The 72,089-nt window shown below is 34.7% G+C and overlaps 4 protein-coding genes across 4 annotated transcripts; all 4 read left to right on the top strand.

Moving 5' to 3' along the window:
• Window positions 1-7,339: 7,339 nt before the first annotated feature.
• Window positions 7,340-8,434, top strand: LOC101276477 (cytoplasmic protein NCK1-like). Its single transcript, XM_033417741.2, has one exon. It carries the CDS (start codon window positions 7,345-7,347, stop codon window positions 8,374-8,376), a length of 1,032 nt encoding a protein of 343 aa, XP_033273632.1. The 5' UTR covers window positions 7,340-7,344; the 3' UTR covers window positions 8,377-8,434.
• A 25,573-nt stretch (window positions 8,435-34,007) lies between these two features.
• LOC117199132 (keratin-associated protein 19-3-like) lies at window positions 34,008-34,208 on the top strand. Its single transcript, XM_033417734.1, has one exon. It carries the CDS (start codon window positions 34,008-34,010, stop codon window positions 34,206-34,208), a length of 201 nt encoding a protein of 66 aa, XP_033273625.1.
• A 9,858-nt stretch (window positions 34,209-44,066) lies between these two features.
• On the top strand, window positions 44,067-52,734 carry LOC125964424 (keratin-associated protein 19-5-like). Its single transcript, XM_049709863.1, has 3 exons — window positions 44,067-44,228; window positions 47,245-47,413; window positions 52,679-52,734. Exons 1-3 carry the CDS (start codon window positions 44,067-44,069, stop codon window positions 52,732-52,734), a joined length of 387 nt encoding a protein of 128 aa, XP_049565820.1.
• Window positions 52,735-56,815: 4,081 nt separating this feature from the next.
• LOC105748864 (keratin-associated protein 19-5-like) lies at window positions 56,816-57,040 on the top strand (the record flags this gene model as incomplete). Its single annotated transcript, XM_033418558.2, has 1 exon — window positions 56,816-57,040. A coding segment is annotated over one exon (225 nt), but the record flags the coding sequence as incomplete, so codon positions are not given.
• Window positions 57,041-72,089: the final 15,049 nt, after the last annotated feature.

Raw genomic sequence — 72,089 nt, 5'->3', positions numbered from 1 at the left:
GTTATCCAGACATATTGCTTCTCCAGTAAAAAAGAAAACAAAGAGAGAGAGACAGAGAGGAGAGAAAGAAAGATAGAAAATGAAAGAAAGAAAGGAAGAAAGAGAGGAAAATAAAGCAAGAGAGAAAGAAGGAAGGAAGGAAGGAAAGAAAGAAAAAGAAAGAAAGAAAGAAAGAAAGAAAGAAAGAAAGAGGAAGGAAGAAAGGAAGAAAAGAAAGAAAGAGGGAGGGAGGAATAAAGAGAGAGAAAGAAAGTCTGTAGTAACATGGCTCAGTTAGAGCAGTGTGTATGTATATGTGTATGTGAGTGTGTGTGTGTTTCAAATTCAAAACAATGAAACATTGTGAAACTATACAATATAATATTTTTGTTTGGTAAAAGCAAATTTTTTACAGGTATTTTATTTTTGTTTAAATTCACTGATTACTTAATGGACAATAATTTATAAAATTTACAGATGTATTTTAATAAAACAATATTTGTCATCTGTGTTTTGTTTCTGGCCATTATAACTGTTTATTTTATGATTATTACTGAATATAATTTTGTTATATTGAGGAATGATCTGATGCTACTATCAAATATGCTAGTTATACCACTCAAATTTCAAAGGTAAGATGTCATATAGGAATATATTATTTGCTTTATGGTTTATAATTATTACCTTAATATTCATTTTGTTCACTAGTAAACATCTCAAAATTTCCCTTCATAATTTGAGAAGAGTATTGGTAATTGGAGTCATGGTAAAGTTCCAAAAATTGACTTGAGATGAAATATTTATTTATCTCTAAATAACTGAACTTTTAAAATTTTTTTAATTTTTTTTTGCGGTACGCGGGCCTCTCAGTATTGTGGCCTCTCCCGTTGCGGAGCACAGGCTCCGCACGCGCAGGCTCAGCGGCCATGGATCACAGGCCTAGCCGCTCCACGGCATGTGGGATCTTCCCGGACCGGGACACGAACCCGTGTCCCCTGCATCGGCAGGCGGACTCTCAATCACTACGCCACCAGGGAAGCCCTAAATAACTGGACTTTTAAAGTTGCCTTTCGGTGACTTCCACTGTGAAATATAGATTGTTATCAAAAACATGGTTTTTTTTTATTATTGTTCTCAAATGCTTTTATCTCAAAAATTATGGGCTACTGAATAAATAAAATGCAGTGGACTTCTGCATATGTATTAAAACACACATGAAGTATTTCACTCATTTTATTAAAAAGCAAACATTGGTCATAATGCTCTTTACTCTTGACAGGAAAGCCATTTTTATCAGCTTATATTCATTTAAAAGTTAAAAATAAAATGATATAAAGAATACAAACTTGTAGCTTGGTAATGTTTCTACTTTTAGTCAATGAAGCATATGAGTGCTATTCCTTTAACATTATGCATCTTATATCCATCCTTTCCCAGCCATCCCTGTTACAAAAACCTTAATTCCAGCTCTTACCATACTATACTATAATTATTGATGTATTATCTAGCTCATCTCCTTACTTTCCATATCTACCCACACCACCCAGCTTGCACCAAAACCCAAGTATTTTACAATTTCACTTTTCTTATAGTACTTCCCTGGCCCCAAATTAGAAGATTACTCCATAAATGACAAACATTTCAATCCCAAATCCGAAGCCTTTCTTTTCTTTTACTTAAACTTCTTCCAGCTTTACTGAGATATGATCAAAATAGAATGTATACATTTAAGGAATACAACATGATGATTTAATGCACATATATACTGTGAAATGATTACCACAATAGGGTTAGTTTAACACTTCCATAACCTCATATAATGATCACTTTTGTGTGTGGTGAGACCATTTAAGATTTACCCTTATAGCAACTCTCAAGTATGTGACAATATTGTTAACTATACCCACGTTTTACATTAGATCCCCAGAACTTATTCATCTTATAAGTGGAGGCTTGTATCCTTTGAACAACATTTCCCCATTTTTTTCCAGCCCCCAGTCTCTGGTAACCACCATTCTATTCTATGAATTCTGCTCTTTTAGATTCCACATATAAGTGAGATCATACAGTATTTATCTTTCTCTGTCCAGACCCTTCTTTCACTGTAATCTGTGTACCTCCCAAATTTAATTAGTCTGTGTATAAACTCTGCTCCAGATACACTGATCTACACATGCACATCGAGGATACATGTGGTTAAGTCTTGCCTCAGAGCATTAGCTAAAGTCATTGCCTCTTTCTAGTTTCTGTCTCTCTCTTTGATGTTCAATGAATCTTACACATCCTTCACATCCAGTGTGCCCCACCTTTTCCAGAATTCTTTGATGAATGAACCTGGCCCATGGAAATCTTAAGCTCTTTTAAGTTGCTTTAGAAATAGGAGTCGCTACCTTTCATTTTACATTTCTCTGTACTCCCTCATGTGGCTCAATCTATTCCTCACCCTCAGCCCTGCCTCCAGGCTACAATACTCAGAAAATCATAGACACACAAGACATAGATATTTTTAGACCACAGCTAAAGGGCAGGCTTTCTAAGACCATGAGTGGCCATTTATATCTTTCCCTTTTATCATATACTTTGTTCAAAGCAAAGTGAAATAACTTTAATATTCCAGGTATTCAATCAAACTTATCGTTTGATTGAATGAATCTTCATTTCACCTCTACTCCTTTCTGTGTGCAACCTAAACTTTAAAGTCTTCCATTCTTTAAATAATGAAATAACTGCTCTATTTTCCATTAAATAAAAATTTCGGACTTCTTGTTTTAGCTCTGACATGACAAGAGCTTGGAAATTGTCACTCTGGTCTTTACAACAAGATAAAGCTGCACAAACTAAAGATCAATGACTTTTCTAGAATCTAGCAGAAAACTGAGTTTTCAGGACAAACCACTCCTAAAATCTGGAGAAATGGGGGAATCTGTAGTCACAGCTGAGATTTGCTTACCAACAGAAGAAGCCTCTGGAGTCATAAACTGTTACAAATATTCAAACTCTCATTGTGACAAGTTACTAGAGGCTGAGTATGGATTCGTGCAAAAGTGAGAAACTCTAAGGGGCTTTTGTCTTAGAGGCGCCCACACTTTTATGGGCTTTATCTACAGGAACTCTACCAGGTTCACACCGTGAAAATTTGAGAAAGATCCCTTCTTTGCTCTGGCAGTGGGAGAAGAAGAGCAAGCTTTGTGAAAGATACCCAGAGTCTTTCCCATAACTGGAAAGGTCTCAACTCAAGGGGAATGAGCAGAGCCTTGTCTCCGAGCCCTGGGAAAAGGGCATCCCTTTCACTCAACTCCCCTGTAGTTTTCCTGTCTCACAAAAGGGAGGGCTGAGAGATTAAGCTTTAGTTTAATTTCCTGCCTTCCAAATCTCATGCAAAATGTTTCTTTCCACCCTAACTAACCTATAATTATATAGGAAGGTGATTTTCTGAAAACTCATCTCAATTTAGCTTAATTTTCAAAATACAATCTGACAAAAGATGTATGTTTCATCAAAAAGGCAGTGTTAAGGAGCTGAATTATGTCTCCTAAAAAGAAATCGTAAAGTTCTAACCTGTGAATGTGAGCTTATTTGGAAAGAAGGTCTTCACAGATGTAATCAGGTTAAGATGAGTTTATACCAGATTAGGATGGGCCTCAGATCTAATTTCTGGTGTTCTTATAAGAAGACAGAGATTTAGACACACACACACACACACACACACACATGAACACACACACACACAAGACAGGATGAAGGCCCTGTGATGATTGAGACAGAGATTGGAATGATGTAGCAGCAAGACAAGAGATGCTAAGAATTGCCAGGGACCACCAGAGTCTAGGAAGAAGCAAAGAATAGTTTTTCCTCAGAGCCTTCATAGGGAGTATGGCCCTGTAAATATCTTGGTTTTAGACTTCCAGCTTTTAGAACTATGAGAACTTAAATTTCTCCTGTTTTGGGAAAAAAATTACCAATGAGTGGTTATTTTTTACAGCAGTCCTAGGAAACTAATACCAGAAGTATTATCTCAATTGTGACTTGAATATCCTTCTATGGAGTTTGTCTTTACAAATTAGAGTCACTGAAATGTAGTTTTTATTCTGAATAATTTGTCTTCCATTTTTGGATTAGTTTCAACCATTCATGGTTATTTAATACTTGGTACCCTGATTTATTGAAAGCCAAAGAGAAAAAGAGATAGAAAATATGATATTTAAAATAGACAAAAATTGAGGGTAAGAAAACATGAAGAAAATATTGTCTGGTAATGACAAAGATCTCAGGAAATACCAGAAATGATCTATCTATTGTGAAGGAGGCTGATATTTTAACTGTAGGAATATATGTAATTTAAGTTATGACAAAAGGAAAATAAAAATGTTTCAAAGGAAAAATAAAACATTTCATGCATCTTTGAAACTCCCCTTCATAAGAAAGTTATGACTTAATAGTACTGTTTTTCACCAAAGATAGATTTTCAAAGAGAATGACACTTGTGTGTTGCGGTTGACCACACCCACATGGAGGGAGTACAAAAGTCTGGGGGCAGCAGGTGATATTCATTCTCAAGAAAGTCATCTTCAACATCCAACCTAATCCTTGAGCCCTGTCACAATGAGCTACTACTACGGCAACTAGTATGGTGGCTTTGGTTATGGCCTTGGTGGTTTTGGTGGCCTGGGTTATGGCTATGGTTCCAGCTATGGTCGTGGAGGCTATGGTGGTTATGGCTGTGGCTACTTCCGCCCTTCTTTCTATGGAAGATACTGGTCATCTGGATTTTACTGAAAGCATTCTACATCTACAATGGTCTGTTTCCCCCATCCAGAATCCACCACACAGGCTGCCTATCTTCACTCCTGCTATGTTACTGACATGAAGCTTCCTCCTTCATCCCTCCTATGATATTTCTGGAAGTATTTTCCAATAAAATTTGTCAACATTCAGGACCTTGTTTCATTATTTTTGCCTACCTAAATGCATTATTTATTCATAAGTTTTGCATATTTGATTAATATATTTGGTTGAAACTTATTTTTTCCATACAATTATTTACTTCCTTAGAAGTGATTTTATTAACTTTTAGCCTGTAACTTCTACATCTCATGTGATAACTTGCTCATATATTGTTCTTTTTTAGATTTGACATCCTATAAAAACAAAATATTTAGGCATAAACTAATTCTTATGAATATAATAACACTTCCTTTGTAAAGTTATTAGTTTAATATAATAACTACTTTATTCTCAGTATATCAGGGAAAGAATATTTTTAAACCTATATACTCTTTAGAAACTGTTATGTTTATGGGCTTGTAAGGAAGAGCTGTCTGTACCTCTTTGCTCAGTCTTTGTTCAATGTGCCCTCTACTAGGAGCATCCTTAGAAAACAATGACAGGGATACATGTTGTTTGAATCGTTTCCCGTTTCCCCCTCCCCATCCTCTGCTGCCAAACACATACACACTGCCCACTCCAGCAGCTTCAATCTTTTTTTTTTTTTTAAGTATGCCCTGTGTTTTTTTTTTTTTAATATATATTTATTTATTTATTTTTGGCTACGTTGGTTGGGTCTTCGTTGCTGCACGCGGGCTTTCTCCAGTTGCAGCAAGCGGAGCTACTCTTTGTTTCTGTGTGCAGGCTTCTCATCGCGGTGGCTTCTCTTGTTGCGGAGCACGGGCTCTAGGCGCGTGGGCTTCAGTAGTTGTGGCACATGGGCTCAGTAGTTGTGGTTCGCGGGCTCTAGAGCAGAGGCTCAGTAGTTGTGGCACATGGGCTTCGTTGCTCCGCAGCATTTGGGATCTTCCCGGACCAGGGCTTAAACCGGTGTTCCCTGCCTTGGCAGGCGGATTCTTAACTACTGTGCCACAAGGGAAGTCCCAGCAGCTTCAATTTTTATAAAAAATTGGAAAACCTGGGTTTTCTTTTTCTATGTTCAGACTTTCCTTATTATTTTAACATTTTAATATGTAACTTTTCAGGTTTTACCTTACTTTATTCATAAGTTAAAAAAAATTGAGGCTTGAATGAATGTTTCTATAATTTTTCCAACTCAGATTGAGTAGTATTTGTTCCTCATTTAAGTCTTGAGAGGGATTTTATTGCAGGTTATTTTTTTGGGGGTGGTGGCTTCCTTCAAACCTGAGACTGTTATGGATTTTTATTTCATATTCTCATAATTAGGGTCTTAAGATCCCTAACTTTCATCTTTAAATGATGGGACTCCCAATATAACTCTCATTTAATTAGGTAAGTTGCACAAGTTTTCATGGATCTCCAGTGATTCTTACTAATACTTCAGTAATGTGTTAATAAACTAATAGTCGTGCTGACTTTTTTGTGATTTAGTGAATGGAGAAATGATTTGGAGGATGAGTTTCATTGATTCAAGCTAGAAATCAGAAACTTCAATTCAGTTATTAGCAGTTACCTACATAGCACTAAATCCAACCTGACAGGACATTTTAAATAATGGGGCTTAAATTCCAGGAAATAAATAATAATTAAAAAAATCACACACCCAATACCTTTTTTTAAAGAAAGAATCTTTATATCTATCAGGTATATACTGAAATATTTATGGACCTAAAAAGCAGGGCATCTCAAAATGATGCAACAGTGAAGGAAGCATGTGAGGCTATGTTTGAAATACAATTGACCCTGACTTGGTAATTCATTAAAATGAATGAATGATTGGTGGGAGTTTTTTATATTGTATTACTATATTTCTGTATTTAATTTTTTTTCCATAACCATATTTTCAGTAACAATTAAATGTTTTATTTTGTGAGAAGGACTCTAGGACTTAAGGAATGTGGAGAGATGTATTGAATAGAACCTTACTTCGCGTACCCCCTGCCAAAATGGTATTTTAAACAAATTAGAGAAGGGCAGAGTTGAAGAAGAGAACAGCATGTGCATTGTCATGGGGAGGGAGAAGAAAAATATGTTCCATAAGATAAAGAAGGAATTGGAGCTTTAGGGTCATTGTTGGATTATTAGAGTAAATATAGTATATGGACATCTTTAAATAATGAAAATGGTTTTCATTTCATACTGCCATAAATTAAAAAAAAACAGTGTCACAGAAAAAAATGTTTAAAAGAAAATAATTGAAATGCAGATAAAATACTGTAATCTTGGCACATGCCCAAGAAGTCCCAGCTCAAACACTGTGCCCATATATGGGGTCTGGACTAGAAAGGCAAGCAGTTTGAGATTTATTTCAAGAATGTCATGCAGAATACAGTAAACAGGAAATCAAATTCTAGAGAGACAAAGGGGATTCCTAAGGTGATAAAGACAGTTCCCTTAACGCTGATTATCAGATGAAAGAGCAGTAAGTATGGATTTGAACAGTGCAGACGCTGCTGAAAAATGGCAGAAGAAGTGGTGGTAGTAGCCAAATTTGATTATGTGGCCCAACAAGAACAAGAGCTGGACATCAAGAAGAATGAGAGATTGTGGCTTCTGGATGATTCTAAGTCCTGGTGGCGAGTTCAAAATTCCATGGATAAAATGGGTTTTGTGCCTTCTAACTACGTGGAAAGGAAAAACAGTGCTCGGAAAGCATCGATTGTAAAAGACCTAAAGGATACGTTAGGCATTGGAAGAGTGAAAAGAAAACCTCGTGTGCCAGATTCTGCATCTCCTGCTGATGATAGCTCTTTTGACCCAGGGGAACGTCTGTATGACCTCAACGTGCCTGCTTATGTAAAATTTAACGACATGGCAGAGAGAGAGGATGAATTGTCATTGATAAAAGGGACAAAGATGATCGTCATGGAGAAATGCAGTGATGGGTGGTGGTGGGGTAGCTATAATGGACATGTTGGATGGTTCCCTTCAAACTACATGACTGAGGAAGGCGACAGTCCTTTGGGTGACCATGTGGGTTCTTTGTCAGAGAAATTAGCAGCAGTTGTCAGTAACCTAAATACTGGGCAAGTGTTACATCTGGTACAGGCTCTTTACCCATTCAGGTCGACCAATGATGAAGAACTTAATTTTGAGAAAGGCGATATAATGGATGTTATTGAAAAACTTGAAAATGACCCTGAGTGGTGGAAATGCAGGAAGATCAATGGAATGGTTGTTCTGGTGCTGAAAAACTATGTTACCATTAGGCAGAATAATCCATTAACTTCAGGTTTGGAACCATCGCCTCCACAGTGTGATTACATTAGGCTTTCACTCACTGGAAAGTTTGCTGGCAATCCATGGTATTATGGGAAAGTCACCAGGCACCAAGCAGAAATGGCATTAAATGAAAGAGGGCATGAAGTTGATTTCCTCATTCATGATAGTGAATCTCCACCAAATGATTTTTCAGTATCACTAAAAGCACAAGGGAAAAATAAGCATTTTAAAGTCCAACTAAAAGAAACTGTACTGCATTGGGCAGCGTAAATTCAGCACCATGGAAGAACTTGTAGAACATTATAAAAAGGCACCAATTTTTACAAGTGAACAAGGAGAAAAATTATATCTTATCAAGATTTATCATGATACTGCTGACCAGAAGTGACTGCTATACAGTTGTAATTCGTCATGTAATTGAAGACTGAGAAAATATCAGTCCAATCACGCTTGATTGGAAATTGCTGTTTCTAACTCTATATGAAAATTGACTATAATACGTATTTTTATTATAACTCAGTCCATACATATATACTACAGATGCCAAACATCTGCATAGAGAAATTCCTTATCCTTGTTCTTCTGTTTTATTGTTTTTTTGCTCTTTTTCTCTTTGCTTCTAATATTAAGGTTTTATATTTTGAAAAAAATGATGCAGATCGAAAGTCTTTATATGGAAGAATTTCTTTATTGCCTTTCTTTTATTTCCTTGTAAGAGCACCACCTTAGTTACTTCTGCAATGGTTCTCTTCATATAAAATTATTATATCACTTATATCAATATATGGCATATGCTAAAATAAATTTCTTGGAGAGTTGTTAAAAAAAAAGAATGTCATGCATACTGATCATATGAATGATGATAAAGAAGAAGAATGTGAGTTGTGTTCACATTTTCAGGGCTTGAGGCCGAATAAAATTCCTGCTCATGATCTTATGAGCAGAGAAATAGACATATGTATGAGTAAAAGACAAGAAGCTTTGACCTCAGAATATTTGCATCTACACTGCCACTTTGATTGCCAAATGAAGATACCTTGTTGACAGAATATTATGATTGATGTTTTCATCATGTAATTTCCACTTATAAATTATTTGTAATTATGAAGAAATGCCTCAAAATTTACTTTCTGCAGAGCAGATAATTGCATCTTAAATACAGAGTAAAGGAATCAAAGTGACTTTCCAAAGTTGGTCTTGGCACCAAAATATTTATTTTTTTAGAGTTTTCTTTTTATTGTTATAATTAGGTTGCATTCATGTGTTCTCATTCCCAGGTATTTACAAATATATTTCCCCTCCAATTGGCTGTTGACTGACTAGAATTCCAAGGAAATGGATTTTGTCGTAATTATTTGGTACTGAGAAATTTGGGGCCTGATACTGTTTATTTATTTAATTTTTAATAAAGTTAACTTAAAGGAGAATAGCACATTACATTTAAACAAGGAAAAATAATAGCTATGTCCTGCAAGTTTCATATTTGTCTCTAAAATCTGCACAAATACTACTGATATTTAATAATATACCTTACGTTCATCCTTTCTAGTCCATTTTTCTTATTTCATACTATGACGGGTTATTGTAAGAGCTTCTCAAGTGGTCCTCTTGCTTTCAAGAATTCACCATACAATCCACATTTCAGAGAAAATATATATTCCTAAAACATCACTTCTCTGAACCCATAGCCCAAAACAAAACTATAGAATATAATGTATGGCCCACCCTGCAGGTAAGTTAAAATGCTTCCCAACAATCAATTATTCTTTATTTAAACTCTGTGCTCCAACCACAATGCTTTGCTCATTGAGGACACATCTTGCTTACCTTTGTATCTGATCATAAGCTAAAACCAGTTTCTGTGTTGGAAACTCCTCTTCTCACTTTGTAAAATTCTTATACACCTCCTCTAGATACAGCTCATTATACATTTCTATAGAATTCTTACTTGCAAGACATTGCTGCCACCATAATAGTTAATTCCTCTAAGTTACCTTTAAAATCAGTGTAACTATCCATCATTTTACTCCTCCATTATACTACTTTATGGTATTTATAAGAAAAAACACATATGTCTTCATTCACATACACCAAATAACACACACATACATACAACATAAAGAGACAAGCACACAAGCACACATACAATTGAGAATACAAGTAAGTTGTGGGATTTAAAGTAAATGGAGTCATCATTTATATATTTATCATCTATCATCTCCCTTCCCAAAGGCTTATCATTGTTTCTTTCTCATAATATAATGTAAATATGAATATTTTATTGACTATATTTGTTTTAATTGATTTTTTTACAATTTGAAGTATATAAATATAAATATTTATATCCCTTCATATAAATACTTCTCTATTTACAAAAAACTCATACAATATGAATTTGCATTTCAGGAAAAAATAAATTTAAAAAAATCAGCAAATACGTATGTTGTTTCCTTTTACAAGGTATTGTGTTAGGTGTCAGCTTCATGCCTTCGAAGTACTTTTAGACCAGTTCCAGTAACCAGTCAAAAAATGAAAAATTTTGTAAGAGGCAGTGTCAACTTAAAAGAGTAGATGTATGTTTGTAGGTGTTTTTGGACTAGAATTGTTGAAGAAAGCTATGAGGAGAGGGAGTTATTTTAGAGTGAGAAAGGATGTCTGATACAAAGCTTAGAGTGAGAAAGGCAACTGAAGTTTCAAGAAACAATTGGAGAGGGCTCACCTAGGTAGAGTGGAGGTTTATTGCCACTTGTAGTGGCAAGAAACTGGAGGAAGTAGGCTTAGATTATTTTATGACAAGACTTGAATGTTATCTTTACATGTATGAAGGTGCTTAGAAGGTTATCATACAAATATGCAACAAGAAAGAAAAGCCACATACTTGTGCATATTTCCTTTCTAAAAATATGTGTTCTCAATCATTTATGGATTATTTAATAATTTTACCCTAGTTTATTTCATCATAAATAATAAGGAACAATCATCATTGAAGAGAACCCTATCTGAGGCAAAATGGAGATATCATTGACAAAGATCAAAATCTCAAATTATCTAAAATAAGGGATCCTGATCATTATGATATAGGTATAGAGCTATGTAAAAACATAAACTTTGAAGACATGAAAATAATTATTAACACAAAGCCTGTATCTGAAGAATGAAAATTCAATTCAATTCAAAGAGAAAACATATTTGTGCATCTCTGGAACTACCCTTCTTAAAGAAAGGTATGGCTTAATAGTACTGTTTCACCAAAGATGGATTTTCAGAGAGAATGACACTTGTGTGTTGTGGTTTACCACACCCACACGGAGGGAGTATAAAAGGCGGGGTGCAGCTGGTGATATTCATTCTCAGGAAAGTCACCTTCAACATCCAACCAAAGCTTCAACCCCTGACAAAATGAGCTATCACTGCAGCAACTACTATGGGGGCCTTGGCTATGGCTTTGGTGGTTTTGGAGGCCTGGGCTATTATGGTCTTGGAGGGTATGGTGGTTATGGCTGTGGCTACTTTGATCCTACTTTCTATAGAAGATACTGGTTCTCTGGATTTTTCTGAAATTTTTTTTTCTGTTACTCATTCATTATTTTTAAATATTTTTTTTTCTTTTTTTTTGTGGTATGCGGGCCTCTTACTGTTGTAGCCTCTCCCGTTACAGAGCACAGGCTCCGGCCGCGCAGGCTCAGCGGCCATGGCTCACGGGCCCAGCCGCTCCGCGGCATGTGGGATCTTCCCGGACTGGGGCACAAACCTGTGTCCCCTGCATTGGCAGGCAGACTCTCAACCACTGCGCCACCACGGAAGCCCTTTAAATAATTTTTAAATAAATTAGTTGTTTTGTTTCCTTCAAAGCAAGCAGTGAAATTTTTGAGAGGCTATTGAAGATATTGCAATAAAGATTGACACTTTAAATCAATGGAGACATATGAATCTAAACCAGAGTTTCATCACTCATGCTGGACGTTCTCATTCCTGCAACATTACTGACATGTAGCTTCTTTCATAATCTATTCTGTGATAATTCTGGGCATAGTTTCTAATAAACATTTTTCACAAGCATAAAAACTTGGGTTTGTTTTCTTTCATTCATTTTGACATAATTGATTTTCAAGCTTTGTAATAATAATGTTTTTTCATCGAATTTTTTTTCCAAGTGGAATTATTTACTTCCTACTATGTTCCCTTATACATGACACTCACTGATGTTTAAGATTATAACTCCTTCCAGTGATACATGTTTTGTTTAGTTCATGTTTCCATTTGTTTGGAAATTCCACAGAACCAAATAGTTTTAGACCTTCTGAATTCCAATGAAGATACTTTTCCTCTACAAAATTCAGCGGTCCATGGAACACCTGTTTTATTTTCAATATCGTTATATGCATTACTAAGAATCTTCAGTGCTGTAACATGTGGGATGCCTTTCTTGGTGACATCAGATTTTGTTGAATTACTAAGCGGTGCAAAAAACAGGTAGCTGTGAACAATTGCTGTGTCTTCAGGATACTTTGATACAATGTGTCTTCTTAGAAGCCAAAGGCATTATGATGTATTGATTAAACCCCATCACCTCTAAGTCAGATTAATTCTCTTAGTGACTTTCAGCTGTTCAATTACTATTTTCTCGTTGTCTAAAACTTGACAGGAATTACTTCCGAGATCTTGTCCTTGGTTTTTGGCTTCATCTGTGAGAGGGGCTGTGAACTTCTGCTTCATATTTGGCTTCCTCAGATCTCTCTTCTTATCCCTCGATCTCACACAATGTTCCTCCTGACCTACCATTCACTCGATTGTGAGCCTATTGTGTTTTCATATGTCGTAATCTATTCTCACAATAATTCAGTAATGAATTCAAGAAAGAAGAGTGTCAGTAGTGATTCCTTTTGATAACTTAAAGAAATTATGCATGATTACAGGAGGGATACTCACTAATTCCACAGAGAATTGAAGTTTTTCACCCAATTCAGTAGCAAGTATTTATGCAGCACTGCAGCAGAATCTAAAAAGTGACCCTATTAATGAAAGCCTGTTTTACCAGGAAATAAGAAAGATCAAACTACAACTGTAATTGGTTCCATTATTTTTAATTTGTCCTTATGTTCTGTATATTATGTTTCCATGTTCCATATATATTATATACACACATACCTTTAGATAAAATGGTATGATGTTTGGATTTTTTTCAGAATTATAAAAACAGGGCATTAGTATAGGTATAAATGAAAGATAATTGGCAATGAATTGATTATAGCTGAGGATGAATGACATTCATTTATGGGTTTATTACATAATCCATGTTTGTACTTTTCCATGAAAAGTATACGAAAACTGTACCCCAATTAAAATTTCTATCATGGAAAAATATGCACTACAGGACTTAAAGAACCTGGATAGATAGATCATACCGAACTAAGTAATCAGAGGAGAATATAGTTTATCTGAACCTTACAAAATTGTTGAGACATGAACTAGTTGATCAAAGGCATAACAAATGACACAACAGCTGATGCTTTCTGAATATGAAACGGATATGTTATATTTAAAAAATTTTTAATTTAAAATAAAAAAGCAAACTAAATTTCAACATTTGATATTGGATAATTAGGCTGAATATAGCATTTGGAAAGCTTCAACTTGATAAGTAAGTTTTCCCTAATTAGGTATATTTGAAGATTTCTAGAAGTGTAGTTTAGTAACTGAAATGCAAAGAAATGGGTTTTAATGGTACAAAAATTATTTAAGAATAAACTTAACCAAGAAGGTGAAAGACAAAGGCATATACTGAAAACTACAAAACACTGATGAAAGGAATTAAAGGAGACACAAACAAATGGGTTGATATCTTGTGTTAATGGATTGGAAAAAGTGATATTGTTAAAATATCCATACTACCCAATGTGATCTACAGATTAAATGCAATGCTTATTAAAAACCAATGTCGTTTTTACAGAAATAGAAAAAAAAACCTTGTGCAATTCATGTGGAAGCACAAAAGACCACACAAATATCTAAATTATTCTACAAGCAATTAATACAAGCAATTAATCCTGACATCAAATAATTATTCCTAAAATGTCATATCTTTGTGGCAGTACCCTGTATATAACCATAGAATGATTGACTCTCCATATTCAGCAGGGAATATGCAAAGATCCCCATGGATCTGGAAACAACATACTTCTTAATTTTCAGTTATTCTTCGCAGAAGTTTTCTGTCCTGTCTACATGCACATCTTGCTTAGTGTTCCTCCTCAGCATTTGTTAAAACCATGGCCTCTTGAGGAAGTCTCCTCTTCTATTCCCTATTGAATTCTTATAATTTATTTTTGATTCAACCTAATTTAAACCTTCTCCAGAATTTCTTTTACAGGACAATCCAGCCCATTATAGATTTTCTTTCTCTAAAAAAACTTAAATAATTTTAGCTTCCTTTAATTTTCTACTTCCATATATTTAGCTTTGTACCTGCATACAACACATACACATGTAGAATACACACACACACACACACACACAAACACACACACACACACACACACACAAGCACCCCTTGGGTCTATAATGAAAGGGTAAACTTTCTAAGATCATGAAGTAATCATTTATTTTTTTCTCACTTATCATCTTCCTGTCTAAAAGTATGATAAATTACCTTTTATATGATAGGGACTCAGTAATACAAAAAGAGAGCAATTCAATAGATGACTGTGGTCTGGAATATTAAAAGAGACTATAAGGAGAATATATTCCACAGGTGTAGGAAGTGTAGGAACATTTAGTTGAAAGGTGTAAGAACAAGCTTCAACTATAGATACAAATTGCAGTTTTAGAAACAATAGGATAATCCTTCTATATAGGATGGATGCTTCATGAAAGGTAGCAGTGAGAAGAAAGTTAGGCTTGAATATAATCTAATAGAATTTGACCAACACAATATGCAGGAAGTTAGAATGTTGTCTTGCAGAAAAGGCAAACAGAAGGATGGTCAAATATTAGATAAATTCTCTCTCCTGTTTTAAAATTATATAATTATGCATGGTAGTTTTATAATTGTTATGCTAGTTTATTCAATTTTTAAAAGAAAGAAAGCATGATATTTGGTACAAATTGAAACTCTGTTGTAGGCAAAGTGAAGGAAATATCTTTTGACAAATCCAAACTCTCAGAAAATGACAGAAACAAGCTGCCTGATGTAAGGGATTTGATGATTACATTTTAAATGTAGAAATAGGTGTAGTTGTTAGCTTTGAACATAAAACCTGTTCTTCTATATAAAGACTGGTTCTTAGACACACTATTTAAATAAATTCAAAGGAAAAATTGACTTCATCCATGTTTGAAACTACCCTTAGTAATAAAGTTATGTCCAAGTGGTATTATTTTGTAATCAGATATTCATTTTCAAAGACAACAAAGCTCATGTTGTGGTTTGCCACACGTTTCACTGAGAATGCCAAAATGAACTGGTTTCTTTCCAGTCTTCATTCTCAGGACATTTATTTCACCATCAAACCAAATCTTCAACCCCTGATATGATGAGTTACTATGGAAACACCTACAGTGACCTTATTTAGTGTTGGTGGCCTGTTTTATGTCTCTAGCTCCAGCAATGGATTTGGAGGCTATAGTGGTTCTGGCTGTACTACTACTACTACGTTTCCTCTATTGATGGAAATTACTGGTCCTTTGGGTTCTACTTTTTCTGTAGAACTTGCTGATCTCTTAGGCCCTTAGAAGCTACACACAGTCATGTGTTACCTCTACTTGCATGTTCTTCTGTATCATAAACCTCATATTTGTTTTATCTTCTTTGGCTTGTAGGTATTTATTTGGCATCCAGTGGCAAAACAAACAAACAAAAATAAACAGAACAGAACAAAAGAAACAAACAAAAAAACAAATCTGGGCACTGATTAAAGGTAGTAAGATTTTATTCACTACTATTGAAGTAGGGGAAAAAGTTTCATAGAACAGAGCTGAATTCCAATCTATGCAGAAATGACAGGGTGCTTTAGAAAGCGAATGAGGGAATAGGGTGGAGGAACAAACATGGCCTTGAGCAGAGTCAGAGCAATTGAAAATTACAAAAAAACAGGAAGAGAGGTTCACTAATGTGATTAGGCCATCTGGGTTTGTTCATTGGGCTATCTGAAGGAAAAACAACTTTTCAAATCTTCATGGCAAGAGGTAGTTTTGCAAATTGTATCAGGGCACGCAGTGAAGTTAAGCCCTTACCCTCTTATAGGACTAGAGGCAACGGAAAACCTTGGAGGTTTCCATTTCAAAGAGATGACTCCCAGGTCCAGGAGGAGACAGTCCTGTGTTGTAGAAGATACATCTAAAAGGGACAGAGAAGGGATTTACAGTCACAACTTGTTAAAGTAAATGCTTCTAAGAAAAGGGTGGTCAGGGACCTATGGTCAGCTTTTGGCTGGAACAACCAACTTCTTTGGGCACTGCTGAGTTTAGGAAGGCTGAGAGTTGCAGTTCTTATAAGTCAAGTCTAAGGCTTAGCTCTGAAGGGAGCTCAGAGGAACCTGGATAAATTTTGGTCAAGAAAAGAGTCTTTGTCACATGCAAGCCTAATGATGAAGAATGTGTACTCTTGAATAAATGCTAGTACAAATTGTGTTAGCGGGATCTCACACCTCGAACACCTTCATGGATTGCGCTATTGGGAAAATGTTCTACCATGCTATCATTGTCAAACTGTTCTTAAACACAGGGGTCTCCTGTGTGAATTTTCTGCTGATTAATAAAAAAAAAATATCCTTAGCTCACATAGCAAAAAAAATGCTCCATTTTTATTAGCCTTCTAGGTAAAATTCTTGCATATAATAATTTTTCAATTACAATACCATTTAAAAAGTTTTTATTATTTGATTCCCATTTTATATAGTATTTTTATTAGTATTGACTTCTAGAACTACTTGGTCTAAATAATTAAAGGTAAAATTTAGTGGAAAAAATGTATTTTGTCTTACATATACATTCCTTGAGTGTCTCAGTACTTTCTTTATTACTATTTTCTCTCTTTTAAATGACTTTTCTTCTCAGTGTCTATACATCTCAAAACAGGTCAACGTCTGCTCCCTCAATGGACTCTAATTAATTTTTTTTTTTTTCAGTACGTGGGCCTCTCAGTGTTGTGACCTCTCCCGTTGCGTAGCACAGGCTCCGGATGCGCAGGCTCAGCGGTCATGGCTCACGGGCCTAGCTGCTCAGCAGCATGTGGGATCTTCCCAGACTGGGGTACGAACCCGTGTCCCCTGCATCGGCAGGTGAACTCTCAACCACTGCGCCACCAGGGAAGCCCTAAGTATTTTCTTTGTTATAAGTTATACCTTCCTCTACACTTGAGTATATTTTTATCTATGCTTATATCATTAAACATATACATACTGACATCTATTAAAACAAATTTTATTCTTCATTTATCTATCCATTTGGAATGAAACATGCTGAGGCAGGACCATCATTCTGTTATTTTTGTATTCCATTCAATTTATTGGACACTTTACGTTTTTTCTACTGCATTCTAAAAACAATGGTAACTACTGGGACTCCTAAGATGAAGAAGCTAAAATCCATTATTTCAAGAAAGTTTAAATATTATGCAATTTTTGAGGAGAGAAAATACATAACAGAAAAGTCTGTTTTAATGCAATAATTTTTAACCTTAACTTTGGATGAAAACTCTTCACATATATGTATAACTGAATCACCTGAAACTAACACAATATTATAAATCAACTATACTTCAATAAAAAAAAGATATATGCATTAAAAAAAAGAAGATGTGAGGCCTCAGTTAAGTACTGAAAAATGTATTTCATCTTTGGCAAATAAGAAGGTTGAAAGAAATAAGACGTGCTTATTAGCATGAGAAATGGTGTCCAGACAGGCATAAGCCATGAAAATTATTATGTATAATTATGGTATAGTATAACTTTCTTCATCAATAAGTACACCATAAAATTTGTAATCCTTTGGATCATATTATAAAGCCTTCCACAATCTGACACCAAGGTACCATCAAAGCATATGTTCTATAATGGTTAAAGACTGTAATTTTTATAAAAAGAGACAGTAAGCATGCACAAAATTTTCCTATATGCATTAATCAGGGAACCAACAGAATGGCAAAACTGCTTCAAAAGAATATGTGAAAAACCAAGATATTCATTAGCAGTGAACAAAAGAAATACTGAGATAGCTAAGTTAGATCAAAAAATGATTAATTTGCAAGTGGGCAATAAACAGTAATCTATGTAGTTCTCTATGCTCATGAAAACAGCCTCATCACACTTCCTCAGTTTTATAGTTGGAAAATGCTGGGCCTTAATGAATTATTCAAATAAAGTTTTATTCCACTAAAGAGTCAGATGACCTTCAGGTGAGTTATTTGGAAAATATCCTGTGATATACAGGACACCTAGTTTCAGTTCTGGCATGTAAAGAGCTTGGAAGTCTTCAGACAAACTGAGACTCAATTAATTTTCTTAGATTCTTCAGAGAACTAAAGTTACTGGGAAAACTACCACCCCAAAACTAGAAAGACGTGTACCTTCAGAAAAACACAGCTACCAAGATCTGCTTACATGGAGCAGAAGTTGAGCAAGTCATAAACTGATGGGAACAGTTAAATGGTGATATTTTTGTGAATTTCTATACAAACATAAATGAGAAACTGCTGGGGGAACAGAGTGTGGAAGTCCTCATACTATTTTTGGGTTTCCCTCCAAGAACCTCACCAGGTTTTCACTGTGAAAACGGGAAGGAACTCTTTTTGATTCTGGAAGGGAGAGGGAAGAGTAACCATAGTAATATATGCCCAGAGTCTTCTGGATAAAAAAGGTCTAATCTCCAGGAGAAAAATAAACAAAAACTCAAGACCAAAAACTTTGCCAGAGTGCAATTCTGAAACTTTACCCCAGTTGAGGGAAAGAAATTCTCATGACTACAGCTTCCTCCAAACTTCTTGCCTTACCTAAAGCAGACTGAGGAGAATAAATAATAAGAAATAGATGAAGGAAATAGATCTAATTCCAAGGATGCAGCAGTCAAGGAAGAGAGTAAGGAGAAGTGATAGGGAAACTATATACCTGAAGAAAAATTTAAGAAGTTCATACCACTAAGACCAGTCCCTGTAAAAAAAAAAGATACTTAATCAGAAGATTGTAGAATGATCCTTTTCCCCACATCTTATCACCAAACTATTATTGGGTTGACCAAAAAGTTTTGTTCGGGTTTTTCTGTAAGATGTTACAGAAAACAAACAAAACTTTTGGCCAATGCAATACATTGAAGGGCTTCAGTGTAATAAATTAAAATGGATTCAAACTGAAAGGGGTGTAATACACAGATTCTCTCTGAGGAGGGGTACCTAGGGAAAACCAAGGTCTAGAAGGATGACAGTACTTTTAATGTGAATGATATAAATGCACCAATGAAAAGACAAAGATTGTCAACACAGATTAAAAGCAAACAAAAAAATAAAAAACACCACCCAAGACTCAACTACATGTTATCTGCAAAGAAAAACCCACTTTCAGTATCAAGAGTCAGATATAGTAAAAGTATGGAGAAAATACACTATGCAAACACAAATCTAAAGAATATTGGGGTTCCTGTATTAATTTCAGGCAAAAATACTTCAGAACAAGGAAAATGATCAAGAACAAAGAAGGCATAATTCTAAACTGTATGCACTTAACAAAAGAATGTGAAAATACATGAGGCAAAACCCAATAAAACTTAAAAGGGAAATAGACAAATTAAGTAATGTAGCTGAGAACTTAACACCCTTCTGTCAATAACTGATAGATAAATCAAACAAAAAAATCAATAAGGATATAGATGACATATGTTCATATCTTTTCATAATCAGTTTGATACAATTCATATTCACAAAATATTCCATCCATTAAAAGCAGAATATATATTCTTTTAAAGCTTGCTAGGTGCATTCATCAAGATAGACCATATTCTGGGCCATTAAACACACTTTAATACATTTAAAAGGATAGAAATCATAAAAAATTATGTTCTTAGACCACAAAGGAATTAAACTAAAAATCAATAACAGAAAGATAGCTGGAAAATCCCACATGTTTGGAAAGTAAACAGCATACTTCTAAATACACATAAATTAAAAATATGTCTCAAGAGAAGTTGAAAAGATATTTTAACTTAATGAAAATGAAAATGCAACTTATTAAAAGGTGCAAAATCAGCAAAAGCAGTACTTAGAGGGAAATTTATAGCATTAAATGTATATGACAGAGGACAAGAAAGGTCTAAATCAATAACCTTACTTCTACCTTAGGAAACTAGAGAAAGAAGAGCAATTTAAGACCAAAGTAAGCAAAAGAAAATATAGAATAACATTAGAGCAGAAATCAATAAACTTGAAAATGGAGATCAACAAATCCAAAAGCTAATTTTTTGAAAAGTTCAATAATTAATAGATTTCTAGCCAAGACAAAAAAAGATAAGACACACATTGCTAACATTAGAAATGAAATAGGGGTCATGACCACAGATCCAATGGATATTAAAATGATAATAAGGTTTCTACAAACAATTCTACACCCATAAATTTAGATAAAATGGACAAATTACTTTAAGACACAAACTATCAAAACTCACACAAGGAGAAATAGATAATTAAATAGCCCTATATCTATTAAATTAATTAAAGCAATAATTAAAGACCTTCCAAAAGGGAAAACACCTGGTCCAGTGCTTTTCCAGTTTCACTAGGGTATTCTAACAAACACATAAGGAAAAAAATATAACAAATTCTCCACAATCACTTCCAGAAAATAGTATCTGAGAAAACATTTACAAACTCATTCTGCTGGGACATTATCCTAATATCAAAATCAGAGAAGAATATTAGCAGAAAAGAAAATTATAAAACAATGTCTCATGGAATTTGTTGCAAGAATCCTCAAGCAAATCTAATCTAACAATTTATTTTAAAAAAATGAATGAGGTAGAATTCATTCTAAGTATGTAAGGCTGGTTTAACATTTGAAAATCAGTTTATGTAGTCCACCATATCAATGAACTGTTAAACAAAATTTCAGAAAAAAAGACTTGATTGAAATAAAGAGACATTTATTTGGGGTTTGTTAAGACTGCAGCCCGGTAGCATAGGTTCAAGAAGCACTTGAATTGTGGTTCACTGGACTACAAAATAGAGGAAGCTTATAAGGGCAAAGACTGCAAGGCTCCAGTTACATGTTATTTGTCCAGAATTATGATTGGAGAGGCAAGAAGTAAGAGTGCTTGTTAAGCAAGGATTAGTTGCGGTCTGAAATGGTTGCATATTTGCAACAAGGTTATAACTAACAGATGTTGTACTAAAAATGGCTGGTGGTTGCCTTGGGTTTGGTATAGTTCAGAAAGTTCAAGTTCTCAGTGGTGCAGAAACGTATCTGAGACCAGAAACTCAGTGGCTGCCCGACTCCATTTTGTATGCCTGAACTATGATTATCCCATTATGATTTCAATCTGTCACCAAGGTGGAAACAAATAAACAAAGAAGCAAAACCACATGGTCATGTAAATGGATGTGGGGCATGCAATTCTCTATTATGTTTAAAAACTCACCTCCAACTAGGAACAGAGTAGAACTTCTTCAACTTGATAAATAACAGGTAAGAAAAAAATCCTTTATTGCTAACTTAATCATTAGAAACTAGAGACTGTCAACTAAAAAATTATTCACAACCTAGAAACTGAGTTATGCTTTATTCAGCTGGAATTTTTAAGGCTTCAAGCCTGAGGCGCAGCATCTCAAGTAAGCCTGAGAGAACTGCTCTGAGGAGACAAAGGGGAGAGCCAGGATATATAGGAGTTTTGCAACAAAGGGCAGGTAGTCTGAACATCAAAATATTGTTGTTAATTAAAGAAAACCAGATGCGTCAAGTTAAGGAATTTAGCACTTTGTATGGAAAGATTCAAGAGTCTGGGCTCACTGAAATCATTCATTTGATATGTACCTCAGCTATCTGGGACCAGTATCCTGTGTTTTCACATCCTGAGTTCCCTCAGGCTCACCAGCTCACCTTCGGCTGGTGGCTGCAATCTCTAATGACTGTGACATCCTTTGTTTACTGATATTGAAATGGTTAGGTGTCGCTTGGAGGAGCTTGGTCCTTTATGCCTCAGTGCAGAAAGAATTCAGTGAGTGGCAAAATGATAAATAAGTGATTTATTAGAATAGGATACTTGTGAGTCTCACAAGTGGGCGGGCGAGAAGGTGCTGCCCCCGGAAAACTTAGTGGGCTACAATTTTATAATCAAAGGAAGAGAGGGAAGGGGGCAAAGACCATTTTCTTCTTCACTCTTGAGTAGACATCATGCTTTCATCATTAGCTCCTCCTCTAGATTGGGTTTCTTGTCCCTACATGGCCATGCCAGGACTGTCATGGCACTATGGAAATTATTATTTTTTTATGTGTGCAGAGAGCATGTCCTAGGGGTCATTAAATTACTGAGCTTACTGGCAGGATGTGGGTCTCATGCCACCATTGTTTTATTGCTTGGGAGCATGTCTTGTGTCTCTGCCACATGATTTTTGTTGCTAAGCAAGCTTTCTTTGTTTTGTGGTTAAGTAAACCTGTTTTCTTGAGTAATCATCAATTACAGGGGTCTCCTACACGTTTTTCTTTACTTACAATCCCCTAGTGGGATTAACTATTTAAATACCTACTTTGTTCCTTTACTCTGTACCTATCATATGGCAGGCGATATTCCATTTCTCAATATATTAATTCTAAGATTGGGTTATTTTATACAGGTTGACTCAGTTGTTTTCCCTTTAGGAGATCAAATGGATCCCACATTAGGTATGAATATTCACATGCTTTTTTCCTACAGCAATTAACTTTGATAAAAGTTTTGAGATACTTTCAAAATTGCCTTTGTTCAAATGAGTTATCCTCATTCATGTTGGTTCTAAATTACAGACTTGAAGTATGTTATTAAACTACTGCTATTTCCCCTAAGCTTAAACAAACAAACAGACTTTGTTAAATTTCTTGTGATATCTCAAAGAGACATGTTTCTCCCATTCCCCACCAATTCTGATCTTACTTTCATTCATTTCACAGGAGTATGGAATAAGTTACAAAATGGAATAGTGATTTAGAGGGAATAAGTTATTACTAGGATGACTCTCACTTCAAGGATTAAAAGGACAAATAATCCATATTCTCCTTAAATATCTCATTGGGAGATAACCTCCTGGTGTATTGGCAGTATCTTTACTTAAATACAAAGATTGGGTAAGGCTGATCACATCCCTTCTTCTTGGATACCTCTGTGGGCTTTCCCATATCTACAGCAGGACTCAGTGACAAACTTTTTCTGTAAAGGGCCAGACAGTAAATATTTTAGGCTTTCTGGTCAAATATTCTCTAACACAACTACACAATTCTGTTGTTGTAGTAGGAAAGTAGTCACAGAAAATATACAAATGAAGAGTGTACTTGTTCAATAAAACTTTATTTACAATTACAAACACTGGCAGGATTTAGCCCATGGGCTATAGTTTTTATATTATCAGACCTAAAAGATAAAATAAAAATACTTTATTGGGCATGTAAAGTTTTTAGAAATAAAGGTTTTCTTTTTTTTACCTTATGTTATATCAATACCTCCCTACCCCCTGCCACTTTTTATTCCAACATCATTAAACTTTATTCTACATACAAATTATGAAGTATTGTGGTTCTATAGCATGCTACTTAAAGTTCCTTCAGTATAAAAGGTTATGTTTCCTTTTTTCTTCTACCTGTTAAATTCTTAGTTTCTCTTTCTGAAAAAATTTGTACATATGCGATCATGTTTATAGGAGGTTTGCTGGTTTGAGCTTCTTTAGATATGAATTACTTCTGGGGTGACCAACCATCCCAATTTACTTGGGACTAAGGGTTTTCAGTGCCCAAACTGGCACAGTCCCAGGAAAACAAGGACAACTGGTCACCCCAGCTGTTTCCATGTTCTGCTCTCTTAAATATTTAAATTTAATACTCATTAAATTTAAGAAATTTTATATTCTACCACAACTATGACAATATTGAATTATAAAACATATATTTCATTTTCTATTTATTTTCCATAATACTGAATTTTATAACTACAGTAAAAACTAGGTACTATTCATCATTTCTTGTCCAAAAATATCATATAGTTCTTAAATATTGCATGACTATATATATATATATATATATATTAGAATGAGGTTAATAGAAAGTGGAAAGAAGAAAAGAGGAAGGAAAAAGAAAAAAGGAAGGAAGGAAGGGATAGCTCTGTGTAAATAAAGTATACATTAAAAAGTAACTTTTTCTTTAGTAACCAAGAAACCACAATACAATTATAAAATTATTTAGCCTTACAAATGTAAAGATAGATTTTGGTAGAAATCTTTAATTACTTGTAATTATTTGTAATTAGGATTACAAGTAATCTTTAATTACTTGTTATTACTTTTTGATATAAGAAATTGAAGTAGTATTGACAGAAGAATATGAAAATATACTATTTCTTGCTATTACCAGAACATAATTGTAAATATTAAATGCTGGTCTTGTTGATTCCTACTAAAATGCCGAGATCAAAATTCTCACCCATGAAATACTTTTGTGTTATCAAAAGATTAAAACATAATGCAGAAAATAAATGGTAAAATGTAGCATCAGATAGTTTACAAAATTTGAATGAAATAAATATTAAAAAAGCATATGTATTACTAAATAATTGCCCTCTTGCCATGTTAAATTAATTATAATTTTATTAGCATTGCAACTTCAGTGACTAACAGGTCTAAGAGATGTCTTGAACATTGAAGAGATAGAAATCATTTGCATCATTTAATATGATGAAAAATTAATGGCCAATAAAATAGATTGGGCTGTGGCTTCTGTGACCAGGGGTGTTGCTAATCTGTGGATGTGGCAGCTTTTGAGAATAGGTGGTGGTGGATATGAATGCTTCCATCCAGCTTGTCATGGAAGACACCTCTGGTTTCTACTAAGTTTTAGGACCTAAGATTCTTGGGGGAATGATCCAACAACAACATCAAACTTTTCAAGTGTTTCATCCTATCAATTCTATTTCCAGCTTGTAACAAGCGAGAAGATGAATTGCAAGCTTACAACTTGTTGGCATAAGATTTAAGAGCTGTCTGTATATGTACAGCTGTTCAATAGCAATTTGGACTTATTCTATAAATATTGGATATTTTACCACAACAGTTATCTCTCCTTGCACTCTCAAGATAATGATTTTTCATCTGAAATTTCTTTTGTGTATTTTACACTGGGAGAGATCTCTATAATCACTTTTCAATACATGTGTTTAAGATGGCATTATAGTATGGTTTTAACTTTAGTCATTTATCTTAATAAGTTTCCTTTGTTTTATGGTATTTGAAATGAAGGCAACTGTTTCTCTTCCTGAAGACAACATTTATTCCTATCATTAAGTCAGTGGAAAACAAATAGCACAAATTAAGTTTGAGAGGGAGAGATTGCTGATCTTTCCTGGTTTGCTTTTTTTCTTCTCTATTCTGTTTGTGGATGAGAATCCAGACTTCCAGTCCTAAGTAGTGTCATCAGTCATCACTGAAGTACTTATTAGACAGTAAATATGGCCTCAATGGCTTTTTGAATTTTTAATCAAAATTCATATTGGTGTTAACTGCAATTTATGGCAATGATCTTGTGTGCTAAAATCCCTGGGTTGAGATTCTGGTTATAAACATTCTTGATTTTAATTTCTTTAGCCACCTAGACTCTGGTTATATCTACAGATAGTATTCTGAATCACCAAAGGGAGATTGATATCAATGAGCTGTGTGAAAGCTTTATACTGAACCACTGAATCAAAGAGTCTACCCATCCTATCACACAGACCCTGTTATTTGTCTTTTAATTAGCTGACTCACGACTTATTTATAGGGTGAGGACTACTTAAGCTGCTCATCAGCTAGAAATTTTGATTGATTTTCTTTCTCCAAATCTTTGCTATTTCCACCTTTTAAAAGCATGTTCACAGAGTCTTTTTGGTACTCTGCACCAAAACCTTAATTGGGAAATTAATTGAAAGTCACCCTAATTTAAATTAGAAACATTTAAAAATTAACCTGATAGGAAATTTTCTGTAAATCACAATTAATCTAAATCATAGTCCATTGAGTAAAAAGAACATAACTTTTTTTTTCATTTTAGCACTTCTAGTGGATGAGTATATAATTGTGGTTTTTAATTTGCATTTTCCTGATAACTCTGATAGCTGATGATGTCAAACATTTCATTTACTTATTGGACGTTTGTATGTCTTTGTTTCAGTGTGCCTAGGTTTTTAGTGATGTTTTATCTTTGGACATTCGAGTTGTAGGAGATCTTTTGATGAATATATCGATCTCTATCTGTATCTCTATTCCCTGTGTCTAATCTATATCATTTATATCTATATGTATATCTATCTATATTTATACTTTATTTCTTCCAGGCTGGGGATTGCTGTTGATGACGTAGATTTCACAATTTTTATTTTATAGTCAGTGCTTTCTGCATCTAAAACAAATCAAAACAAAATGTCTAGAGGCTTTAGAATTTTAGCTCTTATGCTCAGGTCTATAATACATTTTGAATTAATTTTTATGTATACTATGAATAAATTAAGCCATTTTTTTCTGTTTTCATATGAGTATTTCATTGTTTCAGTACTATTTAATGAAAAGTCTTTTGTTCTGGAATCTTTGTAGAAGAAAAAGTTGAATTCTAGACTTCTTAATATTTTCCATTCTTTTATTTGTGTATCCTCACTTGAATATCACACATTCTTGATTATACTAGTTTAATGTCTTAAAATCAGTTAAGGCAATTTTTTTAAGATTGTGTTGGATATTCTAGGTCCCTAGGATTTCCTTATATGTTTTAGAATACTTTGTAAATATATATTTTGTACAGGCTTTTTGATTAAGATTTTATTTAATATATAATTTTGAGGTATTCAATCTATTGTCAATACACAAACATTATATATAAACATATATATATTTATTAACTTATTCCAGCATTAATTTGTAACTATCAAGGACTAGGTCTTGCACATCTCTCTTTAAAATAATCTCTAACTATTTTATGTGTTCTGATAATATTTTAAATGATATTTTTGCATTTTATTTTCTAATTTTTAATGTATAATTTCATACTGGATTTGTAGATTGAGTTTATTTTTTCAAAGATATTTTTACATTTTATTTTCCAATTTTTCATGTATAATTGTATTATTAATTTGTATATAATTAAACTTGGGCTTATTTTATAAAATAATTAGTGTAAAATTAATATTATTTATTGCACTAATTAGAATTATTTAGATAGTTGCTAACATTCATCATTAAAGCAATATGGGCTTAGTGTTTTCTTATTAGAAGTCTATTTATTTTCCTACAAATTTATTTTCTTAAGAAATATAATCTTTAAAGTCTTTATTTTTTCTTGTTTCAGTTTTAGGAAACTTTTTATTTTGAAGAATGTTTTAACTTCTTCCAAGCAGTATGCAGTTTAGAAATCAGTACAGAGCACTTGATTTTTATCTTATTTGGTATTAAGAAAGCCTTTGGATGACTTCCCTGGTGGCACAGTGGTTAAGAATCTGCCTGCCAATGCAGGGGACTTGGGTTTGAACCCTAGTCCAGGAAGATCCCACATGCCATGGAGCAACTAAGCCCATGAGTCACAACTACAGAACTTGTGCTCTAGAGCACATGAGCCACAACTACTAAGGCCCATGCACCTAGAGCCCATGCTCTGCAACAAGAGAAGCCACTGCAATGAGAAGCCCACACACTGCAACAAAGAGTAGCCCTGCTTGCCGCAACTAGAGAAAGCCCGTGCACAGCAATGAAGAACCAACACAGTCAAAATAAATAAATTAATTAATTAATTTAAAAAAAAGAAAGCCTTTGGAAAATCAGGTTAGTTTGTTTTCTATTGTATTAGTCCTGTCCTGGGTGGAACCAGTTTTGAGCAATTAGTCATTATATATATAATCATAATATTGATATAGCTCAATAAAATCCAAAATTGAGACAGTAGAATAAAGCAATGGCATGAAGCATTTTGTGACTTTTTAAGTCACCATAATTATCTTGAAGCTCTGTGGTAATCTCACCTCAGAGAACTTCAAATATGTTTCTAGTCATTTAGTAGCAGGTTCTCAAAAATGAATCACATGGATATCAGGCAGTGGAATATCAAATATCCCATTAACATTATGTGTAAACCCTTAACAAATATTTCCTTCATTTGTTCATCCTTTGATGGTGATGAATTTTTAAAATGTGTCCAAATTTTTAAAAGATCTGTAATATTAAAGATATCCATAATTAATCTCTGAAAGAAATCACTATTGTAGGCTCACATTGTCTACTACTCTGTTCCTCTTCCCAGTTTCTGCACAAGATCAATAGAGCCATTTACCTATTTTCAGCATGTTATTATAATCCTGGATTCAAGAAACGAGTCCTAAATTTCCAGAATGCCCTCTTGAGTTTTTTGAGGTTATTATTGCAAAGGATTGTCAACATTTATTTAACTGGGGCACTATCGGTTTTGACTAGGCTTAAATATAGGGGAAAAGGAACATTTATTTGCTTTGTTTTCTCTCTCTTCTTTCTATCTCTTCTCAGGTTTGGAAATGCCTTCTTTAAGGAGGCATCAAGGTTTTAAATATTGTCCATTAAAAATTAAGAAATAGGTCTATGCTGGACACTTTAAACAAGATTGGTTCTAAGTTGGCTTCAAACTGCATACAATCAAGTAGAACTTGTTTGTATATCAGTATTTTTAGATATTTGACATCTAAGTGATTTTAATTTCAAATGAGACATGGATTTAGGAGTATAATTAGTACCTTGATTACCTCAAATGATAAGAACTAGTCATTATTACGGAAAAATAAAGACAGAGAGCCTTCACAGCAAAGGAGAGTCATCTTCACAGTGTTGTCAGCCATTAAACTGGACAGGAGAGATTCTCAAAAGTCTAAATGAGGTGGAGGTTATGCCAGTCCTTATGTTAGAACAGTCTTGAAGTTGCAAATAATAATTCTTATTATAGACATAATTTAATCAGAGGAATCCTAATTGAGCTAAAGAGTTAATTTAAAAGTTTTACTATGATGGGTGATGACTCCGTGCATATTAAACAAAACAAATAGCCAATAACATTAGTTTCATAAAATTTCTTCTGAGGAATGAAAATGAGGTAGTTCTGAATGATTTAGTACACCTGTAACTTAGGGTATAAGAACTTCAGCACAGGTGTTGAGATCCATACACAGGAAACACACCTTCAATAGCAAACCAAGACTTCAGCCCCTGACACCATGAGCTACTACTGCAACTACTACTGAGGCCTGGGCTATGGCTATGGATAGGGTTGTGGATGTGGCAGCTTCCGCAGACTGGGCTATGGCTTCAGAGTCTATGGATATGACTCTGGTTATGAAAGCTTCAGAAATGGCTGCCATCACTACCCATTTTTCTGTGGAACATATGGATTCTCTAGCTTGTATTAAAATTCTTCTTTATGAATCTAATATCTGGCTCCATAAGTAGACTTGCTTAATCTGATTTCAATCATGGGCCAATCAAGATTATGCTCGGTCCATTTGTTCAATATAATTAGTGCCAAAGACTTTTAGTACATTTATAATTACATGAGGTCTCCTCAATTTCCTTAATAAGCACTCTTAATTTGAAACAGCAAATATAGCTTTGATTTAATTCATTTATTCTCAATTATATATACATATAACTCAGTATAAATATTAGTCAACATTGAAGGAATATTTTAATATACTTTCTTGAATTTTTATTTCCTTGACTTTAATCAGATAATACTTAGAGTTTATTTCAACAATAATAAAAAATTCAACTTTAACAATTTTGAGTAACATATCTATGTTAACAAATAAAAATGATTTATATGTTTTACATTTGATGCAATTTTATTTATCAATGCAGTCCAAAATATGTAAATAATCCATCCCTTCTTTCAAAATATGTCCTTTTGTGGTAATTAAAGAACAGTGGTAGACTCCAAACTTCTAGGAAAGAAAAATATTTGTTAAATGAATTTCTTGATTATATATATCACCTTTCTCTATTTGCTGTTATTTCACTTGGTATTCTCATGAAAATAGTTATTTTATAATCTTACTAAAAGTGTTACAAGCTAATTAATTAAAATATATGTAGTATTAAAAATATAAATTGGTTTAGATTTTTATTGTTACTGTTTTTCTGTGGCATGCAACAATATTCTTTTTCACTATCATCAGCATCATCATGACATTAAATTCTTTTGCAACTGTAAATAAATGTAAACACCTAGTTATAACCAATAAATATATTATTCTGCAGCTTTACTTGAAGAGAATCATCGAAAGAGTTTTTTTTTTTTTTTTTTTTTAAGTGGAATTTCAACCAATTAACACACACCAAAAAGCAAACATTTTATTGCTGGTGTTTCACATAATTGGGTATATAAATGATACAATATAAATATATTGTTCCAAATTTGAATGGCATTTTCAGGTAATATGAATAATATGAATATGAATAATTCATGTACAGTGAAGTTTGTTTTTGTTGTTTAGGTTGGTGAAATCTAACAAGGACAACAACAGAAATAGGAACTGGACCTAACATTAAGGTTGTATAGTGCTGCTCCCTATAGTGCAACTAGGGAAACTGCAAATGGTTAAATGGCTTGCCTAGAGTCACAAACCCAAGTGTCAGAACCAAGATCAGAAAACAGTTCGCCTGAATTCTGGTGTTCTGCTCCATCATGCTGATTCTTTTTCATTGTATATTTTAAAAATTTGAATACCATGTGGAAAGTTCTCATCATGTTTTCATGAACAGCTATAATTTTATAGCTAAATTTATGGGGATTAATTTCCTCTTAGATTAACTACCTCTTATTGTGTTTCCTTTTACATTTTTATTGTTACAATTTTATTTTATTGTATGTAATCTCCTACTTCTCAATTTCTAATTTAGTTTTGCTTCGAGGCAAATGAAGAATGAATAATTTTAAAGCTCAATTCTCAAGATCATGACTTTTTATTAGATTTAAATTTGTTTAAACTATATGAAGATAGAAAAAAATAAAACTCGGCCAGTTCTGGTCACTTGTCCAATCATATGTTATGCTTTCATAGGAGAGGTTATGCTAGTTAAATTTTGGTCATTCCATTAAAGGAACTTTGACCCATATAACCAAATTTCATTTGAAACTATTCTATTCTCACACAGTATCTTCACAGCCTGAGGAAGCTGTTGCAAAGTTGCAAAGAGAAATAATTATAAAAAAAATTAGAATGAGAAATATGCATGTGTGGCACTCCTAGTATAATATAATATTTTTGTAACCTACATTTTCATACTTTATTGATTTGTGTCTGAATTTTAAGGAAAACTATGGAATGTATAACAAAAATTTCCATTACATATAAGTAAAGACCATTACTTACCCCAAAAGCAAACACATTTTCTTCTTTGCCATCCATTATCATAGAATTGTTTAACATTAATTTCAAAGGAAACTTCCTAAAAGTGAAATGAAGGAAAAAAAAAAAAGATTATCATTCAGTCTATTTAGGGCCTAACAAAGAAGCATAAAACAATATTTCTCTAAAGAAATATATATCGCTCATTTTCCAATGGATATTTTCATTTTGATCATTTTTTTCACTTAGGAAAAAAACAAGGCAAATATTTGTTCCATAGAGTCTATAATATTTTAGTGTTGATATTTTATTGCCAATGACCATGAATCGAATTGGTTTTGGGCAAAACTCTCACATTTTATTCCTTGAAACTATTTTGATTTTTATTTGACTGTTGAAGTTTTCCATTTATGTTTTGTTTAGTGTTTTATCTCAAGACGATGCATCCTTTTTATTCCAAACAAACAAGACTCTCCATTAATCACTCTCACACAATATGGCTGAGTTATATGGGCAAAATGTGATATCCTTAACTCAGTCTGAATTAGTTGTGATTCTATGTCTTCAAAAGGACTAACTGAAAATGAAAAATTGAGCTTATCAACTCTTTCTAGTTCAGAATGAGAAGTCATGAAACAGTATTTGGATAAAAGACACATGGCAAATGGATTATGGCATACTGAGTCATATTGTGGCTTCAAAAGGTAGCTTGCTAAGGTGTAGTCAGAGAGTTGCATAGATTGTGGTAGCCATGATAGTAAATGTAATTTACTTATACTTTATTTATTAGTTATATAAACAATTCTTAATTCCCTACTCTGTTGTTTAGAAGTGAAAACATCCATTTGAAGAAATTAATCTTCGATAAAATACTTGGAAATCTTACAAAAGTTCAACTACATGTTCAAGACCGTGTAAATTAAATAACTTTTTACCGACCCAAGTCAAGAGTCAGGTGCTACATGGAGATTAATCCAGTGTAGGGTCAACCTTGGACCTCATTGACTAACAGTGAAATTAGCAGAGGAACTCCATGAAGTCCAAGATGAAAGTCCTCACATATATTTCTTGTCTCTTGGTTCTGTGTTATTTTGACATTGTGTTCTCATTTTCAAAAATTTGAAGATATTTTCAATATTAAGATACTATTTTAACATTCAGAAGGACCTAGGAGTTTGTTGTATGTTTTAAAAGATAAGACCTTAATGAACAATTAACAGATTAGTAATGAGTGGTAAGAAATCGCCTGAAGATGAATGGGTACAGGACACACATATAAACAAATGGAAAGATATTACGGTAAATATAAAGAAGAGATAGAAAGAAAGACATTTATTGGAATAGCAAGTGGAAGACTGGGGTAGGGGGAAATATTGTCAACTTTAAAAATTTACCTGGTTGTTCCTCATGAGTATTGAGAGGAAGGGAAGAAGAATGAGAGTTAAAGTGAGAATGAAAATAGAGATCATATATGGATAACTGAAGAAGGGTAAGGAAAGGGAGAAATAAGCTGGCTTGTGCAAAAACATAGACGCAGATGCAATCTGCAATTTTAGTAGGACTTTGAATAGAACCAATTATGGAGGAAGGTTTTAGGATTTGAAATGAAAATTGAACTGCTACTCCGATAAGCCAGCTAAAAGCTGGATTTTGTGCCCTCAATTTCTGAAATTAATTGTTCCATGTTTTGCAACCAAAAGGTTCTAAAGATGGTGTGTAAAGCCAAAAATTATAAAGGTTATTATGAGTTAAATGTTAAAAATCAACATATGGCTTTTTTAAAAAAAATAAAATGTTTTCATATATTCTAAATAGAGGCACTTTCTTCAGTCCTCACCCCATAAGTTTGCTTTCTAAAAAATATAGATTTAACGTCTGTAAATTGAACAAATATCTGTGAATTTAGTTGGAGATGGAGTTATTCATTCAGGAGATGACAGAACAGAGGAAATGTTTAATTATAAAGGAAATGCCATCAAATGTAAGTGGTGTAGTATACCTGATAATAAACAATTTAGCTTAGAGTTTGGAATGCACAAATTTTGAAGAGTCAGACATTTCTTCCCATAAAATCAAAGCAACCGGCTCAAGGACATCTTAAATAAGAAGCTAAGTAACCTGAAATATTTTAATGAGAATGAGGACCTCTCTCTGTGTCAGGAGACAGCAGATTAATGAGTTATAACATTACAGGTAATATGCAGAATGACACATAGGAAGGCTATACAGGTAATATGTAGAATGACACATGATTTATCACATGCTCTAACCAAGGTATATAAGCTTCCCTCTACACATGTTGAGATCCACACTCAGGATCTTGTCTTGAACAGCAAACAAACCACACCACCCCTGACACCATGATCTACTACAGCAAATACTATAGCCATAGCCTGAGCTATGGCTATAGTGGCTTTGGTGGACTGGGGTATGGCTATGGTTGTGGATGTGGCAGCTTCTGCAGACTGGGCTATGTCTGTGGCTTCAGAGGCTATGGCTGTGACTCTGGTTATGGAAGCTTTGGATATGGCTGCCATCGCTACCCATTCTTCTATGGATGATATGGATTTTCTAGCTTCTGTTGAAATCCTACCCCAGGAGCCCAATATTTGAGGCCATAAAATAATTATCTAAGTCTGACTAAAATAACTATACCAAACAAGATCACCCAGGACCAAGCCAAGATCAAAAGTATTTAGTGTCTAAGATTTTAGGAATATTTATCATTTCATAATTGTCTGCTTCATGTTTCTTGTTGTCTCTTATTCATGCTTTCTTAACTGTGGGATTTATCTAATCCTTTTGCAATACATTTTCCTAAGTTAAGACAGCATACATGGCTGTTATTTTTTTATTTACCTCACAATATCAATGTGATTATTTGTAACTGCACCTAATTGACAATGAAAAAAATAAACTACTCCATGAAGAGCTAAGGTAATAGGAGATCTTACACTCACCCATATGGCTAGATAGATACACATAAACCATAACCTTCAGTTAAAATAAAGATCTTTTTCTCTGAATGCTAAACCAGATCTTATTCAATGCTTTTATTTAGATAACATTGGTATTTAAAACCAGCACTGAAATATCAACTTTATATATTTTCATATTTAAAGTGAAGCTAACATGAAGAATAAGTGTTCTTCTGTTTTGTCCAAAATTGATATTTATTTAGCTCTTTCAGTGATAAGAAAACCTGATGATAGAATAAAACTTCTCTCTAAATATACATTGAAAAATGAACTTCTGTTTTTGAATCTCTATCATGTTTTCCTCATGGTCTGCCATGGTGTGACATGCCATTGTTCTTCAGTATTATCAGCACATTGAAATATTTTGCACTTCATCAGGGAAACTTAAAAATCACTGTCATTCCTTGGGAATGACATTTGATCAGGACATATTTTACATTTGGTAGTGTATATAGGTCCTTTTTTTTTAATCTGTATTGAGGTTATGGCTGATCTGAAGCTTTATACATTCTAGCAAGTGTCTTAAAATGCTGACCTTCAAAAAGTGGGTCACTTCTTGTTAGTACTTCAAATAAATATTTGACCATGAAAAACACATAACAAAATGTCAGCATTTTGCCAAAAAAATGTTATATATTTAGGTAGTGAAACAAAAGTGAATATCTTTTGTTTGAGTTATTAAATTCAATAAAACCAAGGCAATAATATAATGACAGAATTGTGAAGCTGGCTGGGGCACTGTAAAACTTAACAAAACAGCATCTTAGATGGGAAAGTACCTCCAAAAAGTAAAATGAATTGCTAATGATCAAAAATGGCATGAGCAGGACAGACTAAGATGAGAACCAGTTTTACTGAACTAGACAGTCTGCTTCACCATGCTTCCTATCCCATTCCTTGAGCACTTCCTTTTTAAATGCTATCAAATAAAACATCTTGAAAGTTCTGGCCATGTGTCTTTGAAGAGATAAATTATCACAGCTGGTGGATCACCTCTATTTATTTTGATTTGCAAATATTCCGACACAGAATGTTGAACTACCAATTTCTTTTTTTTTTTAAACATCTTTATTGGAATATAATTGTTTTACAATGGTGTGTTAATTTCTGCTTTACAACAAAGTGAATCAGTTATACATATACATGTCCCCATACCTCTTCCCTCTTGCATCTCTCTCCCTCCCACCCTCCTTATCCCACTCCTCTGGGTGGTCACAAAGCATGGAGCTTATCTCCCTGTGCTATGCGTCTGCTTCCCACTAGCTATCTATTTTACATTTGGTAGTTGTATATATGTCCTTGACACTCTCTCACTTTGTCCCAGCTTACACTTCCCCCTCTCCCTTCCCCCTCTCCATAACCTCAAATCCACTCTCTAGTAGGTCTGCGTCTTTATTCCCATCTTGTCAATAGGTCCTTCATGACCATTTTTTATTTTTTTTTTAGATTCCATATATATGTGTTAGCATACAGTATTTGTTTTTCTCTTTCTGACTTACTTCACTCTGTATGACAGTCTCTAGGTCCAACAACCTCACTACAAGTAACTCAATTTCATTCTTTTTATGGCTGACCAATATTCCACTGTATATATATGCCACATCTTCTTTATCCATTCATCTGTCGATGGACACTTAGGTAGCTTCCATGTCCTGGCTATTGTAAATAGAGCTGCAATGAACATTTTGGTACATGACTCTTTTTAAATTACGATTTTCTCAGGGTATATGCCCAGTAGTGGGATTGCTGGGTCATATGGTAGTTCTATTTGTAGTTTTTTAAGGAACCTCCATACTGTTCTCCATAGTGGCTAAACCAAGTCACATTCTCACCAGCAGTGCAACAGTGTTCCCTTTTCTCCACACCCTCTCCAGCATTTATTGTTTCTAGATTTTTTGATGATGGCCATTCTGACTGGTGTGAGATGATATCTCACTGTAGTTTTGATTTGCATTTCTCTAATGATTAATGATGTTGAGCATTCTTTCATGTGTTTCTTCGCAATCTGTACATATTCTTTGGAGAAATGTCTATATAGGTCTTCTGCCCATTTTTGGATTCGGTTGTTTGTTTTTTTCGTTATTGAATTGCATGAGCTGCTTGTAAATTTTGGAGATTAATCCTTTGTCAGTTGCTTCATTTGCAAATGTTTTCTCCCATTCTGAGGGTTGTCTTTTGGTCTTGTTTATGGTTTCCTTTGCTGTGCAAAAGCTTTGAAGTTTCATTAGGTCTAATTTGTTTATTTTTTTTTTCCATTTCTCTACAAGGTGGATCAAAAAGGATCTTGTTTTGATTTATGTCATAGAGTGTTCTGCCTATGTTTTCCTCCAAGAGTTTGATGGTGTCTGGCCTTACATTTAGGTCTTTAATCCATTTTGAGTTTACTTTTGTGTATGGTGTTAGGGAGTGCTCTAATTTCATTATTTTACATGTAGCTGTCCAGTTTTCCCAGCACCACTTATTGAAGAGGCTGTCTTTTCTCCATTGTATATTCTTGCCTCCTTTATCAAAGATAAGGTGACCATATGTATGTGGGTTTATCTCTGGGCTTTCTATCCTGTTCCATTGATCTAAATTTCTGTTTTTGTGCCAGTACCATACTGTCTTGATTACTGTAGCTTTGTAGTATTTTCTGAAGTCAGGGATCCTGATTCCTCCAGCTCCATTTTACTTTCTCAAGATTGCTTTGGCTATTTGGGGTCTTTTGTATTTCCATACATATTTTGAAAATTTTTGTTCTAGTTCTGTGAAAAATGCCAGTGGTAGTTTTATACGGATTGCATTGAATCTGTAGATTGCTTTGGGTAGTAGAGTCATTTTCACAATGTTGCTTCTTCCAAACCAAGAACATGGTATATCTCTCCATCCATTTGTATCAACTTTAATTTATTTCATCAGTATCTTATAATTTTCTACATACAGGTGTTTTGTCTCCTTAGGTAGGTTTTATTTCTAGATATTTTATTCTTTTTGTTGCAATGGTTAATTGAGTGTTTTCTTAATTTCACTTTCAGATTTTTCATCATTAGTGCATAGTAATGCAAGAGATTTCTGGACATTAATTTTGTATCCTGCTACTTTACCAAATCCTCTGTTTAGCTCTAGTAATTTTCTGGTAACATCTTTAGGATTCTGTATGTATAGTATCATGTCATCTGCAAACAGGGACAGCTTTACTTCTTCTTTTCCAATTTGGTTTCCTTTTATTTATTTTTCTTCTCTGATTGCTGTGGCTAAAACTTCCAAAACTATGTTGAATAATAGTGGTGAGAGTGGGCAACCTTGTCTTGTTCCTGACCTTAGTGGAAATAGTTTCAGTTTTTCACCATTGAGGATGATGTTGGCTGTGGGTTTGTCATATATGACCTTTATTATGTTGAGGAAAGTTCCCTCTATGCCTACTTTCTGGAGGAATTTTATCGTAAATGAGTGTTGAATTTTGTCGAACGCTTTCTCTGCATCTATTGAGATGATCATATGGTTTTCCTCCTTCAATTTGTTAATATGGTGTATCAAATTTATTGATTTGCCTATATTGAAGAATCCTTGCATTCCTGGGATAAAACCCACTTGATCATAGCATATGATCCTTTTAATGTGCTGTTGGATTCTGTTTGCTAGTATTTTGTTGAGGATTTTTGCATCTATGTTCATCAGTGATATTGGCCTGTAGTCTTCTTTCTTTGTAACATCTTTGTCTGGTTTTGGTATCAGGGTGATGGTGGCCTCATAGAATGAGTTTCAGAGTGTTCCTCCTTCTGCTATTGTTTGGAGGAGTTTGAGAAGGATAGGTGTTAGTTCTTCTCTAAATGTTTGATGGAATTCGCCTGTGAGGCCATCTGGTCCTGGGCTTTTGTTTGTTGGAAGATTTTTAATCTCAGTTTCAATTTCATTGCTTGTGATTGGTCTGTTCATATTTTCTATTTCTTCCTGGTTTAGTCTCAGAAGGTTGTGCATTTCTAAGAATTTATCCATTTCTTCCAGGCTGTCCATTTTATTGGCATAGAGTTTCTTGTAGTAATCTCTCATGATCCTTTGTATTTCTGCAGTGTCAGTTGTTACTTCTTTTTCATTTCTAATTCTATTGATTTGAGTCTTCTCCCTTTTTTTCTTGATAAGTCTGGCTAATGGTTTATCAATTTTGTTTATCTTCTTAAAGAACCAGCTTTGGATTTTATTGACCTTTGCTATTCTTTCCTTCATTTCTTTTTCATTTATTTCTGATATGGTCTTTATGATTTCTTTTGTTCTGCTAACTTTGGGGTTCTTTTGCTCTTCTTTCTCTAATTGATTTAGGTGTAAGGTTAGGTTGTTTATTTGAGATGTTTCTTGTTTCTTAAGGTAGGATTGTATTGCTGTAAACTTCCTTCTTAGAACTGCTTTTGCCACATCCCATAGGTTTTGGGTTGTTTGGTTTTCGTTGCCATTTTTTTCTAAGTATTTTTTGATTTCCTCTTTGATTTCTTCAGTTATCTCTTGGTTATTAAGTAGTGTGTTGTTTAGCCTCCATGTGTTTGTATTTCTTACATATTTTTTTTACTGTAATTGATATCTAGTCTCATAACATTGCAGTCAGAAATGATACTTGATACAATTTCAATTTTCTTAAATTTACCAAGGCTTGATTTGTGACCCAAGATATGACTTTTCCTGGAGAATGTTCCATGAGCACTTGAGAGAAATGTGTATTCTGTTGTTTTTGGATGGCATGTCCTATAAATATCAATTAAGTCCATCTTGTTTAATGTATCATTTAAAGCTTGTGTTTCCTTATTTATTTTCATTTTGGATGATCTGTCCATTGGTGAAAGTGGGGTGTTAAACTCCCCTATAATGATTGTGTTACTGTCGATTTCCCCTTTTATGACTGTTAGTATTTGCCTTATGTATTGAGGTGCTCCTATATTGGCTTCATAAATATTTACAATTGTTATATCTTCTTGGATTGATCCCTTGATCATTATGTAGTGCCCTTCTTTGACTCTTGTAATAGTTTTTGTTTTAACGTCTATTTTGTCTGTTATGAGAATTGCTACTCCAGCTTTCTTTTGATTTCCATTTTCATGGAATATCTTTTTCCATCCCCTCACTTTCAGTCTGTATGTGTCCCTAGGTCTGTAGTGGGTCTCTTGTAGACAGCATATATATGGGTCTTGTTTTTGTATCCACTCAGCCAGTCTATGTCTTTTGGTTGGAGCCTTTTATCCATTTACATTTAAGGTAATTATCTATATGTATATCCCTATTACCAGTTTCTTAACTGTTTTGAGTTTATTATTGTAGATCTTTTCCTTCTCTTGTGTTTCTTGCCTAGAGAAATTCCCTTAACATTTTCTGTAAAGCTGGTTTGGCGGTGCTGAATTCTCTAAGCTTTTGCATGTCTGTAAAGCTTTTAATATCTCTGCCAAATCTGAATGAGATCTTGCTGGGTAGAGTAATCTTGGTTGTAGATTTTTCTCCTTCATCACCTTAAATATGTCCTGCCAGTCCCTTCTGGCTTGCAGAGTTTCTGCTGAAAGATCAGCTGTTAACCTTATGGAGATTTCTTTATGTGTTATTTGTTGTTTTTCCCTTGCTGCTTTTAATATTTTTTCTTTGTATATAATTTTTGATACTGTGATTAATATGTGTCTTGGCATGATTCTCCTTGGATTTACCCTGTATGGGACTCTCTGTGCTTCCTGGACTTGATTAACTATTTCCTTTCCCATATTAGGGAAGTTTTCAACTATAATCTCTTCAAATATTTACTCAGTCCCTTTCATTTTCTCTTCTTCTTCTGGGACCCCTATAATTCGAATATTGGTGTGTTTAATATTGTCCCAGAGGTCTCTGAGACTGTCCTCAATTCTTTTCATTCTTTATTCTGCTTTGCAGTAGTTATTTCCACTATTTTACCTTCCAGGTCACTTATCCATTCTTCTGCCTCAGCTATTCTCCTATTGATTCCTTCTAGAGAATTTTAAATTTCATTTATTTTGTTGTTCATCACTGTTTGTTTGCTCTTTAGTTCTTCTAGGTCCTTGTTAAACTATTCTTCTATTTTCTGCATTCTATTTCCAAGATATTGGATCATCTTTACTATCAGTATTCTGAATTCTTTTTCAGGTAGACTGACTATTTCTTCTTCATTTGTTAGGTCTGGTGGGTTTTTGCCTTCCTCCTTCATTTGCCATGTGATTTTCTGTCTTCTCATTTTGCTTAACTTACTGTGTTTGGGGTCTCCTTTTCTCAGGCTGAAGGTTCGTAGTTCCTGTTGTTTTTTGTGTCTGTCCCCAGTGGCTAAGGTTGGTTCAGTGGGTTGTGTAGGCTTCCTGGTCGAGGGGACTAGTGCCTTGTTCTGGTGGATGAGGTTGGATCTTGTCTTTCTGGTGGGCAGGTCCACATCTGGTGGTATGTTTTGGGGTGTCTGTGGCCTTATTGTGATTTTAGGCAGCCTCTGTGCTAATGGATGAGGTTGTGTTCCTGTCTTGCTAGTTGTTTAGCATATGGTGTCCAGCATTGTAACTTGCTGGTTGTTGAGTGGAGTTGGGTCTTGGCAACTCCAACTCTCTACTCCAAGGTCGTTGAGATGGAGATGTCTGGGAGAGTTTTGCCATTTGATATTACGTGGATCTGGTAGGTCTCTTGTGGATCAGTTTCCTGAACTTGGCTCTCCCACCTCAGTGGCACAGCCCTGATGCCTGGCTGGAGCTCCAAGAGCCTGTCCTCCACATGGCTCAGAATAAAAGGGAGGAAAAGGGCTTCCCTGGTGGTGCAGTGGTTGAGAGTCCACCTGCCAATAGAGGGGACACAGGTTCGTGCCCCAGTCCGGGAAGATCCCACATGCCATGAAGTGGCTGGGCCCGTGAGCCATGGCCACTGAGCCTGTGTGTCCGGAGCCTGTGCTCTGCAACAGGAGAGTCCACAACAGTGAGAGGCCCACGTACCGCACACACACAAAAACAAAACAAAACAAAACAAAACAAAAATGGAGAAAAAAAGAAAGAAGATAAAATAAAATAAGTTATTAAAATAAAAAATAATTTTTAAGAAAAAATATTTTGTAAGTAATAAAAAAACAAAAACAAACCAAAAAAATGGACAGACAGAACCCTAGGACAAATGAAGCAAAGCTATACAGACAAAATCACACAACAAAGCATGCACATACACACTCACAAAAAGAGTAAAAGGAAGAAAAAATATATATCATTGCACCCAAAGTCCATCTCCTCAATTTGGGGTGTTTCGTTGTGTATTCAGGTATTCCACAGATGCAGGGCACATCAGGTTGATTGTGGAGATTTAATCCGCTGCTCCTGAGGCTGCTGGGAGAGTTTCCCTTTCTCTTCTTTGTTCCCACAGCTCCTGGGATTCAGCTTTGGATTCGGTCCTCGTCTCTGCATGTAGGTCGCCTGAGGGCGTCTGTTCTTTGCTCAAACAGGACAGGGTTAAAGGAGCAGCTGATTCAGGGGCTCTGGCTCACTCAAGCCGGGGGGAGGGAGGGGTACTGATGCCGGGCGAGCCTGCGGCGGCAGAGGCCAGCGTGACGTTGCACCAGCCTGAGGCGTGCCGTGCGTTCTCCTGGGGAAGTTGTCCCTGGATTCCGGGACCCTGGCAGTGGTGGGCTGCACAGGCTCCCTGGAAGGGAGGTGTGGACAGTGACCTGTGCTCGTACACAGGCTTCTTGGTGGCTGCAGCAGCAGCCTTAGTGTCTCATGCCCATCTCTGTGGTCCGTGCTGTTAGCCGCATTGTGCCCTTATCTGGAGCTCCTTTAAGCAGCGCTCTTAATCCCCTCTCCTCGTGCACCAGGAAACAAAGAGGGAAGTAAACGTCTCTTACCTCTTTGGCAGTTCCAGACCTTTTCCTGGACTCCCTGCCAGCTAGCTGTGGCACACTAACCCTTTCAGGCTGTGTTCACACCGCCAGTCCTCTCCCTGGGATCCGACCTCTGAAGCCCAAGCCTCAGCTCCCAGCCCCCTCCCACACCGGCAGGTGAGCAGACAAGCCTCTCGGGCTGGTGGGTGTTGGTCGGTACCCATCCTCTGTGCAGAAATCTCTCCACTTTGCCCTCTGCACCCCTGTTGCTGTGTTCTCCTTCACGGCTCCGAAGCTTTCCCCCTCTGCCACCCACAGTCTCCGCCCGCAAAGGGGCTTCCTAGTGTGTGGAAACCTTTCCTTCTTCACGACTCCCTCCCCGAGGTGCAGGTCCCATCCCTATTCTTTTGTCTCTGTTTATTCTTTTTTCTTTTTCCCTACCCATGTATATGGAGAGTTTCTTGCCTTTTGGGAGGTCTGAGGTCTTCTGCCTGCATTCAGTAGGTGTTCTGTAAGAGTTGTTCCACATGTAGATGTATTTCTGGTGTATCTGTGGGGAGGAAGGTGATCTCCGCATCTTACTCTTCCGCCATCTTGAAGCTCCTCCTCCGAACTATCAATTTCTAATTGAGCTTCTTTGTAAAAATAGGTTCTAGTAAATAGTGTTAAAGCCAACTCTACTTTTAAAAAATTATTATAATGCATTTGAAAAGCTTAGACTTGTTTACTGCACATATGGATGGATTTACTCAGCCAGATCATATCCTTTTATTCAACTCAGGAGAGGAATCGTAGCTTCATAGTAAATAGGTCAGGGTAGATATATTTCAGTGTCACCATTGGAGGATGGTAATCTTCAGTTTGACTGAATAAAACATAATTTCATACGAAAATACTTTACCCCCTAACTGGACAGTAGAATCATAGTCTAAAGAAAGACTTTATGTAGCTAAAGAAAAACTATAATCAGTATAACTATTTGGAGAAACTGCTTAGCATTCTTAGTATAATGCAGCTTTATTATTATACCTCTTACTGGTACATTATATTGATTTGTGTTGGAATTAACAGAAGAGCTCCAAAATCTTCTTTTAGGGAAAAGCTGTTACTGGTCCAGAGAAAATGCATCACAGGATCATCAGCACCACAACTGAGGGAAGATATGGCAGAATTAAATGGTCAGCGTGTGACATCATTAAACCTGTTTGAGTTATTTCTGATTTTATGGCTTCCTGTTGACTTAATGAGAATGAAATATTGAAATTAACAACTGTCTTTTAATGTAGGATGAACAATAAAAAATGGAACAAGTTCTGAAGAGAGAAGACAAAGGAATTAAAAAATAAGAGGTGAGGTAGCCAAGAGTTTTTTAAGACAAAAAAGCATTAAACATAAAATTTAAAAATTAATAAACTGGACTCATTCTATTAAGAAATTCTGTTCATACATAGACATCACTTTAAAGTGCAAAAACAAGCCACATATATAGAGAAAATACTTTTAAAACAGATTTGACAAAATACTTTTACCCAAGTACTCTACAAATCAATACTAAAATATTACAAACTCAATTAAAAATAAACAAAATAATTGAACAGCCACTTCCAAAAGGTTATCTAGCTGATCAATAAATGTATATAATGGTCCCTAGTGTTATTACTCATCAGGTAAAAGCCAAATTAAAACAATGCTCAGCTACTACTACTTTCCCACAAGAACGATCAAAATTAAATAGTCTGAAAATAGCAAGTGTTCTCAAAGATTTAGAGCAAGTGGAGCTCTCTTACATTGTTGGTGGGACTGTAAACCTGAAAATCATTTTGGAAAACTATTGATAAGATCTAAAAAAACTGCTGTCAAAATCTAGAAGGATGGTTATCTCTAGAAAGTGAGGACAAAAAAAAAAAAAGGAGCATAGAGACACTTTAGGCGTTAGGGCATGCTTAGTATGGGTAGTGTATGCCTATTTATAAGAATTCATCAAATTTTACACTGAAATTTATATATAATATATAATTCATTATTATGCTTTAAAAAAACCCAGTGCAAATAAAATGATGGTTATATGTTCCTCTAAATTCAGAAAGCCATTTGAGCTTATTCCTCCTTTAAATCTTTATTGTTTAGATGCCATCACAGAGTTACCCATGCCTGTCAGAAGTGTGATGCTTAATTTTAAAGACCTTAGAATTCATTCATCCTTTCAACACATATTTGTTGTGTTCTTATTACATGGTAGCTATTAAGAGAGGTAAATAAATCCAGTTGGGAGAATTCATCATTTGAAAATTACTTAAAAGACTAAAAGAACCTGAACAATACACTTGAGGTTATATAAGGTTCACACGAACTTAAGGACTAGAGCCAAATGTTAAACGCAAAACTAGATAAATTTAACCAGGTTTGGGATAAGCTTCAGCTATAAGTGACTAACTTCTTAGAGTCAGCTGAGGGACTTTTGCTCTCAATTGTCTTTGTCCACCCCTTATCTTTTAACATAACATCTACAATTTGGAGATGCTGAAGACATTTCCAATGTTAATGGTATCTTATTGAATTTGATAGAGCCCTTGGATTTGTATTATTTTTTTAACATCAGAAACCTTAACAAACATTTAATATCTTAGTGAGACTAGTATGGTGTTTCCTGAGAATAAGGGGACCAAAAAAATAAATAAATAAAACACAGAAAAAGCAAAGGGAATAAAAGGGAAAACAGTTTTCATAAAAGTAAAGATACAAGAAGAGAAAAGGAAGAGATTAACTAAGTAACTATAGACTGAGTGAAAATTGATGGGTGCCAGAGAGAAATTTTATGTACATCACAATTTTACCTAGCCACCATAGGCTAATGGCTAATTGGAGGACAGAGGCTAGATGATATGTAAAAAGAGATAGTAACGTATATGTTAGAATGGCTAAAATTTAAAGCACTAAAAACAATTAATGCTGGCTTGATTGTGGAGCAACAGAAACTATCATTCATTGCTGATGGGAATGAAAAATAGTACAGCAACTTTGGAAGACAGTCTGGCAGTTTTTCACAAAGCTAAAAATGGTCCTATGGAAAAGATTCGGTAATAATTTTCCCTGGTATTTACTCAAATGGCTTGAAAATTTATGTCCACACAAAAACCTGAACAGAGATGCTTATAGAAGTTTTATTCCTATTTGCCAAAGCTTGGAAGTAATCAAGATGTCCTTCAAGAGGTGAATGGATAAATAAATTGTGGTACATCCAGACAATGGAATATTATTCAGGGATAAAAAGAAATGAGCTATCAAGCCACAGAAGGATAAGGAGGAATCATAAAGGCTTATTGCTAAGTGAAAGAAGTCAATGTGAAAAGGCAAAATACTGTATGATTCCACTATGACATTCTGGAAAAGAAAAAACTATGAAGACAGTCAGAAGATTAGTATTTGCCGGAGTTTGGAAGGAGGGAGGGAAGAATAGAGGGGGCAAAGGGGATTTTTAGGGCAGTGAAACTATTCTGTATGGTACTGTAATGGAGTTTAATGACATTATGCATTTGTCAAAATCCACAGAACAGTACAACACAGAGTGAACACTAATCTAAACTACAGATTTTAATTATTATTGTATTAATATTGGTGTGTATGTGTGTGTATGGGGGGTGACATATAGGAATTCTGTATTTCCTGCTCAATTAATCTGAAAACTTAAAACTATTCTTCAAATAAAATTTATTAATTAAAAAAAGGATATTGTATAAGATAGATATATGGGTGAATAAACAGGAGGAAATGGTGAATGTAAAGACAGGGAGGAATATGTACACTTTGGAGGCAACTTGGATAGATGACATGCCAGAGAATAGGGTCAGGATTTGAGAAGATAACTTTTAATATGCTTTTAAAGCTACTTTTGAAATAAATTTTTGATTACTGTGATTTGCCATCAGTTTCTGAACAATTTTATCTCATGGTTGTCAAAGCCCATAGAAGGGTACAACACAAAGAATGAAGAGTAAACTATGGATTTTAATTAATAATGATGTCATTATTGGCTCATCAACATAAAAAGCAAAAATGTTTTTTTATTTTTTAAAGTAGCATGAAAAGTAAAAAGTATGTCAGTTATGATGGTCAATGTTCTAAAACTAAATAAAAAGTAGATTTATTTTTCTAAAGTTCCTTACTAGTGTTCACAACAGTCAAACTGGTTCTTTCCAGCTCTCAAATGTTTCTGTTTTCTTATTTCTGAAATAAAGAAATAATTCAGTTTTGGGACAGAGGAAAATATGCTTTAAAAGGATATTATTGATTACAGAACTTTGACCAATTTCTTTGGTTTAATTTTCTTAAGTGAAGTATCTAAAGAAAACCAGAGATGATGAAATATTTAATTGAAAACCACAACACGATCAAACCTGATTGGTATGCCTGGCTATGAAGAATAGTATTTGGGGTCTGATATGTCTAGACTTTGAAGATACAGCATTCCTTCTTATAAAGTGGTTCAATAACTTTTTTCACCTGCTTTCTTGAGGTATAATTGACAAATATAATTGTGTGTATTTAAAGTGTGCCAAGTGATGATTTAATAAAGTGATGCAATAACTTTTAAGAGACACCCTAACTAGGTAACAAAGTGATCCCAAATATTTTAATGAGTGTGAGGCCTTCTCCCTGTGTCAGGGGACAAAGAATTAATGAGTTATTCCAAGTATATATATAATGTAAACATGACATAAAAGGAGGGTATACACATGATTTATCACATGCTCTGACCAGGGTATATAAGCATCCTTCTACACATGCTGACATGCATACTCAGGTTCTTGCTTTGAATAGCAAACCAAACTCACCACCCCTGACACCAAGAGCCATTACAGCAACTATTACGGAGGCCTGGGCTATGGCTATGGACGCTTTGGTGGTCTGGGCTATGGCTACGGTTGTGGATGTGGCAGCTTCCGCAGACTGGGCTATGGCTGTGGCTTCAGAGGCTATGGATATGGCTCTGGTTATGGAAGTTTTGGATATGGCTGCCATCACTACCCATCATTCTGTAGAAGATAGATATGGATTTTCTAGCTTCTACTGAAATCTTCCCTAGGAGCCCTATATCTGAAATTACATGGGGCTTTCCAAATCTGATCTCAAAAATTGGACCACAAAGATCATACTGCAGTTATCTGCACAGAAGTATCTAGCTTCTCAGAATTTTGGACAATTTTTCAATACACTCCTATACCTCCATCATAATCCTAGACTCCTCTAATTTTTTTTTAAAGCTAACTGGATTATCTGTTTACCTTTCAGTAAAACATTAAATTTGAAAACAAAATATGTTTTTTGTCTTGTTCATGAAACTCAATTATATGGAAGTGATGATGGTTCCATCCTACTCGATTGTCAGTAAGGGATGGTATCTCCTTGGCTTAGAATCATTTTTTTTTCCATATACCTCACAAATATCCATACAGATAGAAAGACTGATATAAAGACTAATTCTAGACTAATATGAAAAGATTTTTTCAAAACTGTTAGTGGTTTAATATTTTTACATCTCTTGCTTTTGTTTAGATAGTATTCAGATTTAAGTCAACAACAAAAACAATGCCGATTTAACATATCTATATATTTATTTATCAAATACATGTGTTTTATTTAACTTAACTCACATTTCTCAATTCAGTCCAAATGCATAATGAATCCTTCCATTTATTCAAAATCTATTTGGCTTTTTATTGTAAATGCAAATACATGGTAATAGATCAAACCGTCACTAGGCTATGAAAGTAAACCACCTTTCCAAATTTTTTATATTTAGTATAATCCACCCTGTGTATCATAGTCTTCTATACATTATTTTCTTTGATATTTTCATCAAGCAGCTGATCTATAAGTAAATAATGAATTAGGGTAACATTTTTCATATGAGGTCATTTAACTGAAAACGTTTTAACTAAGACTTTTTTGTTAGCTTTCCTATTCTTACTGAATCTTCATGACTTGACATGGTATTCTTCTTTACTACCATCATTATATTCACCATTTCTTCAACCTAAGAAGGGAAAAAAACAACAAGACATAATCGTGAACTAATTTATTTTTTAGCTTAAGCTGATAACAAGCACAGCTATATCCAAAGAGCTTTCCTATAAATCTGAATTTCAGTTAAATCTGAATTTCCCCTTATAAAAATGGACAGGAGGGGACATTTCATTGGTAAAATAAGAAAAATATGTAAGCAAATACCAATTCTTTCCTAAAATAAAATGATATATTCAGGTAATAATATAAAATTAAGATTTTTTTATTGAGGTATACTTGACATATAACATTCTACCAGTTTCAGGTAAACAACATAATGATTCAATATTTGTATACAATATTTGTATACAATATTTGTATACACCACAATAATTCTAGTTAGCATCCATCACCACACACAGTTTCATTTTCTTTTCCTGTGATAAGAACTTTTAACATTACTCTCTTAGTAACTTTCAAATATGCGATATAGTATTATTAACTATAATGACTATGCTGTACATTATATCACCGTGATTTACTTAGTTTGTAACTAAAAGTTTGCAGCTTTTGACCTCCTTCACTCATTTTGCCCACTCCCAACCCCCTCACTCTGGCAGCCACCAATCTATTCTCTGTATCTATGAGGGGATATTTTGTTTAAACTGGTCAAATATATTTGATTCAGTCAGATAGCAGTATCATAAACAAACATTAAATGTCAGCAGTGCTTTGTACCGCATTTCTCAGCTTAAAAAAATCTCAGAAAAGTAATTGGCTTCTATAGAATTATATATTAGCTCTAGTGATAGCATCAGGACCAAGGCCAAGATCTTATGAATCTAGGTGCCAGAATGCAGCTGCCTTCTTCAATGTATTTTCCCCATTCATACAAGCAAATGGAGTATCTTGAAAGCTTTGCTCAGCTTCCATGAACTTAGCTGAATTTATGGGGGATGTGAAAGAGGATTCACCTTCTTAGATAGAATTACCATTTTTATAACATTTTATTCTTATAGAACATATAAAAAATAAAACTCAATTTCAATGTTAGCTTTATCTAGATTTCACCTATATCTATATCTATTATATTTATACATGTATACCTATATTTATACAAGATCAAAGTCTTCATTTGAAAGGTACATACTTAACCTACATAAAGAGAAATTTGCTCAGGCATTAGTTATCGCCTATCCTTTCAATCAATTCAGTCTGGGTGTTGTAGAGTCTCAGTGTACAGAGCAGGTGAGATAGAGTTGTGTGGCTCCATTTTGCACACTTAATGAGGTAATAGTTCCACAGTCTATGGACATGCCTTATAGGTCTAAAAATAAAAATAGCCATCAACGTCATTAGACTGGGAAACAATCTAGTGTGCATGATACTCCTAGTGAAATACATTATCATATTTTATTACATCCTATTTTATGATTTAATTAATTATGTCTAAGAAACACATTTTGAATTCATGGTAGAAGTGCCCTTAGCTTCCTAATAAAAGCTACAATTTGGCCAGTGGAAGAATATATTTTCATCATTTAGCACATCAACACAGGATCTGAGCTTCACAATCAACTGATTGTCTTCTTGTAGAAAGCTCCCAAAAAGATTAACAAAGAATTGTGCAAGTCTTTGAGTCCACTGATCTAACAACAACAACAAAAAAAAACACAAAAAAATCTCAAAAGAAATAAACATTTTTCAGTTTTCAAAAATAATTAGTATCTAAAGGATATTATAATTGTTTTATTTTTTAACCCAGAAAAAAGTCAATAAAAAATATTTGGCTCATATATTTCACAGCATTGTTTCACAATTTTTTGTTCTTAATTATATATTGACATAATATTATTTTCTTTGAAAATACACAAATAAGTCATGGTATATTTCATTATTGAGATTTTTTAAAAATTTGTAAAATCTATTGGATTTTATCCATGTGAGCATAGCTATTTTCATTGGAAATAACATAAATTAGCCCTCATCACAGACAATCTAGCAAATTTACTTAATCATTCATGGGATTCTTAAACTTGTTAGATTTATTTGTGATCATTTGACTTCAAAATGACTCACTGAGGAAAAAAGATAGTTTTTGCCAACTATTTTCTTTTTCAGAAAAAAAAATAAAGATGGAATAACGTTTGCTAAAGGAAAAAACAGGATTAATTATTCCTTTAAGTTAAATATTCCTTTAAAACCTGAAAGCCATTTGAGTCCATAATTCAACTTAGAGAATTATTACAAGTTGTGTGTCATGCAGAATTTATTTTTTCATTAATTCAACAAATATTTTTTGTTTAGAAAAACAGTAAACAAATCCAGTTAGGGAAATGTATTATCAAAAATGTTATAAAAACACTAACTCTAAAAGATATTTGCGGGGAGTTCCCTGGTGGGCTAGTGGTTAGGATTCTGGGCTTTCACTGCTGGGGCCCGGTTTCAACCTTTAGTCGGGGAACTGAGATCCCGCAAGCTGTGCAGCAGGATCAAAAAAAAAAAAAAAAGACATTTGCACTCCCATGTTCACTGCAGCATTATTTACAATAGCCCAGGTATAGAATCAACCTAAGAGACAAGTGATGGATAAATGGATAAAGAAAATGTGTTACATATATATGTGTGTCCAAGATATGGGCACATCTAGTGGGGCTTAAACTTGGAATGGGTTTGCCATCTTCACAGAGCAAACTGAGAAACAGCAGAAGACTGGCCCACTACTTCATATACCTGATTCTTGTCTCAGTCATTTCATCACTGCACATTCATTTTTGGAGATTTCAAGGCAAGAGGATTTTAAGAAGCCCTGTTAAAAAATATTGTATGATTTTAAGAGCATACAAACATATATATGTATATCTTAAATTTAAAACCTTAATGAATAAGTAACTATGAAAAAAATATTTGCTGATTACCTGAGAAAAAATAAGGGTCTGGTATACACAGAATTGGAAAAGAAAAATTTAAGAGCAAAATTATTATGATAAAATTAGAGACGTGAGTAGAGGGATAAAATATTGATTGGAAAAAGTGGGTAAGAACAAAAGACCTAGCTGGTGCAAGCATGTATTGGGAATGAACATAGAATGAGATTTAAAGAGATGTTTAATAAGAGAATGATATATGGATTATAAAGAAGCATAGAGAAGAGAAGAAAAATGGTAACTGTGTAGCATAGAGCCAAGATCATCTGCATTTTTAGATCATATTTTGGATATTGTCCATTCTGGAAAAGTGGGTAATTGTGTAAAGGGAATATTTTTTAATGGTTTTCAGACTGGTTTTGAAAGTGAGTTTGTCTTGTGTGTGTATATATATATGATATATATGTATATGCATATATATTTTATATGTATATACAAATGGGAAATAAATTTGATATTTATTTGGATAATTTTATAGATTTAAGAACTTTAATCTTGGGCTTCCCTGGTGGCGCAGTGGTTGAGAGTCCGCCTGCCGATGCAGGGGACATGGGTTCGTGCCCCGGTCCGGGAAGATCCCACATGCCACGGAGCGGCTGGGCCCGTGAGCCATGGCCGCTGAGCTTGCACGTCCGAAGCCTGTGCTCCGCAACCGGAGAGGCCACAACAGTGAGAGGCCCGCGTACTGCAAAAAAACAAAAAACAAAAAACTTTAATCTTGATCAACGTATTTAAATCTAGGTGGAATTAATACACAACAATCCAAAAAATGCTATGAAAATGAGAAAATATTTAATGAGAAAACTCCATCAAATATGAATGATGTAATATGCTTAGTAATGAAGAATTCTATTCAGGGAAGTTTTACTTTGTGACTTTGAAGACAGATTTTTTTTTTTTCATTAAAAAAGACTGTAATGAGTTCAAGGGCCTTTTGACCAGGCAGCTAACCAAGCTCAAATATTTTAATGAGTGTGTGCCTTTCCTTGTGTCAGCAAACAGATGAAGAATTTGCCTCAAGTAAATGAATAATCTGGAATGATACAAAAGAATGGCCACATATTTTACCACATGTTCTGACCAGGGTATATAAGCATCCCTCTACACATGTTGATATTCACACTTAGGTTCTTGCTTTGAACAGCAAACCAAACTCACCACCCCTGACAGCAACTACTATGGAGGCCTGGGCTGTGGCTATGGAGGCTTCAGTGGTCTGGGCTATGGCTATGGCTGTGGATGTGGCAGCTTCTGCAGGTTGGGCTATGGTTGTGACTTCGGAGGCTACGGACATGGCTCTGGTTATAGAAGCTTCAGATCTGGCTGCCATTGTGGTCCATTGTGCTATGGAGGTTATGGATTATCTAGCTTCTACTGAACTATGGCCCTAGTAACCCAGTACCTGCTACCATGAGTGGATTTGACACAACATTATTCAGTCAATGAATTGAGATTACCCTAGACCTATTTAGCAAGAGAAACAAGAATTTCAGAGAATTTATAAGCATGTCTGCCTTATGTCTTCTGGCATCTGTTAGCTTGGGCACTAACAGATGATGTATGTTGACTACCAATAAATGACCTAATTTGAAATAGAAAATATAGCTCTTTGGGGTTCATTTAACTCAGTTATGTGTACATACCTATATGTATTTTTGCTATTTGTCAATTATAAATACAAGGATTATCTCCTTTAATTTTTTTTTTTTATAAAAACAAGTCATGTTAGACACACCTATTTATAGTTGCTAGCCATCCATATTATTAAAACTGTAGTCAGAGCATACTTGCATTTCACAAATATTATAATCCATATTTCTAAATTTTTAGAGAATGTAAGCTCTGCTTTTCTGTGAATCTTTGAATTATATGTTATCTTCCTTTATTCATAATTTGCTTTCATCTAGTTTGTTATGCATGTAAGATAAGACTGACTTAAATTACTTAAAAGTCATTGACAAATTGGATAATAAAAATGTGAACTTGGACATGCAACTCATCTCATTTATCCTTTTATGGGAACACTGTCCTTCATCTTCATCATCATTACTACACTGAAGTATTTGTAATCCAGTAAGAACAATAAATGAACGGAAATATCATCAAGGAACAAAACATTGTTTACCTTCAACTGACCAAAATTACCATTCAATAATTTTTTTAATTTATATAAAGATGAATTTCAAACATTATCTCTTCAAAAACAATCATTTTATTGCAACATAAGAAATAAGGAATAGAATAGGTAAAATACAAGATTTCCTAACTAGTTTTCCTAAAACTGAATGATATCTTCAGGTAATGATATAAACCAAATAATATTTGGTATAAACTGGGCAAATATAACTTTAAAAAAGGACTAAAATTAAATCATAGACTTAAAAAACTGAAAGGGATGTTAGAACTTTATAATGCTGCCTCATAATCTTGCAGGCAGAGTATCTCAGAATAAATGATTTTCCCTTGAAAATTAGTGGTAAGACTAGGGTCTGAACCCTGTTGTCCTGAGTCCCAGGACAACTATACTATGTTGACTCTCTCTTTATGTATTTTCTCTTTGAAGGTTGTCAAATAGACCATTTAAAATGTTCTGTTCATGGTTACAAGAAGAGCTAAATTATGACAACTGATTTTTGAAGATTGGTCCCTTTACCTTGATTAACACCTGTGCTTCTTTAACATTTTTATTGTTCTGAGATAGAGATTGTACTTATAATTTTCTAGTCTATCTGCTGTTGAATGTAACTAAACAATGAGCAATGTTAAAACTCAAGTCTAAGTAAGAACAAGACACAAGAACAAGACACAACAAAACAAAAAACCCATGACTTCTTCTTTTTAGTCATTGCTACCTAAAAGTTGTATGTAGCTTCACAGTGGGCTGAGCAGGAGAAATAAAGACAAGTTACTCTACTGAAGGATCAGACTATGTACTTTGACCCAGGAGGACAAAATTTCTATTTTCCTTTCATTTGGTTAATAACTCTAGGGACAGTATCCATGGGGCTGACAAGGAGTAAATAATCAATACAATCAAACAATATTATTATTGTTGCTGACATTCTTAGTATAATCAATATTATCATAATTCTGTGCTAAGATTGCATTGATCTATGTCTTAGGTGAGAGAAAAATGTTTTGAATTTTTAACAAAAGACTTCTTTACTTCCAGGGAAAATGTGAGAACATTTTTCACTCCATGAACAGAAACTTAGGTCATGAGTTAAAACTTTAAAAAATATAATGACAATCCAAATCTGCTTTTGATCCACTGATTGGACAGAAAAATAATAACTCCCCAAAGAAATTTCCAACATGACTTTTTCTCCTGTGCATGTGGAGGAAAAAAATACAGATTTGTTCCATATTTTTCAAACTGTTTTTTCTTGCTTTTGCAACTAATGGACATTTATGAAATATGCATACCTTTGTCACATGTTTTCTTTTTTGAAAACACATTTAGCATTATTGTTATTGAAGATTTTCATTTGTATCCCATATTCTTTCCATATATAAGGTAGAGACAGTCTTTACGTTTAAAAAAATAGCTATACATTTAGTCTATACATTTAAAAAAATAGCTCTTAATCATGGTCACATGCTCTGACAGAGTTACTCAAGAAGAATGTGAAATCCTTAATGTTATGTAATTTATTCATATTTGTAAATTATTCATTAAAAATAAAAAGATTCTTATTTTCAATTGGCTGATTTTCTGAAATGAGGAATAAAAATGGAATAAAGTAGGGTTAGAGTAGTATGGAGTTTAAAGCCTTATACTGGATTAAATGCTAATCTGTAACCAGAAAGCCTGTTGGAACTCATGTCAAACTTAAAATATTTCTAGAATAGCCAGTGAATTGCTCAGGTTATGATATGCATGTTCCTTGTTTTAATATTAAAGTCTTATAATTCTTTAAAAAATAACTGTTGCTATGCTTTATTTAGATACTAGGGTCAGCTTAGTGAACAAATCTGTCAAAAAATATGTCATCCAAATATTACTTATAGATCTCAGCAAAAGCTTAGCAATATGGTTATAGTCATATAAGACATGTTTTGTGAGTCTCAAGTTTCAAGATATGGGCACACTTACCTAGGGCTTATTCAGGTATGGGATCAACTTTGGGTATTAGTAACTACCTCTCTGGGCTGAGGTGAAGAACTCTGTGAATATCAGGCCAAACATTTCCAAAGAGTGTCTCCTTATTCTCTGTCCATTTTTACAATTATGCTGCATATTTAGATAATTTAAGTATTCCAGATTGTACAAGTCCTTTTAAAATTCAGATGATTTTAGGAGTTGAAATATGTTTTAAACAAGTATCAATATCTTATAGAAAGGTCTAGTTGATATTTTAGAAAAGACTAGTAACAAAAAATTGGCACAGACTAGGTAAAGAGAAGACAAAGGCAAATGTAATATATTGCCTATGAGATCTAGATGGAAGGAATTCAGTGTTGATTTGAGTATGTAGGTTAGAGCCCAAACCATTTTTCTCTATTCACACTTTTACCTGGATGCATAATGAATCATGGAGGGAGGAAGTTGGATGATGTTCAAAATGGAATTCGAAAAAGATGTAAAGTACATGGATAAATGATGAAGAGTAGAGAAAGAGAGAAAATGTGTGGAGGTGAGTATAATCTGCATTTGGAGCAGCAGTGAGACTAGAACTTATTCTGGGGAAACTGTTCAGGATATTAAAAAAAAATAACTGTGCATGAAGGTTTTTCACAAGATGGAGTTTTGATCACTGTGATAGTCTCTCCATTTCTGAGTCCAATTCTGCTAGTTTTTAAACCAAAACAAGTATGTTGGTGTGTAAAACCAAAAATAAATCTATCATAGTACATGGTCAAAGTTCTAAAACTCTAGAAATCAAGTGAGCTTTTTTTGTCGCTTTCTGGTATACACAGCAAGCGAACCAAATATTTCTGGACTTAGAATATTCTTTTATCTTCTGAAGAAAGGTGCATCCTTTGTGTCTCATGCTGCAAAATATGTGTGCCTTTTGACAAAATTGATCAATTTAAATGTCTTTATATTTCCTAGAATCAGTTATGACAACCCTCAAATGCCTGTGATGAGAAGATAATTAGAAATTCAACAACATTTAATATAACTGATGTTAAGTGACTGGTGATAAAGAATTCAATTTAAGGTTTGTATGCCTATACTTTAAAGAAAGAGCAATTCATTTTAAGAAAATTAATGCACCTATCTCAGGAACAACCTAACTAGGGAGCCAAGCTGGTTAACACATTCTTAACGAGTATGGTCAGAGCATCATAGATTTAGGAGTTTTCTTAGGCAAGTATAATTCATGAATGAAACCAAAGGATGGGCACCTGTTTTATCACATTCTCTGACCAGGGTATATAAGCCTCCCTGTAAAGATGTCGACATTCACACTCTGTGTCTTGCATGGAGCAGCAAACTCACTCACCACCTCTGATATCATCAGTCATTACAGCAACTATATGGAGGCTTGGGCTTCAGCTATGGAGGCTTTGTTGGCCTGGGCCATGACCATGACTGTGGACATGGAAGCTTCCAAAGACTGGGTCATGGCTGTGGCTTCAGAGGCTATGGATATGGCTCTGGTTATGGAAGCTACAGTTACAGCTGCTGTCACCGTCCATCGTGCTACGGAGGATATGGATTCCTTAGTTTTTACTAAAGAAAATGGAAATTGGATGCAGAGGGAAAACCTCCAAATTTGTTTGGTCCTATTTTGTGCTTTCATCCCCAAAACATCCACCCTATTTTATCCAGGATCAATTAATAGCATTTATCAATGGTTACAGTGCCCCTATGAATATTTGGTGATTTTTACCTCTAAAGCTGCCATCTAAATGCATAGTCAATATGTATCACCATTCTAGTTTGATATCCTCATTTTGGTTTACTCTTCTTGCCACCATTACCATGATGTTCTCTTTTTAGCAAGACCACAGAGAAAACTTGTATTTTGCTTTTGTCTAATAAACTGATACTTTAATAAAATATAAATATTTCTTTCTGATGCTTTTATTTTTTTAACTCCTTCTTTTGAAACTAATCTAAAAAATTTACTTGTGAAGCAGTGAGAGCTGTGGTTACATGTTATAGTATGATGCAAATGTTTCTAGTTCACCGCATTATATAAGCTTGAGAACACCTAAGGTGTCAGTTAACACTAAATGAAATTAACGTGTCCCTGTTTACTCAGGATATCAGCCCCCTCAAATGTCCCTCAAATGTTCCTAGAATGACTAAGGATTCTGGGGTTCTCATATTTGCATTCAAGTGCATTCTTCTGTGTGACATTGCTGTTAGCTAAATATCTTCTTTTTTTAAGACTTTTTTCTTAGAGCAATTTTAGGCTTGCAGCAAAATTGAAAGGTAGGTATTATGATTTCCCACATACTCTCTGCTCCCACACACTACCAATATCTCCCTAGAGTGGTATACTGATTACAACTGAAGAACATGCATTGACATATCATAATCACTCAAAGTCCATAGTTTACCTTAGGGTTCATTCTTGGTGTTGTACATTCTATGGGTTTGGACAAATATACAATGGCATGTATCCATCATTATAATATCATACAAAATATTTTCACTCTCCTAAATCTCTTCTATGCTACTCTTATTCATCCTTTCTCCCACTGAATATCTTCTTGGTACCACTGGCCAGACATGCCTTTGCTTTATTTCCAAACTTTCTCTTGGACAAGGGGAGGTGATGGGGAAGTATCACTCATTTCCTGGGAAGGAACTACATTTCTATAGTTGGCATCTACTGAAGGCCATTGTCCCTTACAAGGCTGATCCACTTAGCACTGCCAGGATGCACTGGATCATAGAGGTACAGTGTTCTATGGAAAATAGGGGTGGGGGATCTTTTCTCATTTCTTTTTGCATTCTATTAGAGTGTTCTTAATATTCTATACATTTTCTCATGAATGGATGATGGTACAAGTCAAACCTGAGTAACACAAAAGATGCTTTGCTGATAAGAGTTTCTCATGGCTGTCAACTCTGGCTCCATTACTCTGTCAAGGTCAAGAAAATTTGTTGGCTCTTTCTTCTTTCAAGATTTATTCTCTCCCAGAAAATTCCTCAGTTTCTCTAGAGGGACTTTCTTTTTAGCTTATTTCATCATTCACCACTTGGAACAAGCCTTTTGGAACAAAAACAGTGAACACAGATTAAATCCTCCTCTAGAAGGTTTCTTAGCCAACAGCCCAGAGCAGCCTGTTTCACCAGTTTGTCTGACATGACCAGACATGTCTGAATCCACTTAAATTCATACTTGGACCACTATTGTTTACCTCTTGAGAAATTCTTTTTATCCTTTTGTAAATCTAAAGGAAGAGCATTACTGTATGAAAAATTTCGCACTGAAAAAGTGTTACTTTTTAACCTACACTGCAGTTTAGATTTCAAATTAAAAAAAACAAACATGAGAAGCAGAAGAAAAAAAAATAAATTGAAAAGAAGAATTCATAGATCAAGGGCTCAGTGTCTTACATAGAAGATGGCTTACATCATGGGGATGACATGAAGCTCAGAGTGAACACACACCCAGTGCTATTAGCTGGAAGGTGTCAACTCAAAGAATCTCCAGAAGATCCCTTTGTATGCATTAAACCTTGCTAGTGATATATAAGCTTTGTATTTTCATGCATAAAGCTTAGTATGTTCTAAATCCCTTGGATAAAATAGAAGAGTTCTTCAGATAATTATTTTGTCCTTTAACTAAAAAGGGCAATGGAATGATCCTTGTAGATTAATAATGATGATAATTGTAGTTCTTGTTCTGTATGATTCATATCTTTGATTTTCATTTTCTATTGTCTAAAATTTAACAATATGTGAATTGATTTGCATGTACTCTGATAAACATACAAAACATATGAGACTTCTAGAGGACTATTACTTGGACTATATAGTATGTGATTGCTCAACTTAATTTTCTCCAGACAGATAGTACCTCCTACTAAGTATGACCTTGTATACCATGTATGTTATGTTTAAATATTGGCCTTATTTGAAGGTGTTTCTGATTTTTTGAACTGTCTAGATGCTATTAAATTGTATTTGTGCCCAAACATAATTAGTGATTCTCCTGAGTGTCATATCTTTTAGAAGCATATTGCAAAAGTGGCGTTTATGTCCTTGGTTAGCTTGTAAAAGAATTGGAAGCCAGGAACATGAAACATTTTAAAATTGCGATCACTAAATAGTTCTGTTGAGAGAATTTTGTTTATATCTATTATGTCAGTAATACGTTAGAAAATAAGTAGGGGAGAAATCTCTTGATTAAAAATAAGGTCCTAATTTTGAAGAAAGCATAATAGTGTTAGTTTTATCCCTGGTATGCTAGTAAATAAAGGTTGCATAATTTAGGATCCAAGATTAATGTTAAAGGATAGAGTGGAGGGAGAGTAATTTCTTGAAATGTGGATACAAAAAGTAAAATTTCTTACCCCCACTAAAAAGGGTTTTAGAGGCATAACATTCATAATCACAACTCATTACAGCTTAAATTGGTCACAGGAAATCTAATGATAAAAATAAATATAAAAACTCTTTAATCAATGAAAAGTACTCTATTAATATGAAAGGGCAGTTTAGTAAATATTTTATCATATGTATGTATAGAATAAAAATTCAGTATACCTAGTCCATTTTCCAAGTCTGAAACAAAGCTTATTTTTTTAAAATATATTTAACAAATATAATTGCTGGTCTCCAAATGAAGGGGCCTAGGCTAAATCTATGAATCCGCCTATAACTATAGCTATGAACTTGGAGATTCTGAGGCTTAATATTGGCATATATTTAGTTATGTTCTTGCCAAACACCTTGCTATGGGCTGTAGAAACCATGTGAATTCTATTGTCCAGTTTGTTGATAATGGCACAGTGATCCATACAGCCACTCTGGTCAGAATTTGGAGAGGCTTCACCTGTCTTTTCTCTCATCCATATCCAATTGGTAACCATTTTGTGCTGCCTACTTAATGTATGTATTTCAGTTTACTAATTTTTTAAAGTCTATAGTTATCGTTTATCTCTTGGGCTATGGCTATACATTCTCATCTATTCATTTTTTCTTTTTCTTTTTATAAATTTAATTTTTATTGGAGTATAGTTGCTTTACAATGTTGTGTGGGTTTTTGCTGTACAGCAAAGTGAATCAGTTATACGTACATATAGCCCCTCTCTTTTAGATTTCCTACCCATTTAGGTCATCACAGAGCATTGAGTATAGTTCCCTGTGCTATATAGTAGGTTCTCTATAGATAATAGTTATCTATTTTATACATAGTAGTGTATATGTCAATCCCAACCTCCCAGTTCATCCCACCTCCTTCCCCCCTTGGTAACCATAAGTTTGTTCTCAACATCTGTGTCTCTATTTCTGCTTTGCAAATAAGTTCATCTGTACCATTTTTCTAGATTCCACATATAAGCAATATTATATGATATTTGATTTTCTCTGACTTACTTCACTCTGTATGACTGTATGACCAGTCTTGAGGTCTGGTTTCCAGGACTCAAAGCCTCCTTTCTTTTCTTTTCTTTTTTTTTTAAATTTAATTTAATTTATTTATTTTGGCTGCATTGAGTCTTCGTTTCTGCGTGCGGGCTTTTCTCTAGTTGTGGCGAGCAGGAGCTACTCTTCCTTGTGGTGCACAGGTTTCTCATTGTGGTGGCTTCTCTTGTTGCAGAGCATGGGCTCTAGGCGCGCAGGCTTCAGTAGTTGTGGCTCACGGGCTCTAGAGCGCAGGCTCAGTAATTGTGGCATACGGGCTTAGTTGCTCCGCAGCATGTGGGATCTTCCTGGACCAGGGCTCGAACCCGTGTCCCCTGCATCGGCAGGCGGATTCTTAACCACTGCACCACCAGGAAAGCCCTCAAAGCCTCCTTTCATCCTTTGGTCCCTTTGTTGAAAGCCCTTTGTTTAAAATGGTTTCTTATCTGTCTTGGGATGACACATTATGCTGCTATTATGAAGAGAATAATTCAGCTCCCAATGTGCTGATATGGAAAGAATTCAATTAAAAATCAATTTGCAGAAAAACATGGATCATAAATTTGGTCCACCAGATATGAAGCTCAGTAAACACTGACTGAATGAATATGTGTAATTACCTAAATAATCCATAATCTTTCTCAAATAATTGCCTTTGTCCTAGCTCCTTCCTCACCTCAGATGATATGGTCTTCTCTTTTCATGATGAGCTCCTACTCATCTTCAAATATCAATCTAATTATTATCTCTGTTAGGATGCCTTCTTGAATTCCACAAGGCACCCAACAACATCACGTACAAATGCCCGTTCCTGACTACCTTATTGACCTCTACTCCCCTATGTAGCTTTTTCCTCATAACACATCACCAATGGATATTATATATTTGCTTATTTATTCACATATATGGTTTGTCTTCCCCAGGAAGTGTAAACTCCATATGGGCAGAGACTTAATATGTTTTACTTACTGCTGAATCTTCAGTGTCTAGAGCAATGTTTGATCCATTTAAAGTATTTCATAAAGTATGTACTGAATAAATCTCTGCTAGCACTAATTATTAATTATTTTTTATGTCACATTCTTCATTAAATTAGAAGTCATTTATTATAATAATATGATTCTATTGCTGAAAATGAAAACTAAACTTTTATTTTTATTTTAAACATCATGCTTCATCATCTTTTTCACAGATATTTATTAACCGTTTACAATATGCTAAGCACTCTGCTTGGTACAAAGGCATAATCATAAGCCAACGTCAGTATAACTACTAGTAATAATAACATATTTATTGTGTTCTTACTTTGCCTGTCATTGTCACATCTAAACTTCAGAATTTTAAGAGATTGTTGCTATTCTAGGGTAATAAGTGAGGGAATGATAGTTTGAGAGGCTAAATTACTTATCCCAAATCACACAATAGTGAGTTGTGAGATAATAATAATCAATGATAAATTAAAAAGTAAAAGATTTTCAACCTCAGCACATGTTCGTATACATGTAGTAAAGATGGTCGGTTATAAGAATGTACCTTCATGCTGCCATCACATTGCTGGTTAATGACTACAAACCTCAACTGTATACAAAAATAAGTCTAACGCTCATCCGAGAGCTGGGGGAAATGAGATAGATTTTCTGGGTTCACTAACATGACTGGGGGTTGGTGTGGGTACTTGGCTCTGCACCACACATCTTTCATACTCCAATAGGCTAGACCAGATGTGTTTTCATGCAAATGTCAGGGGTATGAGAGCAAAATAAATACCTGCAAGGATACTGGATACCCAAACCCAGAACTGACACACCATTAATTCTATCTCATTTTCTTGGTCAAAGCATCTTATATGGCTGAACTAGGGGTCAGACTGGGAGAACACTAAAAAGTCATAAGGCAAAGAGAGTCGATGAGAAAAGGGGCAAAACTTTGTATTTTATCAAGGACATCATTGTCTACCCTCACCTTTGAGAATTCTTTTTCTTAGGTAATGTCATTACTCAAGGCAATCAGTGATCTCTTCTCAGCAAGCTGATGACTCTCAAATCTATATCTCCACTTTGTAGGGATGCCAAATTAAAAACAGGACAACCTGTGAAATTTAAATTTCAGATAAACAAAAAATACATTTTAAAAATAGGAATGTGCAAAATATCAAATGGAACGTACTTGTACTAAAAAAAATATCATTTGCCTGAAATTCAAATTTAACTGGCACTATGTTGTTTTGTTTTGTTTTTGTTTTGTTTTGTTTGCGGTACGCAGGCCTCTCATTGTTGTGGCCTCTCCCGTCGGGGAGCACAGGCTCCGGACGCACAGCCTCAGTGGCCACGGCTCAGGCGCTCAGCCGCTCCGCGGCATGTGGGATCTTCCTGGACCAGGGCATGAACCCGTGTCCCCTGCATTGGCAGGCGGACTCTCAACCACTGCGCCACCAGGGAAGCCTATCACTATGTGTTTTTATTTGCACTAAATTGTATCTGTCTTAATCTAGCCTTTCTTCTGATATTTTTCTGCTTGGAGAATGTTTCCAAATGTGTGTCTATGTAGGCAACTAAACCTCAACATGGTCTAATAGTTTATTCTTACACATGTACCCTTTCTGCCTCCAGACCCTTTGTTCTGGTATTTCCATCCACCTAATACTACAAGACTGAAAAATCAGTCACGAAAATAATTCTCAATTTGTCTCGTCTCCTCATTCATTGATTTATCTTTAATTCTGCCATCTAAATCTTCCTAAAAGAGATCTCATCTTCTTCATCACCAATTCTTCTCCTTTACTTGACATCTTTTCATCTCTTCATCACAATATTCTCCATTAAGAGTCTTCTTAAATCAACTTTTACTCCATTCACATCTTAAGATGACATTCTCTTTTACATCCATTGAAGTCAGACCGCTTGGGTTACAATGTCAATGTCGAACAACTCTATTACCTTGGGCAATTTATTTTACCTCATTAAGTCTCATTTTTTTAATCTGAAAATTGAAGATGATTTCATTGTTTTCCCTGTAATGTTGTGAGGATTAAATGAGCTAATGTTTGTAAAGCCCAAAGAATGGCCAGAGTAAACAATAGACTTGAGCTATAAGTATAATTATTACTCTAATACTTTCATTGCTGTATAATACCTTTTTCCTCTATTTCATTCCATAGAAGCACCTCCTTATCCTGTAAGGCTTAGCATATAAAAACTATTCTTACATCATGGTCCTGAAAAAATAAAAATAAAAAATCTGTCCTCAACTATATTCTTTTCATGTGTTTTATTTTTTCACAACAACCTTTATTTTATAATGTGATGTTTGCTTTTCTTTCTCCCCTGCTCAATAGTGAGCTCCTTCATTGAAGTCTAGATTTACTCAAGTTTAATGCAGCTACATTGAAATTCATTACAGACTCATACAGTGAGATGTCTTTCTTTTTTCATTCATTGCTGTAATACTAGATTCCTATTAAGACTGTAATACCAGATGGTTCTTAAACTTGATATGATCTTATTATAAGTTGAATTTCTTTTATGCTATATTTTTATGCTAAAATGAGAACTGAAATAATTTGCTAAAAAGATTTAAACAGCCCATATAAAACACTGCATTGTTTCCTAGGTAGACAGTAAATGCACAATTAAATTATCAGAACCCACATTCCAACAGTCATTTGTACCATATGAAGAGGCTCAAACCCACGTTCTCTCTACCAGTCTACTTCTTCTATCCGCCTGTCTACTCCAAGGTTCTGTTCAGAGATCTTAGGAAAGCACTATTTACTAAGCAAGGAAGTAGTTAAAAGAAAGATTACCAAGTCATTATCATTGTCTTCATCATGTACTTTTCTTCCAGAAGTAAAGAATGTAAGGAGAAATTGGATATATCTAACATAGTTCTTGATTGGAAGAGATGGAAACCACTTAAAAAATAAATTTATTGATAGTACAGGTAACTCAAAGAACCTGTTGGTAAGCTGGGAGATTAATTTAACAAACCATACAGGATCCAGGGATGTAAAGATGGCTGGAATAGCAACCAAACCAATGCTACAGCAATAGTCTTGTTACAATATCACTTTATCCATTACTGTCACAGTTGGACTGATGTGGTGGGACCTGCCCTGTGGTTTTTATAATTGTTAGAAACTATTAGCAATAATCAGGAAACTTTGGGGAAAAAAGAAAAGGTTTATTACTTACAGCACCTGGAAATTACACAACACACCTGGGGTCACACAGCGAGGTCAAGGGGAGAGAGAGGGAATGCATGGGTCTGAGGTTCAGCTTTTATAGAGGTTGAGGGTGAAGACCTAGGGTTTTATGGTCTTACTCTTTATTGGTGAATTAATACATAAGAGTGAGAATTTACAGTGCAGGAAGAGAAAAAGAAACAAATGGCCCAAATTGTCAGTTATTGAAATCAACCAAGAGCTCTAAAACAAAGGTGGCTTGACTCTCTTTATCTAATCATATGGCTGGAAATGTGTTTATTTGAGATACCTTCTTTGAAGTGGATGTCTCTTTGAAGTGGATGCCTGGGTAATCAAAGCTTAAGTCAGGCACTTGACTTACAAAAAGAAAAAAGCAAAACAAGACAAATGTCAAGGGTTTACACTACATGGTGAGAGTATTTCTTCTTTTTTTTTTTTTCCCAACATCTTTATTGGAGTAGAATTGCCCTACAATGGTGCCTTAGCTTCTGCTGTATAACGAAGTGGATCAGCCATATGTATACACATATCCCCATATCCCCTCCCTTTTGCATCTCCCTCCCACCCTCCCTATCCCACCCCTCTAGGTGTCCACAGAGCACTGAGCTGATCTCCCTGTGCTATGCGGCTGCTTCCCACCAGCCATCCATTCTACATTTGGTAGTGTATATATGTCCATGCCACTCTCTCACCTCGTCCCAGCCCACCCCTCCCCCTCCTCGTGTCCTCAAGTCCATGAGTATTTTTGAGATGTGGTTAACATCTACAATTAGTCCGCTTTAAGTAAAAGAGATTACCTGTGTAATGTGGGTGGACCTAAACCAATCAATTGGAAACCTTAAAAGCAAAAACTAAGGTTTCCCAAAGAAGGACTTGGAATGCTTTTAAGACTGCAGTAGCAAGTCCTGCCTGAATTTCCAGCCTCAGGGTGTGTGTGTGTGTGTGTGTGTGTGTGTGTGTGTGTATATATATATATATATATATACTATTGCTTCAGTTTATCTGGAGGCCCCAAAGATGCACCTTCCAAACAATTCCTCCAGTTTTCTATAGGTGGTGAAAATTTCCCTAAATCAAATCAAATCACCACTTAGCACTTAAGGTTATGACACGTGATCATGGTTAGAACTGTCAATTTATTTCCCAGGGTTTGCGTGCACAGGTGGTACATTACTCCCCACCTGTCCCTGAAACACTAGACACAAAAATATTGGGAGGAAAAGGAAAGAAGAAAACAAGGAGATAAATCTGGAGCAAGAGATATGGTGTCAAGAGGGCAGACTCATGTGGAGTGACACAGTGAGAGCCTTGGAACCTGTGAATGAAAAATGTTGCCCTCCATATTAGTAAACAAAGGAGGTTGCAGCCATCAAACCACTACAGTCATCCCCAGCAGTGAGCCCTGAGGGAACTCAGGATGGAGACAAATGTGCTGCCCACCACCAAGCTCTCAGCCACTGCAGCTCCCCAGCGGTGCACCCCAAGGGGACTCAGGATGAGAAAGCACAGGATACTGACCCTGGATAGCTAAGGTGTATATTAAAGGGATAATTTCAATGAGCCCAGACTCTTGCGTCTTCCCATACATAGAAAAGTGCTAAATTCATTAACTTGAGGTATCTGGTTTTCTTTAATTAATAGTAATCTTTTGCTGTTCCGACTACCTGGCCTTTGTTGCAAAAACTCCTGTACATCCTGGATCCTCCCTTACCTCTTCAGAGCAGTCCCTCAGAGTTCTTCTGAGAGGCTGTCTCCCCAGCTTGAAGTCTTCAGAAAGTCCTCCAAATAAAACATAGTTCTCAATTTTTAGGTTGTGCTTTTTTTTTTCAGTCGACAAACTCAGGGAAAAGCATTTGGTGAGGGAGATCCTAAGAACAGATATGACAGGGGTGAGAGATAGTGACCAAAAGGAAGAGAAGTCACCAAAGATCAATCACCTCTACAAAAATTATGCCCCAAGCTTTTACTTGTTCTAAGTGTGTTGTAGAAACACCATCAAGAAGTGTGTATCTTATTTCTCTTCTGGGGGCTCTCTAAATCAGCAGTTCAGGCAAGTGAAAACCAGATAAGCTCTCAAGCTTCTTAGCTAAATTCAAAACCAACTTATGCAGTTAATAGCTGTGATGCCTTGGGGCATGTTATTACTTAAGTGCTCTGTGACATCTGTGGAATGGGGGTAATAATAGTATCTACCTCACAGGATGATTGTCTTAAATGAATTAATACATCTAAAGTTTCTGGCACATAATAAATATGAATAGACACTATTTTTACTATTATTATTACCAAGTTGAGATTCCTTGTCTCTATTAGTTGTCTGATTATCTAATAGGTAGCCTATAAAATCTGCAAGGAAAGTGCTACAACATTCAAGCCAAATATGTTTCCAGCTTTACCTAATGTACAAAGGCATAAAAGATAACTGCTCTTTAGTGTTTACTAAAGAATCTACTGAGAATTTAAATTCATGACTTGAAATAACTTGGGTTAACTGATTTTTATTTTCAAGATATTTTCTCACCCTTCACGAATTGATTTTTATTGCTAAAAATAAAACAAGTAAGCATATGCTTTTTGATGAGTTTGAGCTACAGTGCTTAGCAGTTAGTCTGGCTGGCCTCAAATTTAATCACCTGGGATCAATTGAATTTAATTTAATAAAAAATCAACCATTTAAAGCTGAATAATTTGCAACAACATGGATGAACCTGGAGGATATTTTGCTAAGTGAAGTAAGCCAGACACAGAAAGACAAATACTGTGCGATATTACTTACATGTGGAATCTAAAAACGTCAAACTCATAGTAACAGAGAATAGGATGGTGGTTCCAGGGTCTTTGGGCTGGGGGAAGTGAGCAGATGTTGGTCAAATGGTATAAACATTCAGTTATGAAGTGAATAAGTTCTGGAGACCTAATATATAGCATGAGGACTGTGGCTAATAATAATGTATTGTATACCTGAAATGTTTCAAGAGAGTAAATTTCAAGTGCAAAAAAGAAGTTAACTATGTGAAATGATGGATATGTTAGTTCACCTGATTATGGTAATCATTTCACAATGTATATGTATATTACAACAGCACGTTGTACACCTTAAATGTATACAGTCTTTATTTGTTAATAATACCTCTATAAAGCTAGAAAAAAGTTGCCATTTAAATGTGCCATTTCACACTAAACATTCTATCCTCCTCATATATCTATAGATGGGGAAGAGGAAGAAAGAAAACCCCTCTCTTTCATAAAATTCACTAAGGTTTTATTCCCTTCGTTACAAGGCAATAGTTGTCAAAATTACCTTTGGACTCATCAACTTATTTTTATTTGTTCAATTTCTTCCTTTATTATATTTTCTTTAGGTCACTTTTAATCACCTTTGTCCAAATTTCCCGTTCTTTTCTCCAAACATTTCCTTTACTGCAAAAGATAAAAAATAATTCCTTTCCAACATGTTTACCTCCTTAAATTCTTCCTACATTATATCTCTAAATTAAAAGGAAATAATAGAAAAACGTACAGAATCAACTAAATCATCCCTTGACAGATTAGACAGAAACTATAAATATCAAAAACAGCTCCCTTTTTGGGGTAAATATCAAGTATGTGTTTGCATTTGAACAAATGCATATGTAGATTTTGAACTTTCTATATGTGAGGACCGTCTTGAAGACTATTTAAAATGAAATTTGTATTAATCTTTATCTGCATCAATTATAAGAGGAATACATTCAATTTTGAATATGACTGAAAGGTTTTTGAGCATCTAACCTCCAAGCAGAAAAAAAAGAGAAAGTACTTTTAATATGAGTTGATAAAATATTAAAGTTGGCTGTTTCAGTCTGAGTGTTCATCAGCTAGTGTTACTGAACTGTGAAGACATAATTTTAAACACATCACCTTCCATATCTTTTCTATGAGTCTCTTAAGGAAGAAAATTGAGTCTTCAGAAATCAAAATGAGAAGTGCAGAGAAAAGAGAAGAAATGTTTTGCTAAATTGCTTTAGTTCTTGTCATACAAAGATTGAGAAACAGTATTATAGTAGTATCATTGTATGAATATACCACATTTTCTTAACCCATTCATCTGGAGATGGATGTTTAGTTTGCTTCTGTCTTGAATAATGCTTAATAAACATGGGAGTGCAGATACTGCTGTTTCTATTTTGAGTGAAAGGTACTGAAGTTTCCATGGGTGACTTTATAAAGCATTGACCTTATAAAAAAATTAATATGGAGAAAAATGTAGTTGCAGAGAAGAAAAGATATGATTAGCTAGCGTTAAAGATACTAAGAACTTTAGAAGAGACAAGTACAATAGGAGAAATATAATATACAAAAATATTATAGACATCACTTATTAATTACCTAATTTAAGTCAGGCATTTTGAATACCTTACATAAACTCTGAAAAAATTACTATCCCCATTGTAAAGATAAGGGAATTGGATCAGACAGTGGAAGTGACTTGTCCAAGACCAAGCAGCTGGTAGGTGGTAAAGTTAGGATTTGAATCTGGATTCAAAACCCATGTTTTTTCTTTATGCTACACCCTGCTGTTGCCAGAGAGAGGCATCAGTGGTGATATTTGGGATAAATTGTGGACTGCGAGAGATGATATTGATTTTGTAGTCTTCACTGGTTAATTTATATTGAGCATTAATTGGTAAAACTCAATAGTTTTAGAAACCAGAAAAGAATAGAGAAAATGAATTTTGCTTAAGATCATAAGTTTTTCATTGGCATATACCTGGGAAAAATTTAGGAAACTTTAGTATAAGCCAACTGTGAGTAATTTTCTATAGTGTTTTGTTTTAGCATATCAAATTTTACATAAATTGAAATAGATATTAATAAATACTTTGTGTATAGCTGTTGAACAAGACCTATAATTTTAAGTAGAGGATGGACAGAAAATCACTTAAATAGAGGAAAATTCATAAGGCTCAGGATCACAACAGTGGGTCTCGGTCTAGTGGGATATGGGTGAAGGAAGAATAGTCATGTAAGCAGCAGATTCTAATCTTTCTTCATCCTCCTGCTACTCTCTCTTTTTCACCATGGGATATATAATGTCTCAAACCCTAACTTTTAAGGAAGGGAAACTTTGCAAATATTCTCCCAGGTGGAATAAGACATTTTGTGGGAGGTAGCCTAGGTATTTGGAAGGAGAATTTTTGAAAGAATAATCCAAATGGAGCACAGATTCTCAAGAAAAGGGAAGATGGACTCCTCTTCATGGAACATTTTCCTAATGTGCAATGTTGCCTAACACATAAAGTCTAGCTTCTCTGTGCTAAGAGTCGTTGGATTATTATTAGAGGGCAGATGGTTTGAACAGCAGAGGTCATATAAATGAAGCATTAATTAAATGTAGTTGTAAATAAAGTAATATTTGAAAGTAAAAACAAAAAATCATGGTTGTGGAAAGACTGTATTTGATTTTCTCAAGATTGAAGAGCCTCTAAAAATCCCTGATACAGGCAGACATCTTTTTCTTTAAGCAAGGCAAACGGCTGCAGAGGTACCTCTGTCCACCAGGGGGCATGTCACCATTGTTTACTCTCCACTTTCCACTTAGGAAATTTCGGAAGTAATTTTCAGAACTTTCATTCACTCCCTCTCTTGCTCATCAGCTCATTGATCATTTGATTATCTTTCAAGACTGCCTTTGGTCTCTTCTAATTTTATCCTGGAGTCTGAAGACCTTGAAGTTGGCTGGGAGTTTCTACTGCAAGTGTCGTTTATAGGCCGACTGAGAGACATTTTAAGATTGGAATAAATCTCTTCAAACTTTCTTTATTTCAAAGCCTAAATTCTTTGTTCTATTAAGCCTGACACTTCTGTTGAGGTAGAAACTGCTGCAAATTAGGAAGAGCACGACCTAGTTTTACATGCTTTGGATGGTTGTACTCCATTGCTAGTTTGCTGAGGATCTTTCTGACCTTACTTAGAACAATTCCCATGAAAATCAATGAAAAATTAGTGATACTTAAGGACACATAGAAAAAGCCCTAGAATACTGTCTAATGCTTCTTAAAGAAAAATATTCATTAGCAAAAATCCTTTATTTTTAGTTATTAAAGAGTATATAGATTTTTGAAACTACTGAACCATAATCCTTGGTGTACAGAAGGTACTACTGCAGCCTTTTTGCCTTTGTCAACAAAAAGAAAAGGAGATTTCTCTCTCTCTCTCTCACTTGCTCTTTCTCTGTACACACACACACACACACACACACACACACACCCCTTTATTACAATTTCAGGACAAATTGAAATGCAAATGTAAAATAGAATATAAAAACCGAGCATTCTCAGCCAATTGATTTTTAACACTTGAACCTGAAGGAAACAGAGGCTGTGTATCAATAATAGAAAACATGATTTTCAATTTGCCTTGCAAGGCACAGTCTCTGTAAGGTGAATCCCTCATACAGATCAGAGTTAAGCAACATAATGGAGAACAGCATCTGACGTGGTTTCTGAGGCATGCCATAAATCATATTCTATTTCAATTTGGAAATGTCTCTGCTGGCAACAACCTTTGCATTCGGGGATCAAGTGGAATACTCATCTCCTATTAAATCAATGCAAAATGTGAAGCAAAGCTTAGTGGCTGTGTTGTGGTTTATTTCTCAAGGGACTCTGGTAATTACAAGTGAAAAAACCCTGGACTGTTCTCATGATAGAAGGTTGTGGAAATAAATATACCAATACACAAGTGTTGCTTAGCAACATGGTTTTCGTAAGGAAAAAGCAATTGTTGAACCTTTCAGAAAGTCATCACTGTGAGTATACCATATTCCAGTGCCTTTAGTGAAAAGGTGAGAAAATTGGAAAAAGGTACAAACACTTTTGACCTCACTGTTGATGCTAAACTAGGATGTTTATGTGTAAGTTCCAATATTTATTTACTCATGCAAGAATTCACATTTTGGGGAACATCTGCTACAAGCTAAGTGTGCACTCCAAATGTGATGTCAATATCTCACCTCATC

The sequence above is a fragment of the Orcinus orca genome, chromosome 5, assembly GCF_937001465.1.
Source record: "Orcinus orca chromosome 5, mOrcOrc1.1, whole genome shotgun sequence".
Classification (NCBI taxonomy): domain Eukaryota; kingdom Metazoa; phylum Chordata; class Mammalia; order Artiodactyla; family Delphinidae; genus Orcinus; species Orcinus orca.
Note: the sequence above shows the minus strand (reverse complement) of the source record. Positions and strands in the feature narration are given on the sequence as shown.

What these genes read in the sequence shown, in the direction of transcription:
- LOC101276477 (XM_033417741.2), top strand. Translation starts at nt 7,345, where the DNA reads ATGGCAGAAGAAGTGGTGGTAGTAGCCAAATTTGATTATGTGGCCCAA.
- LOC117199132 (XM_033417734.1), top strand. Translation starts at nt 34,008, where the DNA reads ATGATCTACTACAGCAAATACTATAGCCATAGCCTGAGCTATGGCTAT.
- LOC125964424 (XM_049709863.1), top strand. Translation starts at nt 44,067, where the DNA reads ATGGTCCCTAGTGTTATTACTCATCAGGTAAAAGCCAAATTAAAACAA. An exon ending in CTTACATTGTTGGTGGGACT is followed by an intron (nt 44,229 to 47,244) that starts GTAAACCTGAAA and finishes TGCTTTGAATAG; the next exon opens with CAAACCAAACTCACCACCCC. An exon ending in CAGAGGCTATGGATATGGCT is followed by an intron (nt 47,414 to 52,678) that starts CTGGTTATGGAA and finishes GCTTCAGATCTG; the next exon opens with GCTGCCATTGTGGTCCATTG.